Source organism: Dama dama, chromosome 15, assembly GCF_033118175.1.
Source record: "Dama dama isolate Ldn47 chromosome 15, ASM3311817v1, whole genome shotgun sequence".
Lineage (NCBI taxonomy): Eukaryota > Metazoa > Chordata > Mammalia > Artiodactyla > Cervidae > Dama > Dama dama.
In genome coordinates, this window is record NC_083695.1 from 60,689,905 (window position 1) to 60,761,993 (window position 72,089).

At 38.8% G+C, this 72,089-nt stretch overlaps 2 protein-coding genes across 2 annotated transcripts; both read left to right on the forward strand.

Moving 5' to 3' along the window:
* Nucleotides 1-600: 600 nt before the first annotated feature.
* On the forward strand, nucleotides 601-41,493 carry KIF11 (kinesin family member 11). The gene is made up of 22 exons (XM_061162189.1): nucleotides 601-921; nucleotides 5,464-5,596; nucleotides 5,825-5,922; nucleotides 6,009-6,087; nucleotides 7,159-7,344; nucleotides 7,463-7,587; nucleotides 9,836-9,926; nucleotides 10,515-10,757; nucleotides 12,080-12,175; nucleotides 16,164-16,252; nucleotides 17,470-17,557; nucleotides 18,303-18,491; nucleotides 19,403-19,610; nucleotides 20,441-20,613; nucleotides 22,345-22,470; nucleotides 23,604-23,762; nucleotides 26,103-26,209; nucleotides 32,748-33,027; nucleotides 35,348-35,570; nucleotides 36,928-37,076; nucleotides 37,953-38,069; nucleotides 40,066-41,493. Exons 1-22 carry the CDS (start codon nucleotides 845-847, stop codon nucleotides 40,195-40,197), a joined length of 3,168 nt encoding a protein of 1,055 aa, XP_061018172.1. The 5' UTR covers nucleotides 601-844; the 3' UTR covers nucleotides 40,198-41,493.
* A 19,167-nt stretch (nucleotides 41,494-60,660) lies between these two features.
* On the forward strand, nucleotides 60,661-66,474 carry HHEX (hematopoietically expressed homeobox). The gene is made up of 4 exons (XM_061162190.1): nucleotides 60,661-61,062; nucleotides 63,178-63,356; nucleotides 63,533-63,583; nucleotides 65,379-66,474. The coding sequence occupies exons 1-4, from the start codon at nucleotides 60,696-60,698 to the stop codon at nucleotides 65,595-65,597; spliced, it is 816 nt and encodes a 271-aa protein (XP_061018173.1). The 5' UTR covers nucleotides 60,661-60,695; the 3' UTR covers nucleotides 65,598-66,474.
* The last annotated feature ends 5,615 nt before the right edge of the window (nucleotides 66,475-72,089 follow it).

The window sequence follows — 72,089 nt, forward strand, 5'->3', positions numbered from 1 at the left end:
TGAGCCGGCAACAGCTGCTGCAGGACCGTGGTCGGAAAACGCAAATCTGACCTTGCTTTCTTGCTTGGAATCATTTGGCGAAGACGAGTTCTCATCAATCAAAGGAAAAATTCATAGTCCTAAAGTAACATTCAGTGTCTTTTTTAGCCTTAACATTTCCTAATTGTTCTTCAAGACGATTCTGGACGCTTCCTCCGAGAAAGGGGCTTGCTTTGGACCTCTTTTCTGTGCTTCCACAGCACTATCTTACAATTCTCTAATATCATTTACAAGAACGGTCTACGTTTCCCGAGCGCATACATGGTCGTTCTAGTCTAAACTATTTACCCTCACCAGTGAGACAGTTGCTATCAGTCCCATTCTGCAGATGAGGAAACTCTGGCCTAGAGACGGTCTGTAATTTGAGCAAGACCACTTCGAAGTGTGACACTACTCACAGGGAGTCTCACACTAGACTACACGTTCCGGGTGCACCGCCGGACCAGCTATTTACTTTCCCGCGGACCACGCCCTGGGGGCGAGGTCTGGTGACGACACCGCATCCCATGGTGCTTTGCGCGCCAGCGCTCCCATTGGCCCGGCCAGTCGGCTCCTTTTTCAAATTGAGGCGCCGAGTCGTTGCTCAGTTTCCTGGGTTTCGGGCGGAGACTGGGTTTGTCATTCGAAGGCTCGGGCTAGTGCGGGACAGACGCCGCGGCCAGTCACGGTTCCTGGTGGATAGCGGTTTCCGCGGGCACGCCAGCACCCGGCAGGGGTGGAGGGCACCCAGGTCCGCGCCAGCCGCCGAGCTGCTCCAGGCCCCACGGCGCCCGAGTCCGTGACCCGGCCTTCTTAGGGGACAGTCATGGCGTCTCAGCCGAATTCGTCTACCAAGAAGAAAGATGAAAAGGGGAAGAACATCCAGGTGGTGGTGAGATGCAGGTAGGGCGAGCTTGCAGGGTTCCGAGCCCTGGGCTTTGCTGCGGGGCTCCTTCTTGCGCGGTCCTAGGAGAGGGATTTTGTTTGCAATTTTCTGAAGGAACCAGACCTCCCTGTTTCTTAGTTTCCTGCGTTCTGTTCGAGAAAATGACACCAGGTTACTGTGAGTAGTAAATTAGTGTTTTGTTTTGTTTTTTTCAGAAGAAAGGATATTTGTGTCTGAGTTTATTGTTTAAACTGCTATTGAGGAGAAATTCGTCGCTGTTCTTTAGTGAAATGTGTTTTTAAAACAAATACTGTCGACAAAGATTTAGGTGTCATTATGTATGCCACTCCTTGCAGTTGATCAGTTTGGAAACGACTGCATACCTACTAAACAGATGTTTTAGCACTTCAGTTGTTATTACCATCCTCTCCATCATCTCTAAAAAAGTAATCATTTACCTCTTTGTTCTAGAAGCAATATTTTCTTAATCCTTAGTAAACAAATCCTTAGTAAACAAACAAAATCATCTTTGTTTTTAAATTTTAAGTTGTAGAATGAGTTTATGTTTTAAAAAGTCAAGGAGACAACTAAAGTTGTGTTATATTTTCCAGTGGGTGGGTGAAGGTGTTCACTGTCTCCTGATTAGTTTCTGCATCATTTCCCAGCTTTAAAATGTGCTAGAAGAGGAAGAACATACTTGTACTATCTATTGCTTAACCAAATATTTGATTGATTTGGCCTTTTAGACGCCCTACACAGTTTGCTGGTATATGTGTGGGTTTTGTGTCTATTTTTGTTGCTGTGATATTAAAAACTCTACCAACTCTTAGAAACTTTTCTGTAAATCCAAACGTATTCTAAAATTAAAAGGTTATTTTAAAAGTGTATTAACAAACTTTCTTAGGTTATTGCCTACACAGCTCTGGTGGCTTGAGTTGTATATATCAAAGGTAATAGCTAACTCTAAAGTAGGTGCCTGAGAAGACACTTGGTGGTAACCCGAAGTCTAGCCAATTACCAGTTGCACTGTGGGGCCTTTGTTAATAGTTACTTGTCTTGAAGATTAAAAAAACCAGCCCATATTCAAAGACACATTTCTATATTATTTTGATCATTTAATTAAATCAGGCAGTATTACCTTTTCTATGTGGCTTTATTTTCTTTAATTTCATTTTTATTGTCAGTTAAAAAATAGGTCAGACCTATAAAAAATTACAAAGAATATAACAAGCATCTCTGTTTCGAAACAGAAGAATCATTACAGCTAGAATCCCACTGTATCCCTCCGCATCCCTTTCCTCTACCTCAGGAGTTGAACATTATCCTGAATTTCATGTTTATTACCTCCATACATTTAAAGCCTTAACTTAAAAGAGATTTCTTTTACTTTATCGCTATAGAAAAGTGCTTAGGTAGTGTCCAATGTTTACAATAATTTCAGTATAAAGAGATGTTTTTCTTTTCAGGTTAGCCTTTTCTTTTTCAAATGGCCCTCCTACTGCAAAGATTTCTGTTCTTGGTGTGGTGGTGGGATGTGTGTGTGTGCTTAATTGTGTCCGAATCTTTGCGAGCCCATTGTCTGTAGCCCACCAGGCTCCTCTGTTCATGGGATTTCCCAGGCTAGAATACTGGAGTGGGTTGCCATTTCCTTCTTCAGGGGATCTTCCTGATACAGAGATTGAACCTGTGTCTGCCATCTCCTGCCTTGGCAGGTGGATTCTTCACCACTGCGCCACCTGGGAAGCCCAGTGTGTCCTTAAACTTTACTAAATAAACAACTTATGCCTTTGAGGGTTATCAAATCAAATCTTTTCTCAAAAGGCCCAGATAGTAAATATTTTAGGCTTTTCAGATTACATGTGGTTTCTGTCACATAATCTCTGATTTTTTTTCCCCCCAGTTTTATTTTTTCTTCCCCCCAGTTTTAAACTTTTAATGGCAACAGTTTGTGATAACCTAACAGATCAGCCTGAGGGCTTCCCTCGTAGCTCAGTTGGTAAAGAATCTGCCTGCAATGCAGGAGACCTGGGTTTGATCCCTGGGTCCAGAAGAGCCTCTGGAGAAGGAAATGGCAACCCAGTCCAGTATTCTTGCCTGGAGAATCTCATGGACAGAGGAGCCTGGCAGACTATAGTCCGTGGGGTCACAAGAGTTGGACACGACTTAGCAACTAAACCACCAAGAGATCAGCAAAATTTTGAGAGAGATGACTTCAGTTTTTGATTACAATGAATGCAATCTTTACGATAACCTAAGAAATCAGCAAAGTTTTAAGAGATGACTTCATTTTTTTATTACAATGAGTAGAATCTTTATGATGTTCTTTACTTGTACAGTAGCTATATGAATATTTATGGAGTGAATGAATGAATTTAGTGGACAGGACTTTTTTTTAATCCTCAGTCTTTCTTTACCATTTTGGTTGTTTGAATTTTAATGTGACTGTAGTGAAAGCATTAGTGTTAGTTGCTTAGTTGTGTATGACTCTTTGCACTGCATAGACTGTAGCCCGCCAGGCTCCTGTGTTCATGGAAATCTCCAGACAAGAATACTCAAGTGAGTAGCCATTCCCTTCTTCAGCGTATCTTTCCCACCCAGAAATTGAACCTGGGTCTTCTGCATTGCAGGCAGATTCTTTACTGTCTGGACCACCAGGGAAGGCCAACTACAATTGATGGTTTTGCTAGTGTCATCAGCAGCAGCCTTGCAATTTCTAATTAAAGAAGTCTGGATAGGAAGATAGTTGGTTGGCAGTACTCTTTATTGTGATATAAACAGTCCCTAAAGCTCCTTTGTGGGAGCTTTGATAACTTTTGGGAATGTGTGATTTGTGGGAATTTCTACTACTTTGCCCAAACAACTTGAATGGTATTCATTTGGTAACTTAATCACACATCCAGACAAGAGATTAGACCAATTGGAAAAGCTTTAACCACAGGAGAGCAATTCTGTCTACTGTGACTTTTGTGCATTGTTAGGTTTCAGTACATTTAACAAATGACAGCATGACAAGATATCACTTGAAAGTTACTGAGTTAAATTTCTCAGGATCACAAATGTGGTCTTCAAACGTCGGGGTGGGGCATGCCAGAGGACATTGAGGTATCCTTCTTAACATAAATAGCAGTTTGGTTAGTCTAGTGATGAGGGGAAAGGTTAATTCCTATTTGGCATTAACTGTCACAGTATGTGATAATGAATGGGCAAAGTGAACTCAGGGCAAGAATACCTTTCCCTTTGGCTCAGATTTGTGTTAAGTATGTTAGTATCTTATGGATGCTACTCTGTGGACTGTGGTTCTTTTTAACTTTCCTTTTTGTTCCCCTAAGGATGACATTTATTAAGCAGTGTAGTATAACAGATATTAATATTTGAGTGTCTGCTAAGCAGAGTAGTAGACACTGGGGAAGCAGTAAGTTACATAGGACTTGTTTCCCTACATTTTGAGGTTGGTACTGTTACCAACCTTTTAATTTTCAAATGAGGAGACAGGCACAAAGGGCTCCATTGCCCGGGCAGACTGGCTGAGGAGTCCTCATTCTACTGAAATGCCTAAGGAGACTTTTATCTTATTTTACTTCACATGGAGTCTTTCCCATCACGCAACCTCTATCCTGCTCTGTCCTAATCAAGGCCCCATTAAGTTTCTGCTGTATGTTCCTACAGCACCTTTTACTTCCCCTTACTAAACATTATCTCTCTTATAATCACTTGTTTTATGTTCCCCACTAGACCTCAGTGTCTTGAGGACAAACTGAATTAACACATGTGAAACACTTGGAACAGTGAGTACCTGGCACATAGTAAGCACTCTGTGTGTTAGTCATTATTTTAATGTATTTTTTATTTTGTGCCAGTTACCCTTTGGCAGGTTAATATTTTGGATGCAAATTTGGCATGTTCTTTCTAATACATCATAACCTAACTTGGCCGGATTCTAGGAAAAGTGGAAATAGGATTCTGAAAAATAAGTTTCACCTTTTTTGCAAATTAATTCTTTTAGCATCTGCTCCAAGAAACTGTCAGAATTGTACATATCTTTCAAAACTTTTTAAACTAATTTTATTTCTAGCAATTGAAACCCTTAAAATTCTGCTGTTTGCTTTAGCAGTGTCATTTAATCTCTGTCACCAACAGTGTGGTTAACACTTCCCATTGTTCTTGTCTGAGATATTAACAAAAATGTCATCAGTAACCTGATAACTAAGAGTTCTTAATTCTTAAGTGGACTGACTTACGAAACAGACTCACAGACTTAGAGAACGAACTTACGGTTGCTGGGGAGAAGGGATAGTTAGGGAGTTGGGGATTGACATGGATACTCTGCTATGTTTAAAATGGATAACCACAAGAACATGGAACTCTGCTTAATGTTAAGTGGCAGCCTGGATAGGAGAGGAGTTTGGTGGAGAATGGATACATTTATATGTATGGCTGAGTCCCTTAGCTGTTCACCTGAAACTATAACAACAGTTTTAATTGGTTATATATATCCCAATACAAAATAAAAAGTTAAAAAAAAAGAGTTCTTGAATAACCTTGTGTGTTTCATCTTACAGACCATTTAATTTGGCAGAGCGGAAGGCTAACGCCCATTCGGTAGTAGAATGTGATCATGTGCGGAAGGAAGTTAGTGTTCGAACTGGAGGACTGGCGGACAAAAGCTCAAGGAAAACATACACTTTTGACATGGTACTTACTTCCTAAAGTGCTGCTACTTCTTCTTATCCACCAATGTAAAATTATCCTAGTATGTATATTTTCTGTAGGTTCTGGTGTAGTTAGAAATTTCAGTCTATCCTTTGAGTTGTCAAATGGTTTCTAGTGGGCTGGACAAGTTAATATGTTAGAAACAATTATTAAGGTAATTTTGAAGTGTGTTTTTGTTTTTAAGAGATGCCTTTTTTGTTTTTTGGCTAGGTTTTTGGAGCAAATACTAAACAAATTGACGTTTACCGAAGTGTTGTTTGTCCAATTCTGGATGAAGTTATTATGGGCTATAATTGTACTATTTTTGCGTGAGTGAAACACTTTTCAAATTGATGAAAAGTTTTAGATGCATGTAATCAGTTTTTTCGTTTAACACTTCTGTTAATTTTGACAGGTATGGCCAAACCGGCACTGGAAAAACCTTTACAATGGAAGGTGAAAGGTCCCCTAATGAAGAGTATACTTGGGAGGAGGTATTTATTGTTTATATCAGACTTCTGTCTCTAAAGTGGCTCAAGTGCAGCTGAATAAAACTTGGTTGGACGCCTCTGTCTGAAATAGATCAGAGTACCACGTCAAACATGAATTTAGGAAAAACTACTAGTGTAATGATATTAAAGTATATGTAATGGCTTCTGTTTAAGAAACATAAAGTCTTACTAGGAGAGAGAGGAGCAATACATATGGTATAGTTATGTGATGAGAGAAGGGTCCCTTTGGGACAGAAAGTTGGAGCAGACCATTGTGGGAAAGTGGAATGTGAGTAGGACTTGAAGAGGAAGGCTCTGCAGTGAGGGAGTGAGTCTTATAAAGTTAGCACAACCATGGGAGCAATATGGTACTTTATTAATGATGACTTTGAGTGTGAAATTAAGATCACTGTATTGCTGAAGATTATAGGAAGCATATAGTACATTTCACAAAGAAATGTGTCCAAAACTAAATGAGTTTAATGACTAATATTTTCCAAATTACCAACATTTAGGTAGATCCTTTCTTCTAGTGGTTGGGGCATTAACTTACTTTATGCATGGGTAATAGTGTTATGGAATTGTAATCATAGAAAATATGGAATAGGCTTAAAGCACAAAATTTAGAGTCATAATTTTTATTAAGGATATTTAGACATTTGAGAAACAACTTTGTTTTATGTCAGAATTAGGGAATATACTGTTAGATGAGCCACTTTTCTGATTAAAAGAATGGTACTATGTTCTCATGAGAAACGTTCGAGAGGATTATTGAACTTGGCTTTATAAGGAACTTGATTCAGTTGGTTTCTGTATAATGCTCAGGCATGAAGTAGCTGACTGGAGTGACAGATTTGTGGAAGGTGTAAGGAAGAATAATTGCTGTTGAACAGATTGTTGTAAATGGCTTGTAAATGATTTGGCTTCTCTAACATTAGGTTTTTTAATTTTTTTTTAACCTGTTTTGACATATTTAGGTTTAAATATACTATAAAAGAGGCCCTTGTTATATATGTGTTTTAACTATTGCAGTAAATGGTATTCTTTAAGTCTTTATTAATATTATCATTTCAGGATCCTTTGGCTGGTATAATTCCACGTACTCTTCATCAAATTTTTGAGAAACTTAGTGATAATGGTACTGAATTTTCAGTGAAAGTGTCGCTATTGGAAATCTATAATGAAGAGCTCTTTGATCTCCTTAATCCGTCTTCTGATGTTTCTGAAAGACTGCAGATGTTTGATGATCCCCGTAACAAGGTAACTTGAGTCTTTGACAATGAAATGTCTCCAAATGTTAATGTGTGATATTTTGAGAAATATATATATATTTTTCTTTTTAACCAATTTAATGGATGCTTTTCTGATATTTGGTCAGAGGGGAGTGATAATCAAAGGTTTAGAAGAAATTACAGTACACAACAAGGATGAAGTCTATCAGATTTTGGAGAAGGGGGCAGCAAAAAGGACAACCGCAGCAACTTTGATGAACGCCTACTCTAGGTAAGAAAGCCCTTGTTTCCCCCACCGCTCCATTTTGTTTTCAAGAAGAATATCCAAACTTGGGAGATCAAATTGGGGCGTGTCAAAGTATGTGAGTCACACATCTAGATTGTGTGCTGGATTGCTTGCCCTAGTAGTTGGCTTGAGGTTTATAAGGAGAGCACCAATATTGGGAGAATGTTGAAAGGAGGACAAAGACAAGTTGAACTTGAGCAGGATTATTAAGGTTTTTAAGTAGAAGATTTCTTTTCCCAAATGAAATTATACATGGGAGCCCTGATTAAAATGTGGCTGGGGTAGTTGATTTGGCAGTGGGATACTCAGGGTCTTACCTCCTCAGCCTTCAGGAGATTTCCCCTGAGTACTTTTCTGGAGCCCCTAAAGATACTTAGAATACAGTTTGAAAATCCCTTATTTGAGTAAAGATTAGAAGAAAACCAAATGGCCTGTTTTTTTTCCCCCCAGCTTAATTGAGGTATAAATGACAAAATTTTTATATATTTAAGTTGTACAACATGACTTTTCTTCACAAATGGCTTCATTTTAATGTAGGAAGACACATGATCACTAATAGAATACACATGATCACTAATACAGGCTTTCAAGGGGAGAAAGACGCATATTTGATAGTATCCTTTATAACATGAATCCCAGATTCTGTAAATGTACTTTACTAAATCAGAGGTGACTTTCTTTTTTGCTTATCTTTGAAGGAAATACCAGAATGTAATTGAAAGAGCTGTAGATTAGGAGTTAGATATTTGTGCTTAGTTTCAGTTCTACAGTTAACTAAATATGTTACTTCACGTAGTTAAACTTACCTGAATATCATTTTCCCTGAACTGCAAAATGACTTTGAGGTCTTGCTCTCTTATAGTTGGACATTTCTACAATATGCTATAGCAATTATAATTGTAGCTCTATATAAATATGTGTGTGTTTAAAGAAAGAAGAAAAATAGCATAACATGAAAGTAATCAGTATCATGGAATTAGGGGTGATTTTATAATTTAAATTAAATTTCCTATAATAGCTTTCCATTAAAAATGGAGTTATAAGCAAATCATAGAATGAAGTTTCCATTTGAATTAAATGTTTGCTTTGTAACTTAACTTGATTTAGACTTCAGAGGAATGAATTTAAGAAAATTTCTTTCTCTAAATACTCTTCTCGGAAATATAAAATTCCCATTGTTCTGTAAATTTAAATAATTTAAAATTTCCTAATTTTCACTGAAGACTGGACTGAAGATATCTTCTTATCAATGTGTGTGATAAAAGAAATGTGATTCAGTTTTCCAAAATCAGAGTTTACTTTTACGCTTAATAGCATTAATTCTGTTATCTTAAATTAGGAATGGGCAAATAATGGTAGGAAAACATGAGATACATTTTATAATTCAAATCTATAGTTTATATTTTTCCCTGTGTTCCTCCCCTTTTCTGTTATTTAAAATAACTTAAATTATTTTGTAAAAATGATACTTATAAAATTTTCCAAGTCACATGAAAAGTACAAATGAGAAAATTAGAAATTACCATATTCCAACCATCAATGACATTAACAAACAGAATATTCTTTATCAGATACTGATACAGAATGGAATGCTGTCTTTGGTTGTCTGTATTGTTTTTTTTGTATCACGAAGATAAAAGTTGAGTGTCAGTATAAAGCATAAGAAGGACTTTGGAAAACCTTTCAGTCTAGCAGTTATTACTTGTGGTGTTTCAGTGAACTCTGCAATTTACTATTTGTGCTGTTTAGAGGAAGGACCTACCTGTCTCTGGTGACCTTCTCAAGGCAGAGCAATGTACTTTTAGGACAGTTGACACTGAGGGAGAGTGATCTGGTGGCTTGCCTGATGCTGTTTGAGTTTAAGGTAATGATGTATTTCAGGTGGTTCTTATAAATAGATGGATTGCAGGCCATCTCTTCTGACACACTAGGCAGCTGTTCAAACACTGTTCCACATCCAGCTTTCGGAGGTGCCTGAGGATTCTAAGTCATCTAAGCTGTTTTCAGCTAGCTTATCATTGGGTTCTTCTGTGCAGGCAGCAGGAGCAAGAAAGCCAAAACCTAGCATCATTCTATCTATCCACTGTCTTCCAAAATCTTACTGATATCCTGTCTCATACTATCTTTCTCTACCTTGGTAGATTTAGATCTTTCTTTGCAGTTTTCATTATGTTACAGAAAGAAAACAATGTTTTGCATTATTATGATTGGGCAACTTGGTCTTGTTTTCTAGTCGATCCCACTCAGTTTTCTCTGTTACAATACATATGAAAGAAACTACAATTGATGGAGAGGAGCTTGTTAAAATTGGAAAGTTGAACTTGGTAAGCATCAACTGTAATGCCACTGTTCATTCTTTCAGGTTTTTTTTTTGTAGTTTTATTGAGGTATAATTGACAAATAAAATTATGTATTTAAAATGTATAGTGTAGCAGGATATTCTTTCTCATGGCTGAATAATATTCGAGTGTGTGTGTATGCATGTGCATGCACATCATGTCACATCTTTATTCATTCATCAGTGGGTACTTAAGCTGTTTCCATACCTTGTTTATCATTAACAGTGCAGTCAACGTGGGAGTGCAGATATTTCTTTGAGAGAGTGATTTCATTTTCTTTTTTTTTTTTTTGCGATTTCATTTTCTTTGCATACATACCCAGAAGTGGGATTGCTGGGTCAAATGATAGTTCTATTCCACTGTTTCTTATTTATCATCTCATAGAGAAGTTTGAAAATTGTGTATTTAGAGACAGTACTTTTGTAGTCACTGGGTTATTGGTTTTGTAGTGGGTTGTTATTTATAGAAAATTATTTTACTGGCTATTTAATATCTTTTTGTACAATATGAGAATGAAAGTCTTCTATTCCAAATCCATAGACTGAGGACTTATTTTTATTTTTAAAATTCAAGGTTGATCTTGCAGGCAGTGAGAACATTGGCCGTTCTGGAGCAGTTGACAAGAGAGCTCGGGAAGCTGGAAATATCAATCAGTCCCTGTTGACTCTGGGAAGGGTTATTACTGCTCTTGTAGAAAGAACACCTCATGTCCCTTATCGAGAATCTAAACTGACTAGAATCCTCCAGGACTCTCTTGGGGGACGTACAAGAACATCTATCATTGCAACAGTTTCTCCTGCATCTCTCAATCTGGAGGTAAGGTCTTAACTATCACTTTTTTTGGGTGTGCTGCGTGGCTTGTGGGATCTTAGTTTTCAACAAGGGATTGAACCTGGGCCCTCAGCAGTGAAAATTTGGAGTCCTAAACACTAGACTGCCAGAGAATTCCATAACTATCATGTATAATATTTTTAGAGTTCACTAATTGACTTCATTCATTCTATACTACAGTAAAAATAATCTGGACATTGTATGTGGTGGACACACAGAGGAGAACACCACTGAAAAATTGTCTTTCTCCTTCCTGGTAGTTTTCAATCTTAAAAAACTAGTTACTTAAAAAAAAAATAAAACTAGTTACTTAGTTGTATTTTTCCAGTCTTCAAAGGTAGTTGCTGTGATCATTAGCAGTGGATGGTTTAATTGAGGCCTTAGAAGTGGGTTAAGTGAATATTAGTGCTTTAGAGGCTGCTTAGAGATCACTAAAGATGAGGCTGGATGTGGGGGTACAGGTGGGAAAACCAAGAGAAACAACAAAGATTTTAAAGTCTACTTTAATTTTATTGGATTATCTTTAAATGGAATTAGAAAAGCTTTTATAAAGTCTCTTAACTCCTCTTTCATTTTAAAAACTATTTTTGTCGAGAAATGATTTATATACCATAAAATTCATCCACTGAAAGTATAAAATTAGGTGGTTTTACTATATTCATCGAGCTATGCAACTGTCACCAAAATCTAAACATTTTTATGATTTTAGAAAGAAACTCTGTAACCTATTAGCAGTCACTCCCCATCAGTTTCCATTTCCAGCCCTGGGTCACTATTAATCTACTTTCTTTAATTTATACCTTTGCCTATTCTGAATATTTTATATAAATGGAATCACACAATAAGTGTTCTTTTGTGACTGGCTTCTTTCACTTACCATAATGTTTTCAATGTTCATCCACGTTGCAGCAGGTATCAGAACTCGTTTCTTTTTGTGGGTGAATGATACGGATATAGGACATTTTGTTTATTCATCAGTTGATGAAATTCATTGAGTTTTTTTTTTTAATAGAGCTTAAGACTAAAGCAAAAAATTATTAGATTAAATTAAAGTTAAAGACTCTGAAACTTGAAGAGTAAAAAATAAGGATGTTTTAAACAGTCCTCTGTCTTATTTATTTACTTAATTGGACTATAATGCTTTAAGGGCATTCCTCGTTTTTAAAGGTTGGTTATAGTAGTATTAGTGGGTAAATGTTTATATTAGATATAACCAAAAATTATTATGTTATTGTATAGTACATTTTAGGTAACAGAACTACATTATTCTCATATCTTCAGTAATTGGCCTTTTCTTTTCATCACAGGAAACTCTGAGTACATTGGAATATGCTCATAGAGCAAAGAACATACTCAATAAGCCCGAGGTTAACCAGAAACTCACCAAGAAAGCTCTGATTAAGGTAATTGTGAATTTTTGTGGAATAATATAAATTTGTTTGGCAAATGTGAAAATGAGGAACTGAAATAGATCATTGTTTTTAAAAATTTATTAAATTGCCTTTGATAAGGCTTTTCATTTAATGGTTTGAACTAAATACCCTGTATGTTAAAATACTTTTTCTAATACTAATAGATGATCTTACAAGCTTTATCCAGTCAGTAAAATTTAAGCATATAATGGTACTTCAGTGCAGTTTTAATTAGCATTTCCTTAATAAATAGTGATATTCAGCATCTTTTCACATGCTTATTATCCACATGTATATCTTCATTTGTGAAATGTCTATTTAAATCCTTTGCCAGTTTTTAATTGGGGTGTCTTTTTATAAAGTTGTAAAGGGTTGTTCTTATTTTCTAGATAGGATCCTTTATGAAATAATTTGTAAATATTGCCTCCCAGTCTGACTTGTCTTTTCCTTTTATTGGTAGAGTTTTTTTTGTTGTTTCTATTGAGACAACTATAGATTCACATGCAATTGAAAGAAGTAATACAGAGAGATCTTTTGTACATTAAACTATATAGTAAAATCACTGTAGGGACACTGTTAATAGCAATTCATTGGTCTTATTCCTCAATTTTCCTGATACTCATGTGTGTGTGTTTAGTTAGTTCTGTGCAGTTTTGTCATGTGTAGGTTCATGGAGCCACTACCACAGTCAAGATACTGAACAGTCCCATCACAGCAAGGATTCCTCCTTGCCCTTTTATAATCACTTCCTTCCCACTCTGACCTCCCATCCCTAATCTTTGCTATCCAATGATCTGTCCTCTATTTCTAAACCTTTGTCATTTTAAGAGTGTTATTGAATGGAATCATACGGTATATAAACTTTGGGGATTGCTTTTATCACTCAGCATAATTCCCTGGAGGTTAACCTGAGTGGTGCATATCAATAGATTTTTACTGTTTAATGCTGAGGAATATTCCATGGTATGTATATACCACCTGCCTGTAATGCAAGAGACCCCAGGGCAATTCCAGGGTCAGGAACACTCCCTGGAGAAGGGATAGGCTACCTACTCCAGTATTCTTGGGCTTCCCTGGTGTCTCAGACTAAAGAATTCACCTGAAATGCGGGAGACCTGGGTTTGATACCTACGTTGGGAAGATGCCCTGTAGGAGGGAATGGCAACCTACTCCAGTGTTCTTGCCTGGAGAATCCCCAAGGACAGAGGAGCCTGGTGAGCTGCAGTCCATGGGGTAGCAAAGAGTCAGATGCAGCTGAGCGACTAAGCACAGCACAGCACGGCACGTGTACGTACCACACAGTTTGTTGTCAGCTTCACCTGTGAAAGACATATGGGCTGATTTCAGTTTTTCACAATTGAAAATAAAACTGCTTTGATCATATTTGTTTATAGTAATTTGTGTACATGTAAATATTCATTTTTCTAAGATAATTGCCAAAGAGTATAATTGTTGTGTTGTATGGTAATTGAATGTTACTTTTATTTTTTTTTAAGGAACTGCCAAGTTGTTTTCCAAAATGGCTGGGCTTTCTATTCTGTTGCATTGATTTATATCTGTCCCTCACTAATACCACAGTTTTAATTACTGTAGCTTTATAATAACTCTTGGAATCAGACTGTTTAAAAGGAAGCTTATATGAGCAAACCTCTCTTGATAAAAGGTGTCAAAATTGTCAGGATTTGAGAAAAACTACAGTGATTTTTATATTCATTAATTTTTAAAGGCCATGCTCTTTTATAAGCATTCATTTTATTTTAGACACTTGAATTTTTGAACTCTATTGCTATTATTAGATCTAAAAATATTTAGCAATAATTTATTATGATAAAATATTCAGTCCTTGTTTAAAATTCCAGTTGTTTCAATATTTACTTTTAGGATCCAAATAAGGTTTGCCGTAAATTAGTAGTTGGATTCTGAGGCTTGATAGAGTCAGGTTTTATCTTATTTATATATTTTTGGCCAAAATACTTCATAAGTGGTGGTATATTCTCCCACTTAGAAGCACATACTATCTGATTCTTTCCCTTTTTTTGGTAAGGGATTCAGTTCAGTTCAGTCGCTCAGTCGTGTCCGACTCTATGCAACCCCATGAACTGCAGCACTCCAGGCCTCCTGTCCATCACCAACTCCAGAGTCTACCCAAACCCATGTCCATTGTGTAGGTGATGCCATCCAACCATCTTATCCTCTGTTGTCCCTTCTCCTCCTGCCCTCAATCTTTCCCATCATCAGGGTCTTTTCAAATGAATCAGCTCTCCGCATCAGTGGCCCAAGAATTGGAGTTTCAGCTTCAACCATCAGTCCCTCCAATGAACATCCAGGCCTGATCTCCTTTAGGATGGACTGGTTGGATCTCCTTACAGTCCAAGGGACTCTCAAGAGTCTTCTCCAACACCACAGTTCAAAAGCATCAATTCTTTGGCACTCAGCTTTCTTTATAGTCCAACTCTCATATCCATACATGACTAATGGAAAAACCATAGCCTTGACTAGATGGACCTTTGTTGGCAAAGTAATGTCTCTGCTTTTTAATATGCTGTCTAGGTTGGTCATAACTTTCCTTCCAAGGAGTAAGCGTCTTTTAATTTCATGGCTGCAATCACCATCCGCAGTGATTTTGGAGCCCAGAAAAATAAAGTCTGTCACTGTTTCCACTGTTTCCCCATCTATTTGCCATGAAGTGATGGGACTGGATGCCATGATCTTAGTTTTCTGAATGTTGAGCTTTAAGCCAACTTTTTCACTCTCTCTTTCACTTTCATCAAGAGGCTTTTTAGTTCTTCTTCACTTTCTGCCATGAGGGTGGTGTCATCTGCATATCTGAGGTTATTGATTTTTCTCCCAGCAATCTTGATTCCAGCTTGTGCTTCCTCCAGCCCAGCGTTTCTCATGATGTACTCTGCATATAAGTTAAATAAGCAGAGAGACAATGTACAGCCTTGACGTACTCCTTTTCCTATTTGGAACCAGTCTGTTGTTCCATGTCCAGTTCTAACTGTTGCTTCCTGACCTGCATACAGGTTTCTCAAGAGGCAGGTCAGGTGGTCTGGTATTCCCATCTCTTTCAGAATTTTCCAGTTTATTGTTATCCACACAGTCAAAGGCTTTTGGCATAGTCAGTAAAGCAGAAATAGATGTTTTTCTGGAACTCTCTTGCTTTTTCGATGATCCAGTGGATGTTGGCAATTTGATCTCTGGTTGCTCTGCCTTTTCTAAAACCAGCTTGAACATCTGGAAGTTCACGGTTGATTATATTCAAATGACCTGATCCACTAGTTCTTTAAGGGTTGCAAAATAATAATTTTCGAATTTTTCTTCTTTAGTTGACTGCTGGACTAACTCTGTAAAGAGGAACATTCCCTCAGCTCCCCAAGGCTGTAGTTCTTATAGGAAAGACAGGACAAATGCTTGATTCATTTCCTTTGACAGTTTTGAGAACAATGGGTTGGTTTCCCAGCTTTCTTGACTCATGGATTTAAAATATTTGTGCTAACAATTGTAGTTAGTAACCTCACTGATGTTCAAATTGTTCCTTCTCTGGCCATTGGGTACATTTTCAGTGGGTTCTTGAGTCTTTTTCGTTGGCCTAAGCTTCCTTTGCTTCCTTCCTACTTTGTTTTACAAGATGTTCCATGTTCATCTTGAATGTTTCTTGCCCCAATCCTGGAGTCAGACACTTCCCTAAGAAACCCTGGTTCTTTTTCGTGTGCGCTGAGATTTGGAGACCAACCTGGCTTCCGGGGGGTTGTTTTTTTCTTCAGAAACCTGTATTTTTATAATGAATGAAAGCTATTGATTTTATTCTAACCATATTAATATTGAATGAAAAGTAAGGTTGTGACTTTTTAATCACAGATTTTTATGCTTTAAAAAAGATAAGAGGGCTAACTTTGTTTTATTTATTATAAATCTTCCCCAAACTGAATGAAAAAAAAGTGAAGTGCTAAACTGACACAACATTCTTCTTGCATAGGAATATACAGAAGAGATAGAGCGTCTGAAACGGGATCTTGCTGCAGCTCGTGAAAAAAATGGAGTGTACATTTCTGAAGAAAATTTTAGGTAAGCCCTTGGTTATGGAAATTAATTTCTAAGAATGTACAGCATAGGAAGTATAGTCAGTAGTATTGTACTATCTTTGTGTGGTGACAGTTGATAACTAGACTTACTGTGGTGATCATTTTGTAATGTATAAGAGTATCAAATCACTATGTTGTACACGCAAAACTAATGTAATATTGTAAGTCACTTATACTTCAATTAAAAATTATTTACCTAAACTGTATCATTCATTTAATAACAATGTTACATCCCTCTTATACATTTAATATAGGAACGCATTTCAAATATCTCATCTACTTTGAAGAGCTATTTACAATTAAAAACTGATACAGTTATCAAAAGACTGTTAGGATGAACTCTCTTCTTATACCACCTCAACTTTATCTTTTCCTTTAATCAATATCTCTAGCAAATAGTTTGAGGAAATCTACATTCTTAAAATTCTTTGTCATTTAAGCACAATGTGGAATAGAAAATGGTTGGTAGTTATGAAGGAACTAGAAGAATGTAAATGACAGCACTCACTTCTGACACTTGCTAATCTCAAGAAATCAGAGAGACTCATTAAAGCAGACCGGAATTATCTGGTGCAAAATGTTAGTAGTGCTAAAGCTGAGAAGCTGTGCTCTAGAGAAGAATCTTTTATCTCATGAGGACTTTTGTGGTGGTGTGATAGTAGTATGTGTGTTGGGGTGTGTATTAGGGTCTGTGTGCTAGGGGCAGGAGGTTTAATTGCTCTGTATACATACTTCAGTTTTCCAGGTTTTAGCCCCTTATCTTACCCTTCCTCCTGTGACACCTGATGCTTTCATACCACAAGCCTCTTCAGGATTCTTCCTGTTTATTATTCTTCATATTCCTGATTATAGACACCTAGTTGTATCCCCTACCTCTGCTTTATGTGGGTTATAGTCCTCTGCCACCTTTGTAGCTTCTCAAATTTTATATGCATACATGTTTTTTTCCCCTGTAATCTGTAGGGATTCTCAGTTTCAAAATGGAGAAAACAAGAAAAACACTCTGTTTATAAACCTAAGACAAAGAATACACTTGTTTTTTGCACTTTGTATCTATTGCTTATTGATACTTAGGCATCACTATCATGATAGTGATAAATAGTAGAGATGATATATAACTGCCTCAGTTGTGTTAGAGTAAATTTTATAGGCATTAGGAAACATTATTCACTGTTAAAATCCTTTTAAATTTTATTTTAGAGCTATGAGTGGAAAACTAACTGTTCAAGAGGAACAAATTGTAGAACTGGCTGAAAAAATTGCTGCTATTGAGGAAGAGCTAAATAGGGTAAGCATTCAAAACTGTGTTGACTGTCATGTAAAAAGCAAATGTTAAAAGGCAGTTTCAGAATGTGAGGGACCTGATGTTTTTTAAGTTTTTTTTTCTTGCTGACCTCTAAACTAAAATTAAGTTGTCACAGTTTTTTTTAAAATTATCATTAATGATAATGAAGAAGTGAATCTTTTTTGAAGAAGTTATTCTATTTGACACATACTAATGCAGCATTTTAAGAAATTAGCTGAATTGTATAATTTAATATTAAAGCTGTATAGTAAATTCTGAGACATTTTCATCAACATGTTTATCAGATGACAAAAGGCAGATGTTGGGAGAAACCAGATGTTAAATAGCTAAGGTTGAAAGACCTGACCCTTCAGTGCCACCCTCACACTGGCAGTGTTGAAAGGAATCTGAAGACTTAACACCATTTCATTAGACCTGTTACTTGTTTTTATTTGGTTGGCTGTGCCCCATGATTTGTGGAATCTTAATTCCCTGACCAGGGATCAAACCTGTGCCCACAGCACTGGACATGCAGAGTCCTAACTACTGGGCCACCAGTAGTAGTAGTAGTTATAGGAAGAAACCAGTTACCATATGAAATGTTCTAACCTACCTGGTACCTTGTTACAACTTTTATGTGGAAATTGTTTGTTTGGTTCTTTTAGTATTATGAGCTAGCCAGGTGTGTCAATGACCAGTTCGGCATTTTTAAATTCTAAAACAAAAATGTTTCATGTGTTATATGTAGGTTACAGAATTGTTTATGGATAGTAAAAATGAACTTAACCAGTGCAAATCTGACTTGCAAAGTAAGACACAGGAACTTGAAACCACTCAAAGACATTTGCAGGAAACTAAATTACAGCTTGTTGAAGAAGAATATATCACCTCGGCTTTGGAAAGTACTGAGGAGAGACTTCATGATGCTGCCAGCAGGGTTTGTCTTTTGTTTTTATTTTTAGTCGCGTTAAAGAAGTTAAAGAATGGGTAGAAGTAACTTTCTTAGCATAAGCTAAGAAATTGTGAAATTCTATTTATTCACTCCAAATGATACTTCTGTCCATTTAAGAAACATTATTTTACTATTTCATCTAGATTTTCTTCACTGGATATGCTTATTTAAGAAAAGTCTATTCTTAGTTTTGAAAATAAAACCTGATTTTAATATACTTTGTGGATGTTTAGAATAATAGTGTTGTACTGCTTTACCTGTGGTCATGGTTGAGACTAATTAGTCATCAAGAATTTAGTATCTTCTAATGATGGACGATGTTGAAAGTACTTACTTTTTATTAGGTGTATCCTTTGGAAATTAGTAACACATGAAAGTCAAAGTCACTAGATCGTGTCCGACTCTTTGCTACCCCATGGACTGTATAGTCCATGGAATTCTCCAGGCCGAAATACTGGAGTGGGTAGCCTTTTCCTTCTCCAGGGGATCTTCCCAACCCAGGGATCGAACTCAGGTCTCCTGCATGGGAGGCAGATTCTTTACCAACTGAGCCACAAGGGAAGCCCACTAATACTGGAGTGGGTAACTTATCCCTTCTCCAGCAGATCTTCCTGACCCAGGAATTGAACCAGGGTCTCCTGCCTTAGTAACACATATTGGGGAAAAATTTGTGAGGGAGCATAATTATTAAAATTGATTGGCAAACTCAGTTTTCCTTGTCTAGATGGCTAGCAGAGGAGAAATAAACATTGGCATGAACTTAAGAATTTCTTCTAAAACTATATATAAAATTTACTGGTTCTTTTTAGAAGTCTTTAATGAAGCACAGATATTTTCATTAGATTTCTTTTGTCATATCCATCTTATCAACACTTATTTTTAAAAATCATATATAGTTGCTTAACACAGTTGAAGAAACTACAAAAGATGTATTTGGTCTCCATTCTAAACTGGATCGTAAGAAGGCAGTTGATCAGCATAACGCAGAAGCTCAAGATGTTTTTGGCAAAAATTTGAATAGTCTGTTTAATAATATGGAAGAATTAATTAAGGATGGCAGCACAAAACAAAAGGCCATGCTAGAAGTTCACAAGACCTTGTTTGGTAAGTACAAACATTTCTCTCTTTTTTTAATGAAGGATAGTTGCTTTACAGAATTTTGTTGGTTTCTGCCAAACATCAACATGAATGAGCCATGGGTATAACATATGTCCCCTTCCTCTTGAAACTCCCTCCCATCTCCCTCCCCATTCCACCCCTCTAGGTTGTTGCAGAGCCCCTGTTTGAGTTCCCTGAGTCATATAGCAAATTCCCATTGGCATCTGTTTTTACATGTGATAATATGTTTCCATGTTACTCTCCATTCATCTCACCCTCTACTTCCTCCCCCCGCCCATGCCATAAGTCTGTTCTCTACATCTGTGACTCCTTGGCTGCCCTGCAAATAATTTCATCAGTACCATCTTTATTCAAGCATTTCTTATTCCAGTCTTACCGTGTTTAGTGAGACTAATTTCAAAACTGATAGTAAAGTATTATTTTCACTATAGAAAATTTGGAAGATGCAGACATGAAAAATATAAAAAGTCACTTAGAGTCTAGTCACTCTAAGCTAACCACTAAAAAATTTATTTATTGATTTCTAGTTTCTCTTCTTTAACCTTTTTTATCTACAGTAATGCTGTGTATTACTTTTAGTTAGAGATTAATTTTTAGGTTATTCTGACTCTTACTTACAGTTTTGGGTCTGATGCACTTACAGATGTGCCAAGTGCTTCCTGAATACTGTAGAACATAATTTATATTTAAAATAATTCCATGCTTATGTAGTGAGTCAATTTTTTTAAGGTTATTTGTTACAAATTTCCACAACAGGGATATAAATTTTGCCAAGATTATATGTCCAAGTTGACATTTTTTTCCTTTTGGTGTAGGTAACCTGCTGACTTCCAGTGTCTCTGCATTAGACACTATTACTACAACAGCACTTGGATCTCTCACATTGATTCCAGAAAATGTGTCTACACTTGTTTCTCAGATGTCTAATATGATATTGAAAGAAGAATCGTTAGCAGCAGAAAGTAAAACTGTACTGCAGGAATTGATTGTTAGTAAATCTTTTATTACATTTGATAAGTCTCCAAAAAAATGTTAACTGCTCTTCTTTCACCTTAAACTTTACTAGACACAGTGGTAAACAGATTACTTTAATTGAGTAGGTTTATATTTTTAAAGGCAGGTCCCTTCACTGTTTTTTTCTCCCAGAAAGATTAATTTCCAATAGCATATATTTAACCTTTGAAACTTTTTTCACTTCTATTCTGTAACATAGAGTGTAGGAGTTCGTATGCCTTTTAATAACTAGAAAGAATTGTAGGTTTAGCTCCACATGAATTCAAGGGACCTATGACTTGTTAGCTGGCTCAGAAACTGGTTGGTTATCCTTTTCTTAAGGGTCCTAGAATAGTCATGCTAATGTTACACCGACCCAACCTGAAGGGTATATTAAGTAGTTAATTTAAAAACTACAGAAATACAGAAAAACGTGTAAGAAAAATGACTTATAGAATTTGGGGCACATATATAACAATTTGTGGGGTCCAATATATGTAATCAAGTCCTTCTGGCCTGTAACTGTGAGGCTTTTTTCCATAATTCTGTAGAAGCTAGTCATCTAATTACACAATATTGTTTACCTTCTCCACACTTGATTTCCTTATAGCCTTTATTTTGTAATTGTATCATTTGTCTAGGAAGTTCTTGGCCATATAACTTACTTTGGTTTTTCCCTCTGTATAGGCTCTCTGCCTCCCTTTTTGAGTTTAACAATATTTGTTGAACATTTTCCAAGTAAATACTGCTCATGTTAGCCAACGTTCTGCCTAAATTCAGTGCTTGCATGACATTATTAGGTAGATTTCTTTAGTCACCCAAATTTGACAGTTAAAAGATGCTCACTGGTACTTACTTTTGGGAATTTTTTAAAAATTGGAGCATAATTGTTTTACAATGTTCTGTTAGCTTCTGCTGTATGAAAATTGATTCACTCACTAAATAAATGGTAGTCTGTTTACTGATGTCTTCCTACCAAGTCATAAGCAAGCTTGAGTCTGAAGAGGTGATTGCTGTTCCCACAGAATGAGTTGAAATTAGTATGATAGCTCTTCTTTCAAAAGAAAACCAGTACACTTTTAAGCATTAATAATTATTTTGTTATAGTTCTTCATCCTTGCCCTAGTAATAGGAGCTAAGTTCAGGATTTTTTTCTTCTTTTTATAAAAATTTCCAATCTATGATACTTTCTAACTTTTCTATATACCTTAACAAGAACCAGAACCATGATGAGTTCTTATCCAATAGAATGTAAGTCACCAATTCTTCAAACTTAAATGCCTCCAACCCAAAGCCTACTTTTCAAGGCTATTTGGTTTCAGCCCTTTTGACTTAGTAACCTAAAGTTGTTTGAAATTTATTTCTTTGAAATATAATTCTAGGTGTTTTTTTTCCTTTCTTTGTTTGCATTGCTAAAATTTTATCAGATGACTGTCATTTTCCCCTCTTCTGAATTCTTCTTACTTATGTTACAGTAGACTATTAAGAATTTATTGTACATAAAGTGACCATTTCTTAATTCCTATATGCAGGATTAAGTGATTTATGATGAATATAAACTCTAGTAATAGACTCTGTAGGCTATAAAAAAGAGAACAGACACTTAGGATTTTAATATACACGTGTTTAGTTAACAGGGTATTTAAGATATTATCATTTAACTAGCCAGATTTATGGAAGTGAAAATATCCTTTTTAAAGAGTTGTGTATTTATTTTTAAAACCAGACTGTACTTAAGACTGACCTCCTCAGTTCACTGGGAACAGTTTTATCCCCCACCGTGGCATCTATACTGGAAATCAATAGTCAACTGAACAGTATTTTCAAGACTTTGTCGATTGTGGCTAATAAGGTAACGAATATTCTTATTATCTCAAATTGTTAAGAAAGAAATCCACATGAATTCAAGGGACCCAGGACTTGTTAGTTGAGAAGTATTTACATGCAGAACCCATGGGTTATGAGAAGGAATCTGGAGGAGGGAGGAAGAGAGGATGCTGTGGTTAGGATGCTGACCATTGATGTGATAAGCAGAATCATGGCTAAGAAAAACAAGAGGAAATGATCTTCAAGCATCATAGCATACATAGTGGTCTGTCATATGGTGTGTATTTATATGTGGTTATACATATATATGTATGCATACCTGCCTAAATATGGATAATAAAATACCTCTGCGTGCGTGCGTGCTAAGTCACTTTAGTCATGTCTGACTCTTGGCAACCCTATGGACTGTAGCCTGCCAGGCTCCTCTGTCAGTGGGATTCTCCAGGCAAGAATACTGGAGTGGGTTGCCATGCCCTCCTCCAGGGGATCTTCCTGACCCAGGGATTGAACCCACATCTTCTGTATTATCAGATGGGTTCTTTATGACTAGGGCCACCTGGGAAGCCCCAAAATACCTCTAGATGTGTTTAAAAATGGTAACAATCACCTCTCAGAGGTGGGAGTGGGACTGGGGTTCTAGAGGCTGGAGGGGAAAGGAAGGGACTTTTCTCTGCAATACTGTTTTCTACCTTTTCTATTTTATATGTAGTCAACAAAGTAAAAATAAAAAATAAACTTAGAACATTAAAAAAAAATAATTTTATTTTTATGGCCGTGCTGTGTCTTTGTTACTGCAAGGGCTTTTCTCTCTAGTTGCGGTGAGCAGCGGCTACTGTTTAGTTGTGGCGTGTGGACTTCTCATTGTGCTGCCTTCTCTTTGGAGCACAGGCTCTAGGGCGTGTGGGCTTCAGCTGTTGCAGCATGCTGGTCAGTAGTTGCGCTTTGGGCTCTAGAGCACAGGCTCAATAGTTGTGGCTTGTAGGCTCAGTTGCTCCCCAGCTTGTGGAATCTTCCCGGATCAGGGATTGAATCTGTGTCTTCCTGCATTGGCAGGTGGATTCTTTACCACTGAGCCACCAGGGAAGCCCCTAGGACATTTTTTTTAATTTAAGAAAAAAACGGAAGAAAAAAAAAAAAAATTTGTTTTTCTCTTCAAAGATAGAAGATCAGAAGAAGGAAATGGATGGCTTTCTTAGTACATTGTGTAACAATCTACATGAACTAAAAGAAAATACAGTTTCTTCCTTGGCTGAATCACAGAAGCTGTGTGAAAACTTAACTGAAGACATGAGGAAAACAAAGAAAATCCAATCACAGGTATATAGGTAATTTGAGTGTAAAAAGAAAGCTTTATGATCTTTAGATCCCTGTTACAGACTGAATGCTATATAACTAAATTAGAAACCTGAAAATACTGTCAGCACTTTTGCTTATAACAGTAATTAATGTGAAATAAGAGTACTTCTCTTGATCAGTTAATATTTGATGATTTGCTACATTCAGAGCACAGTGAGACAAGACAGTCCTTTCTTCATATCAAGAAGAAAGAGGAAGCTGCAGAAATACTCCATTGGGATTAAATTAGAAGAAAATGATTATAACATTTAAAGTGAACTTGTATCTGCATTATAACCCAGGTGACTGTAGTGGTTCCAGCAGCAGCAGTAGCTGTAGTCGTGGCAGAAGGAAACAAAGCTTAGCAGGAGAGGAGAGCCGGAGAAGTGACAGGGAAAGCTATAGGTTGCGATAGATTATGAGCTCAGCCAAAACAGTGGTGGCAGAGCCTCGCTGCTTCAAAGAAGACACCTTTTAGACAATACTTATGTGTATGGGCAGAAAAACTTGAGAACTATATTTGTGACTAATTGTGTAACAATTTTAGTTTCTGTTCTGTGGAAAGTGGAAAGCGTTCCAACAGAGGGTTTTAATGTAGATTTTATTTTTTTGCACCTATTCTGTTGATTGCTAAATGTAATAGTCTGATCATGACACTGAATAAATGTGTCTTTTTAAAAACAGTCTACTCTGAAGCCATTTTGGTAAACTACCCCAACTTTGTGAAGTCAGATTTCCTTCAGGGTGATGCTGGGTTCTGGATTTATTTACAGCCTGCTTGGGTGGAGAAGCCCTTGTCTTCAGAAAGCTTGGTATAGTTGAACTAACATTACTGTGTTATGACCTGGCATTCACAGCTAAAAAGGTCACCCAAGCAAAGTCATGGAGTTTTTAGGTTACTAATATGATTGTTGGCACGTCCTGTGCAGTATATCTAACTTGAATTATGGTGCCATGTAAAGTTTGAGATGGGAATGAAGCTTGTGAATCATCCATTATCATGTGTAATCATTTAATAACCTCTTGAGAGAATTCTTTGGTGTATAGTGCTTAGGATGCCATGCTTTTACTGTTGTGGCCCAGGTTCAATCCCTGGCCAGGGAACTAAGATCCCGCGAGATGCGCACTGCGACCAAAGAAACCAAACCAACCAAAACAAAACACCCCTCTTGGATGGAGTGAAAAAAAAAATTAAAGCAACTTTGAAATAAGGTTGTTTCCCTAATTGATAAGCATAAAACTTTTCACACAAAAGGTTAATATTGAAATTAGTACAAGTAATAGTTAACATTTATTGAGCAACTCACTGTGTATTTATTCCTCCCACCAGTAGAGATACAGGTTCTATTACTAGCTCAGTTTTCTAATGAGGAAACTGAGTCCTTGGGAACATCTGACAGTATTTAGATCCCCTTATAGCTGTGGTGGTGATTATACTGCCTGAAAGGAATCCATTTTTGGAGGAGCTTTTCTATATGTTTCTAGAACATATTCTTGAAATTGCAGCAATTTCTTATACCTCTTCATAGAGTGTTTGTCTTAAACCTGTCTAGATCTTTTTAGGTATATATTCTGAGGAACATCTATGATGTGAGAAGTACTTTAGCATGAGTGACTTGACTTCCCTGGCTTAAAAGAAGTAGGTTTACTAACTGAGCTGTTTCTTAGATATTCTAGAACTTGAGGTTAGCACTGACAAACCTATTTACATGTAGATAAATCTAATACCTGCATTTCCCTCTACTTTGAGATTAGCAGAAGTACTGACATTTTATTCAAAATCAATGTGTTAAATGTGTATTGTCAGCTGTGTGTTATTCAAAGATGTGTTTCAAGATGCCACATATGAGAAAATGATAAGCTCTTTTGACATGAAAATGATCCAACTAGGTTCTATAAAATGTTTCAGCTATATTAGTTGATAATATTTTTGGATTGCTTGATCCGTTAAATTTTCAGCGTTACGTTTTCTTCTAGTAGTGTTATCAATAAGAAGCAACTATGTATATCTGTCAAAATGGTTCCTTTTTTGGTATATTTGGTTAGTTCTGAGGTACACTGAAAGTAACTTGTTACATATAGTTAAAATAGCCTGCTAATTTAAAAGTTTGCTAATTATTTACTTTTTAAAAAAGTGCCTGTAGTATGATTATTCCTTTAACATCACTTCTACTACCTTCCTCTGTCAGAGGTGGAGTTAAAGATCTCTTATCAGGAATGTGCATCATTCCCACCTATGGGAAAATACTTTATATCAGCATGGAGTCAAAAGTTTAACCGTTATAATTTCAATCTTTTCCCTCCCCCACACCTTTCTTACAGGAACTTTACCAGTTAATGAATCTTTGGGAGGAGAGATACTGTGATTTGGAGGAAAAGTGTAAAAACATCCAGAAACCACTTAGCAGTGTTCAAGAAAATACAGAGCAGTAAGCTGTTTTTAAATTTGCTTTAGCTTTTCTCTATCTGAAATTATTTCTGAATAGAAAGTTTAAATAGTACAAATACTATCAACCCATTTTCTCATATATTTTATTTTGTTCATTTTATCATCCTCATTTCCTCTCTCCCCCTTTCTCTGTAATATTATATATTATATTAAATAATTATATAATATTATATACTACATTGAAGTGACGTGAAGTGAAAGTTGCTCAGTCGTGTCTGACTCTTTGTGACCACCAGGCTTCTCTGTCCATGGAATTCTCCAGGCCAGAATACTGGAGTGAGTAGTTGTTTCCTTCTCCAGGGGAACTTCCCAACCCAGGGATCAAACCCAGGTCTCCCGCATTGCAGGTGGATTCTTTACCGTCTGAGCCACCAGGGGAGCCCATATAGTTAGTATGTTGTATTATATAATATTGCCTGTAGATGAACAATCTTTTGAATGACAGTGGATACAGATATATATATTATATAATATATAATACTATATATATATATATAAAATTTTCTGAATAAGTTAGGGTCTTTGTAATCTCCACTTTACCCCAAATACTTCAGTGTATACCCTAAAAACATAAGATACTGTCTTATAATTATTTTATTAAAAAATTTTTAAAAGTTTTATTGGGATATAGTTGATTTACAATGTTATGTTAGTTTCAAGTGTACAGCAAAGTGAATCAGTTAAACATATACATATATCCTATTTCTTTTTAGATTCTTTTCCCATGTAGGTTATTATAGAATATTAACTAGAATTCCCTGTGTATACAGTAGGTTCTTATTAGTTATCTATTATAACAATTATTTTAAATTAGAAAGTTAGTATTGAGACTACTGTTATCTAATATACATACCTAATTCAAATTTTGCCAATTCTCTCACTAATGTTTTTTATAAGGAAAAAAAAAAAGGTTTTCCTTCTGGTCCAGGATTTAATTCAGAATCACACTTTGCATTTGTCATGTCTCTTTGAGTCTCCTTTAATCTAGAGCAGTTGCTTAGTCTTTGTCTTTCATGGCCTTTTCTTTTTCCATGAGCACGGAATATTTATTTAGTAGAGTGTCCCTCATTTGGGGTGGCCTTCATGGTTAGTTGGAGTTGTCAAGAATAACACAAAAGTAGTATGTTCTTAGTGCATCTCAGATTTCAAGAGGTTTAACTTTGATAATTTGGGTATAGTGTTGTCCTCTAGATTTCTCCCCTGTAAAGTTCCTTTGCAATTAATAAAGAACTTAAGGAGAGATACTTTGAAACTATATAAGTATCCTATTCTTAGAATCCATTGATATGTATGTCTGAAATAATTATGATAGTGGTTGTCAAGTGATCTTTTTCTAACCCAATCATTCCTTCTACATGTGTTAGCTGGCATTCTACTGAGAGGAAGAGCTTTCCCTTTCCCTTGCTATTTATTCTTATTCATTTATGTTATCATGTACTCGTGGATTCTTTTATCCTCTGGGTTATAATCCACTATTTTTTTTTTTATTTTGATGCTCAAATTATCTCAGGTTTTTGTTTTGTTGTCATTATCTTTTTTTTTTTGGCTGTGCAGCATGTCATGTCAGATCTTAGTTCCCTGAAGAGGGATCAAACCTGTGTCCCCTTCAGTAGAAGCATGGGGCCCTAACCACCGGGCAGCCAGGGAGCTCCCTGCCCCAGTTTTGACTAGTGAGAGCCTCTTCAAGTTGTCTTCTATGTCCTTTTGATATGATCTGTCCTTTTTGAGGGGTCGCCAAGAAGCAGACACAACTGAGCAACTAACAGACAGATACACAGTGTGGTGTTCCAGTAATCTTGTACTTTCTCAGCTCCAGCTCTAAAATCATAGTAATAGAAACCAAAATCTGGGCACTAGATGTTCTTACTGCTACTGAGGTGTCATTTCTTCTAAGGCTTCTCAGGTGGACATAGCTGGAAATATATGTGTGAATGTGTACATATATGTGCACATAAGTATCTTTTCAGTCCATGTTTGTGCTGCTTTTTCAGACTGTGAGAAACTTGGCTTTCATCCACAATATATTTACATATTTGCTCAATTTTAGAATACACATTAAGTAATTTAACAATTTCTAACTCATATTCATGATGAAATATATATTTACTAATTAGAGCAGGGTTTGGCAAACTCTGGGCTGGATGCCTGCTACTGCAGATAATTTTATTGACATAACCATGTTTGTTTACTCTATCTGCCAGTTTGTTTATATGTTGCCTTTGGCTGTATTTAGCTGCTTTTGCACTGCAAAGAGTATATCAAAGACTACTTGTAAGCCTAAAATATTTGCTATCTGGATTTTAAAGGAAAAGTTTGCTGATCCTGCATTAGTGTTCAGTGTTACTTTATAGTTCATTGCTTGCCAGTCTCGTATCCTTATCATATAGCTCAATCAGACTTATGTTTTCTTTTAGAAGTTTTATAATTTTATGTAAGATTTAAATCCATGAGTTTTTTTAAAAAAAAAAATTGGCCATACCACATGGCTTGCAGTAACTTAGTTCCCTGACCAGGGATCAAATCTGAGTCCTTAGCAGTCAAAGTATGAAGTCCTAACCATTGGACTGTCAGGGAATTCCTCATGATCTGGTTTTAAATTTTTGTGTAAGCTGTGGGATTTGTCAAGATTTTTGCCTGTAGATATTATAAACTCACAAGGATAAGAATATTCTGATACTTACCCCTATTTTTGCCCATTAAATTGTTCCTTCCTGAAGTTTCAAGCTTTCTTCTGTTTGGAGAACTTCCTTTAGTCTTTGGGGTAGGTCTGCTGTCTACAAATGCTGTTTTGCTTTGTCTGACAATATCTTGATTTTCCTTTCATTTCTGAACAATATTTTCACTGGCTATAGAATTCAGGGTTGACAAGTTTTTTTCTTTCAGCACCTGGAATATGTTGTTTCATTTCCTTTTGGTCTCCAAGAGATGAGAAATACAGTTATTCAAATCTTGTTCATGTATAGGCAGTTTTCTCTGTAGCTGCTTTCAAGATATGTGTTCACTTATGTATTTCTTTGACTTAATTATCTTTGGGTTTGCTCAGCTTCTTGAAGGTGGCACTAGTGGTAAAGAACTGGTAAGAGATGTGGGTTTGATCCCTGGGTCAGGAACATCCCCTGGAAAGAGGGCATGGCAACCCACTTCAGTATTCTTGCCTGGAGAATCCCACTGACAGAGGAGCCTGGTGGGCTGTGGTCCGTGGGATCGCAAAAAGTCGGACATGACTGAAGCAACGTAGCAGCAGTTTCTTGAATCTGTAGACTTAGGTCTTTCACCAGACTTTGAAATTTTCATCCTTTTTTTTTTTAAACCAAGACTGATTGATTGATTTTTTTGGCCTTGGCACACAGCTTGTAGGATCTTTGTTCTCCAACCAGGGATTGAACCCCAGGCCATGGCAGCACCAAGTCCTAACCATTTGACAACCAGGGAACTCCCTCCATTGTGTCTTTGAACATTTTTCAGCACTGTATTTTTTCTCCTCTGATCTAGAACTTTGATGACACAAATGTTCAGTGTTTGTTTTTTTTTATTGTGGTCCCATAGTTCTCTGAGACTATAGATATATAGTCTACTTTCTTTTGATAAGATTGAGTAAATTCTATAATCTGTCTTTATGCTCACTGACCCTTCTTTTGTCCTGTTTAATCTACTGTTGAACCCATTCAATGAGATGTTTTATTTCAATTACTGCTTTTTTTCAGTTTTATAATTTCCTTTTATTTCTTTTTAAAAATCTCTTCTATTTCTTTGTTAAGATTCTCTTTCTCTATTTGCTAGATGTATTTTAATTGCTCATTGAAAACACTTTTATGATGGTTGATTAAAATCCTTATGAAATTGTTCCAACATTTGAATTATCATAGTGTTGGTACCTGTTGTCTTAACTCATTCAAGGTGTGATTTTCCAGAGCAGTTTTCAGTTGTTTCCTGAACATTTTGTTTATTATGTTAGGTGATTCAGAACCCTATTTAAATCTTTTTTAAGTGGGAATGTCTTGGCCCACCTTTTGGGGCTGTGATTCCAATAACACTTTAATTTTCAGAGCTCTAGTAGTTTTAGTATGGCATGCTTCATTCCTGTGCTACCCATATGAGAAAAATCTGTATTCTGCTTTTGATGAATAACGTGTTCTAAATATGTCATTTAGGACAATTGGTAGTGCTATTCAGGTCACCTATATCCTTACTGAGTTTCTGTTTACTTGTTCTACTAATAAAGGGGTATTGAAATTGACTTTAATTGTAGATTTTTCTATTTCTTTTCTCAGTTCTGTCAGGTTTTTGCCTCATGTAAGTGATGCTCTGTTGTAGATGCATACACAGTAGGGTTGATATATCTTGGAGAATTGACCTTTTATCATTATGTATTAATAGAGTCCCTTTTTATCCTTGATAATTTTCGTTATTCTGAAGTCTGCTGTCTGAAATTAATTCAAAATGTTCTGGCTCAGATGGTAAAGAGTCTGCCTACAGTGCAGGAGACCTGCGTTTGATTCCTGGGTCAGGAAGATCCCCTGGAGAAGGAAATGGCTACCTACTCCAGTATTCTTGCCTGGAAAATCCCATGGACAGAGCAGCCTGGCAGGCTACAGGCTGTGGGGTTGCAAAGAGTCAGACAGGACTGAGCAACTTCACTTTCACTTTCTTTAAATACAAAAAATGTTAGTTTTCTATTGACTGCTATTTGCATAATATAGCTTTCTTCATCTCTTTACTTTTGAAGTTAGTCTTTATACTTAAAGTGGATTTCTTATAGACAGCATATAATTGGATCTTCTTGTTTTTTTTTTAATCAAATCTAACGATGTATGGCTTTTAGCTGTGTGATTAGACCATTCTCATTTAAATATTGGTATGGTTGGATTAAAACCGACCATTTTGTCATTTTCTATTTGTTGCATCATTTGTGCTTTGTTTTCATTTTTTCCTTTCCTAATTTAAGTCAAGCATCTTTATGTTTTCATTTTATCTCCCATTGACTTGTCATTTATGCTTTTAAAATTACTTTTTAAAACTGGTTTTTCTAAGATTAATAATATATATTTTAAAATAATTTTAATCCACCTCCAAATAGTTTGCTGTTTCATGTATAATGAAAGGACCTTAACAGTATATCCCAATTCCTCCTTCCTATCTCATACGCATTGTTTTCATATATTTTACTTACACATATACATATGCTATATTTACCCAGTACATTGTTCCTCTGCTTTATCTATTTTCTTTCTTAATATGGCTTCTAGAAATTTTTAAATTGTGTATATGACTCATATTTCTATTGAATGACTCAGCTCTAGAATTCTGGATGTCACCTCTCCTACTACTAACTCCTGTCATCAGTTTTTCAATTCTGTTTTTGGTCCTACTCATTATATCATGTTCCATTCTGAACTCTTCCTTCTAGATTCTGAATCTAGGAAGCATTTCCCTACTTTTTATTTCTAGTGGGTTGTGATTCCTTGAGGGGATGGATTTGTGTCAATAACCTGCAAGCTTACCAGTTAATTTTCTTTTCCGTTTTCAATTATTTCCACTTTATCTGTAGCTGAACTTTGGTTTTGGGCACATTTGCTTCCCCACTTAATTTGCTCACATGGTGTACCATCTAGTGGTAGTAGAGGGTAACCTTCATTCCCCAAAGTTTAACTCTGCTCCTATGAGATGACTTTGAATGCTGTTGATATTATTAGGGAACTTTAAGGAGAGAAGGAAGCCACTGATGAATTTTAAATATGTATTTTGATATTAGTTTCATATCAGCATTATGTTTCATTGCACTATATGTGCTATATGTATAATTTGTCACACCTCAATATACTTGTCTTTTAATTATTAGAAAGTTTTATAACTGACTTTGTTCTATAATATTTATAGTTTTTTATTTATTTTGTGTCATAGACAAGGCAAAACTGCCTAAGAACAGAATGACTTAACTGATTGTGGACAGTTTAGGGACTATAAACTAGAGGCTACAGGCAATAGGAGATGTTCTTAAGTAACATAATTCAGTTGTTATTTAGTTGCTAAAATTGTGTCCAGCCTTTTTGCAACCCCTGGGACTGTAGCCCGCCAGGCTTCTCTGTCTATGGGATTTTCCAGGTAAGAATACTGGAGTGGGTTGCCATTTCCTTCTCTAGGGGATCTTTCCAACCCAGGGATTGAACCCTCATCTCCTGCATTGCAGGTGGATTCTTTACCACTGAGCAACCCGGGAGGAGTAAAACACTTAGGCAGAGTTCATTTTAATAACCATATAGTTAATATTCTAAGAGGTGTGAAGTAAAGTGTCACATCTGGAAAAGGGCTGAAAAAGGTTTTATAAGAAAAGAGATATTTTCAAAAGTCATTTAGTCACAGATGTGATACCAGTCTGCTGATAAGACAAGAACTTGAACTCTAGAATAAGACTACTTAGGTTTGAATATTCCATTTTTGAGCTGTGTGATCTTGGGCAAGTTATGTATCCTTTGAGTCTTAGTTTTCCATTTTAACAGTGTTATTCTCTTTTCCTGTAGGAAATCTAAAGATGTAATTAGCAAAACAACTTCTCAGAGTGAAAAATTTTGTGCTGATTTTGATGATTTGTCAGAGGAACTCAGACATTTTAACCAAGAACATACAAAATTGGTTGAAGAGTCTAAGAAACACTGTGATAAACTCAGTAGCAACCTTGAAATAATTTCTAAAGAGACCGAACAGAGATGTGAGGCTCTGAACACAAGCACACTTCATTTTTCTGAACAGTGGGCATCTTGGTTAAGTAAAAGGCAAGAGGAACTTCAGAATTTATTGAAGGTAATTACTTTGTAACTGGAATCTCCCTTGGGGAGAACAGTGATAATCAGAAAATTTTATATTCTTGGCTAAGAATTGACAAAGTATAATGAATAACTTAAAGTTGTAAGGATAACAGTTGGTATGCTTATACATGATCTTGTTTCACATATACGTTTCCTAGATCTCCAGATGATTTAACATTTGTCTGATCTGTCCTATATCTATCTTTGGTTTTTGATTTGTTAGTTACTTTGGTTTAGAGCACGCTGTCCTTTGGTATATAATACTTTTCACTTATAAATGACTTTTACTTTTGTTTGGGTACATTCAAACCTGTTATTGCTTTAAGTATTTAGGATATTGTTCTGGTTACTCAGAAGACATCTGATAGGTTTGTGGGTTTGCTTGAACTTAATATTTGCATGAACCCTTTGTGGCTTGGTTTTTCTTCTGTGCAATGAAAGGATTTTACTACTATTCTTAGAAATTAGGTAAAATAACTTAAGTGTTTTAATCTATATAACCTATTTTCACAAAAAGGAACCATGACTAGTAGAAAAATACGTAATTTCAGGTTTAGAGCAATAAGTATACCAGATGAGCCTATAGATCTTGTTATACCAGAAAGTAAAGATGCTGTTAAAGATTAATGGAATTGTCTCAAAAAGACTTAGGAGCCAACCTGAGACACTCCCTTATTAGAGGTGGTACAATTTGAGCATCATGAGGAATAAGTGCTACAACAGATTCAGTTCAGTTCAGTTCAGTCGCTCAGTCGTGTCTGACTCTTTGCGACCCCATGAATCAGCACGCCAGGCCTCTCTGTACATCACCAACTCCCGGAGTTTACTCAAACTCATGATTAAGATATATCAAATATGTTAAAATTGATAAATTCATAGAAATTTCATTAGTCTCCTTTGGTTCATGCTAGGGAAGCAGTAAATTATTCTAAGAAGTAGTCAATGAAGGGAAACAATTGAAAGGTCATCTGTCTTTACTGAAAGAACTCTGTCTTGGTTTAGCAGGGTAATGGATGACGAAAAGTGTTTGAAAGAAGAATTCCAGCTAGTAAAATGCAGAAGAAATGATAGAATTAGGATATCACCATCTTGCAAAACCCCTAGTGAAATAATCCTTGTGGACATTAGTGACTGCATATACCATTTGAGCAAAAGCTGATGAGAGATCTTTATAACTAAGAAGGTGACCATACTCAAACACACTGGTTGATTTTTTTCCGTGCAGCTTGTGAGATTTTAGTTTTCCACTGCCCTTGGCAGTGAAAGCACAGCATCCTAACCACTGGATCACCAGGGGATTCCCCACACCGATTAATCTTAATGTGAGACACACAACCAGGCATTATGTACTTTCAGTACCACCTATGAAATATTCTTGCCAAAAAGTTAAAACCTGGTCTAGATCAAGCCTTTAGATCTAACTAATTTGTAGAAAATACAGAGGACAAATGAACATGTGAAAATAACAGAGGTGCAATTGAACATATCTAATAACTGAGATATTCAGTAGAGCACAAATACCTGGTTTCTTCAATGAAATTTTCTTTCAAAGCAGAAAGTATGGATAACCTATATTAAAAGAGTTCAGACTTAGAGGGCCTTAAGCCCTGGTTTACCTAGCATAGTCCTTGTTTATATTTATTGCACTAGGGTAATTATTGTTAATGGCCCTTTTTACTCTTAGAATATCTCAGTTTTGATGAGAAATTATATAGTCATTTACTTAAGACATCAACCAAATCTAATGATGAATTCTGATTCAAACAAGTCTGAAAAACATGAGAGAACTCATGAAATTTAAACACTGACTAGACATTTGATGTAAAGAAAGGAATGCTAAATTTTTTAGATGTGAGTTCAGTTCAGTTCAGTTGCTCAGTCGTGTCTGACTCTCTGCGACCCCATAGACAGCAGCAGGCTAGACCTCCCTGTCCATCACCAACTCCCAGAGTTTACCGAAACTCATGTCCCTTGAGCCGGTGATGCCATTTAGATGTGAGAGTGATCTTAAAAAGTTCTTAACTCTTGGAGAAGTATGCGATGTAAAAGGATAAAATGATACAGAAATTGCTTCAGAACTGTCTTGGTGGAGAGCAGGAGTAACTGGCCAGTCTTAATTAATCTATATCCCATGTAGTAATAAACGGTGAGGTTGGGTAGTGAATATAAAGGGGTTATTAGTATTACTATTTATACTTTTACGTGTGTTTCTAAAACCTTTGTTATGGAAAATTTCAAGGTAAGAAGTTAAAATGTTGCATAAAGGACGGGCAACTTTGATCTTAGTAATGAAATCTCATTTGCATCATTTACAGGTTGTAAACCAAGGCTGTGAGACTTCAAGTTTAGAGATTACTGAACAATTAAGTGGGCATAAAGCAGCTAATGAGAACCAGCAAAACTTTTTTCTCAGTCAGATAACTATTGATAAAGAAGAATTAATGACACAAAGTCAAGAACTTAATAAAACCGTAAAAATAGGTTTGACTAAGCTTAACTGCTTTCTACAACAGGATCTGAAACTGGACATCCCAACAGGTACTTTTAAAGGGAAATTGATTTAAAAAATTTTTGAAGTTGAATTCAACTGTATACAGTGCTGGTTGTTCCTAGAAACTAGGTCTTGCCATTCCCTGACACAGATTTACCATCTCACTCTGATTAATGAATGGAAATATGGAAAAACTGGAATCATAAAGTAGGTTTAATCAAGCATTAGATGATATACATAGCATATACTCCCAGAAACTTGGGCAATCATAATTCAGTAAAAGTTTACAAACATTCAGGTAACTGGCTTTATTAAGAGAGCACATTTTAGAAATGTGCTAAAGAGAGCACAAAAAGAAAGCCTACCAAAAAAAAAAAAGCCTACCATCTATCTAGCACTGTTTATAAAAGGACATTTTAATACCAAAAATGGAGGAATGTAATTAAATAAATCTAGTTTAATGCAAGGTTTACCACACTGTACATTTTTTATGTGTACCTCTCCTTTTGTCAGGACCGTTTAGATTGGCATTCAGGAATTACCATTTTGGGAGGTCAGAGCAGTATAAGCTATAATGTATTCAGGGAGGCCTTCATGAGAGAAGGTGTAACAAACTATTTAACACAGGAAGAGTAATTGAGTTATTCATTAGGTTGCGGTAGTGGTGACACTCTGTAAATTTACTAAAAATCATTGAGTGTATTTTGTGGTATGTAAATTATACTTTAAAGTTTTTTTTTTTAAGCAGTTATAAAAGGAGATGGCACTAAAGGATGCTAGTTAATTTTTTTTCCCCAAGACTCTTGATATTTATTATCCATTTTTCAATGAAATTAGGAATATAAATGTTAAGTGAAAAGGCCAGTGCCTGTGTAAATTATGAGAACAGGAATTATAAAGAAATGTAGCTGGTTAATATTTACTTTCCACCAAATTTACAGTAAAATGATTATTCCTATCTAACTGATCATGCTGAGAAAATTGTGTCTTATTCCAATAATGTTGCCATTTTTTTCAGAACACTCTGAATCCTTTTAGAGCCTATAATACATCTTCTGTAGGTGGAAAAATTCATATTTTGGCATAGGTTGGATCTTGCAGTTGGTTGAGTTGTCAGTTTAGGAAATATTTTAAGCAACATATGCCTGACAGATAACAGAATTGATTCATATATGTGGCAGTAGTTATATTTTTGGAAGACAAAGACTTACTGGGAAGTATAAGTTTTAGCATTAAAAAAATTGCTGGGAGAGAAGTTCAAGGGGGGGGACATATGTATAACTGTGACTGATTCATGTTAATGTTGGCAGAAACCAGTACAATATTATAAAACAATTATTGTTCAATTAAAAAAACCGTACTCATAAGCCACGTTTCAATTTTTACCACTTATATCCACTAAAGGTACGACCCCACAGAGGAAAAATTATGTATACCCATCAACACTGGTGAGAACCCAGCCACGTGAACAACTCCTTGATCAGTTGAAAATGAAACAGCCTGAGCTGTTAACAAAGCTAAACTGTTCAGAAAACAATGAAGAGACTAGTCAGGTAAAATTTATTTTAGGCATCATAATTTTAGAATTCTCCCATAAACTTTTTTTTTTTTATTTACCTTTATTTATTTATTGTATTCTTATTTTGGCTGTGCTAAGTCTTCGTTGCCGCATGAGGGCTCTCTCTAGTTGTGACAATCGGGGGCTGCTCTCTAGTTGCGACGGCTTCTCTTGTCGCGGAGCCAGGCCCTAGGTGTATGGTCTTCAAGAGTTGGAGCACATGGGCTTAGTTGCTCCTTGGCATGTAGGTTCTTCCTGAACCAGGGATCCACCCGATGTCCCTGCATTGCAAGACGGACTCCTAGCCACTGGACCACCAGGGAAGCCCTAGACAGTGTTTATGTTGTGTTTATTATGTGCTCGACATTGTTCTGAGCATTTTACATATATATATATTTACTTAGTTAATTCTCTCAGTAACTCCGTAAGGTGAATGCTAGTACTATCCCCATTTTAACAGGTGAGGGAACTAAGAATTACCTTGTCCCAAATCACAAGGATGGAGCTGGAAGTAGAACATAGAGAATCTCCACAATCTGTGCATTTAACTACAGTAATTATAGAAAAGTTGGGAAATTGGAAAGTAAAGAAGAAAGTAAAAAGTAAATTATAATCTCTTTATTCTGAGATTATCACATTTAACACTTTATTATAGGTACTTCTCTATGTGAAAACATAACAGGAATTATTTTTATTATTTTGTAGACTTTCTGCTAATTTTGTTGAGGTTTAACTTTTAAGTAATGGACATTGTGTTATTTTTCAAAGAAGAAAACTGCCTTGTGTGAAGACTTTTTTTTAACCCTGTCCCCACCATGTGAAGATTTTTAAGCCCTGGGAATTTATCAATTCATCTAGCTTCTTCTTTTAGGACTTGGATGAAGAAAATGCTGTTCCGGTGCTCACTATTGAAGAACCTCTAACTCAGGAACCATCTGTAGATACTAGTTTGGATTGTTCATCGAGTGGTGGGGTTCCATTTTTCCAGGTACCTGATTGTATCTTGTTAGATAACCCTTCCACATCTAACATAAATCTGTCATTTGCTATCCAGTATAAAGGCATTGCTCTTGATGGATGGAACAGGAAAAGTATCTTAGTCATTTCTTTGGGATGGCTTGTTAACTTTTCTGGTTTAAAGAATTTACACAAGTATAATTGATTAGGGATTTTTTGGTAGGATAAATAAACTCAAAGTTTGACGTATTCCCATCCTTGGCAGGTAATCTTCTGTTGTTATCCTTACCCCTTTTCTACTTCCTCCATACTCGGAATGATACTAAAAGCAGTCATTTCTCTCTTCCCTCCACCTTTGACGTGGATGTCCTGGAGCCTATCTCTGCCCACAGTCAGACTTTGAAGGCTAACACATTTAAATTGAGATTGAATGCCTCTCCGGTTTAAAGACTGAGTCTCCTGCCTGAGGCTTTTCTCCTATTAACTATTCCCCCAGGTAGCCTGCACTTCTCACCTGCCTCGATATTGAGCATTTACATCTTGTGCCCTTTCCTTCCCCCTTTTTACCACTTTTGGGAGTATAACACTAAACTGTCTAATCTTTCCCTCTCATTTAAAGGCATAAGCCTAGACAGAGTCTGTGAAGTAAGAATTTGCTTACATAGGATGTTAATGTCTACATTTTATATCATAGTTGAAGTGCTGCTTCTGATGTGTCGAGTCTCCATTCCTATTAAACTATTAAATTAAGCTATTAGGTTCCTATTAACCTATTAATCTGAGCTGCTCTAGCTCAGATTTTATTAAATTCCTCTCTCCCTGCATCAAGGCAGTTTTATCCCCCAAATCTTCCTACCTTTTGCTTTATTCTTTACTATTAAAAAATGCTAGATATATTTCTATTTTTCAACCCTCTCTTCCATCTTATAAAATTAAGGAAAGGGAAAGATAAGAGAACTTTAGTGACTACTTAATCCCTATTTGAAAATTCTCTCATTATTACAGCATATGATGTTCTGAAGGCCAGGCTTATTGGTTCAGTTATGGTAAGGAAGTTCCTACAGTACCAGAAAAGACTTGGGATTGGATTTGAGACCTTTAGCTAAAGTCCAGAAATTATTTTTTTCTCTGATATCTATCTGATTTGGGGAAGTGTTCTAGGTTAGAAACTCTAAAGTTGCTTTACAATTTGTCTAAAAATTGATGAGTGGGTCTATAAGGAAAGTCATCAGTTACCTAAAGCTCTCTAAGGGCAAGTACAAGGATTCCAATGAAGTATTCCCAAATGAGAAACATGAAATAAGTTTTTTAAAAGATAAAATATAGGTTAAATAAAAAGTATCTTGAGATAGCCTATAAAATAGAATTACCTCTTTTTTTTGAGGGGGGGCGGCTGCATCTTACAGCCCATGGGATCTTAGTTCCCTGACCAGGGATTGAACCCTGGGCCTGGCAGTGAAACCACAGAGTCCTAACCCCTGGACTGCCAGGGAAGTCCCAGAATTGCCATTTTTGTACAGTAGCCCATCTTTGTTTCCTGGAGCATGACTTCTAGCAGCAGCACTATTGACATTTTGAGCTGGCGAATTCTTTGTTGTGGTGACCTGTCCTGTGTATTATATGGTATTCATGAGCAGCTTCCCCGGCTTCTGTCCACTGGAAGCCAGCAGTACCCCTCTAGCTTTAACAACCAAAAACATCTTCAGAGAGAAGCAAACGTCCCGAGAGGCAAAAGTCTCCCTGTTGATAACCATGGCCCTACAGTAAAATCTGTAATTATTTTTTTGGAAAACCATACAGAAAATTAAATTCCTTTCTCAAACACACCCCCCACTTGGTGATAAAATAAGAAGGCATTCATTTCTACTTTCCAGGCAAAGTGTTGGCTCAAATTTGCGCTGAGTATTTCTAAAGTTTTCCACACCTAATTTCTTCCCTGTAAACCAGAGAATTTTGAAAATAGAATATGATTAATATGTGTCACATGTTACTTTATATTGACTTAATTTTCTCCCTTAAATTCACAGCATAAAAAATCACATGGAAAAGACAAAGAAAACAGAGGCACTAATCCATTGGAGAAGTCTAAAGTAGAAGAAACCATAGAGCCATCTGTTACGAAGAGCAGATTACCTCTACGAGCCCAGAACAATTTTTAGTTAACTTGAGGATTGGTAATTTTATTTTTTAAGGAAATGAAAAATAAAACCTGTAACCCCAGAACTTGAGCCTTGTGTGTAGATTAAAAACGAGTAGAAAATATCAAGGCAGTACTGTAAATGTAGTTGAATTTACTATCTATTTTTCTGTCATTGCTGTAGTTCCCTCTCTGTTAAGTTGGATTTCATTTGGGGTTTGCATGGAGTAAATATGTATTTCTAACTTTTGATATAAAATAGTGCTTTCAGAACAAATGAAAAATGTTTTCTTGTGTATTACTAAATAGCAGATAGATGCTGCAGTGTTCTTTTAGGCTTGAACTTATATAGGTAAATATCACCAGGACTTGGTCTTAGGAAGGCCATATCCTTTCTTTTCTTGCTATGACTGAATTATGTTTATCTTTCCTTGCCTCCTTCCCTAGACTTTTTCATTCTGCCTGCTCAGCTCACTTTCTCCCTTTTTGTCACCAAGCCATTTGTAGAGCTAGAAAATGGTATCTATCCATTATTATGAGATAGCCAGAGTTTTATCTAGAAATCTTTGACACTTTTCTGTGGTTATCTCTAAAATCACTGTCAACAGTAAACATAACCCTGGAAATATCCTGTTTGTTTCCCCCAGAAGTGAAAAAGCATTTCATTCCTTTATGAGGCCTAACATATTAGCTCCTACAGAGTTCACAAAAAGCCATCCTCTCCAGAATATACATTGCTATTATGGGAGAAAAACCCTGAGTTCTGATTAATGGCTGTGTGACCCCATTTTGAGGCCTTTATCTTGTGTAAAAGGTCACACTGATTTAAGGGCTTTTTGAAGCTATTGATTATGAGTGTAATTTATATTTTTTTGTTTACTTGGTAAAACTTTTTATTGTTCTTTGTATATAATATATGTATGTATATATTTTTCTTTACTGAAATCTTAACCCTTAATTGAAGGTCCCTGATATTCTTTTGATCTAGCAGCCAAATTTCTGGAAGTTGGGATGTTTCAGCATGAAGAACCAGAGCACTTAGAAAATATATGCAAAGAATAAATTTTGTGCCACATCAAGTTAAGTGTAGAAATTCAGAGTTTGATTTTGATAAACTAAAACCAAGCTCTGTTGGAGAATTAGAAAACGTGCTACTTCAAGCAACTCAATTTGCCTTGCAGAGTATTAATTATCTTAATAAAAATGATCATATAATTTCTCTGTGAAATCAGATGTTAATACAAGATATGAATAATATCTAATAAAAATAAGCTACCCTGGGTAAATCCATAATTAATAAATTTGATCTCTACATTAACTTGCTTGTCTCATTATTTCTTATTTTGCAGTGGGTATGTTTACAGAGTTAAGCAAGTTGTATTAAAATTCCTAAAATAAACTTCTGCACAGGTATCAGCAAGGAAAAAAGGCCTTGGTAAACATCCCAGCTTTCAGTTGCACTCCACAGGGCTACACCTTAGTGTGAGATGAATGAGAAACAGATTGGCCCTCACAGGGCCTGAAGTCCAGCTTTAAGCCATCTCATTCCCAAACTGTTTGAAGGTTATCTAGGAATGCTAATACAGCTGGTTGAACAGCCTACAGAAGCCAAAATAAATCAGGAGAATTTTAACATCTAGAGCCTTAAGTTAACTCGGTACTTTTTAATATAGTGTGAAGCACTCAAAAAGTAACCTTCAGCAAAAATAGAGTAGCTTCAAGGACCCATCATTCCTCCTCAGAGATGAAAACATTCAGAAATAATTTTGTCATAACTTGGAAAAACAGAAGTTTATAGAACCAAGCAAATGTTGCATCAGGAACAAAGTAATCTAAAAATTAGAAAAGCCTTTTGGTGTTTTACTTGCCCTTGCTCCATCCCCCTTCCCAGCTCTGTGCTAGTCCTGAAGACAGGCAGAAGCCTGTGGGTCTGAGTGGGACCTTGTTCCCTGGTCCTGAAGAAGCTGAGGCAGTTTTAATCTCAAAAATTTGTTGAAACCTGTTTAGGCCAACATGAAGGACTGAAGCAAGGCACTTTCCTTTGTTTCAGCTAACTCTGAACTCAGGTTGAAAAATGGTAGGCATTTCTCAAAAATATTGTAAGCAAAAACGGGCTGCCACGTTTGGCAAAAGATTACAGTTGAGGTAAATAAAGGTGTGCCCAAAGCCTCAGAGGAAATAATGGGAGAGAATTTCCTAGGGAAATCAGGCTATTCAAAAACAACAGTGTATACTAGGGAACTGAGAAAGCCATCTATGTTTAGGTCAAGTTGCATGTTTAGAGAAGACCTGAGAAGACCTAAGTGTTCACTGGTGGCTGAACTCTGGGCTCAGCACAAGTAGGAAGTGAAGGCTAAGGAGATTTAAAAATGATCTAGCTAAGCACTAAAGGAGTGTGCCAATATAGTCACTCTACAAAGACTGGGAAGAGGTTTTTCCCCTTATGTTTTAATTCTTGTCTAACATATATTTTTGCCACCGGCATTCAAGGAAATCTGTCAATACTAGCTGAATACAAGCAAAAAAGTCTTCAAAGAAAAGTCAAGTGAGACGTTACAAAAAAAGTTGAGAAAAGTCACTAAACTGCTACAGCCCACAGCAAGGAACAAAAACAAACCATGAGGCATGAAGAATCTGATGGCCAAAGTTACCATAATATTCAAATGTTTTCAACAAAAAACTGGGTATTTTGCAAAGTTTGGCTCATTCGCAGAAGAAATTAACAAACTTGCTGAGGGGGCATAAACTTTGGAATTTCAATCAACTGTCTCAATTATGCTCACGGAGCTAAAGGAATCCAGTAAGTTGTCTCAACAAATAGAGAATATCAGTGAAGAAATTGTAAAAAGGAACCACACAAATCTGGAGCTGAAAAGTAACTGAAGTGAAAAAAAATCACTAGAGGCTTCCAATAGTATATATGAACAGGCAATTGAAAGCCAGTGAACTTGAAGCTAAGTCAATTGAAATTGTCCAGTTGGAGAATCAGGAGGGAAAAAGAATGAAGGACAAATAGAATTTAAGAGACCTGTAGAGCATAATGAAATAACATTTGCAAAAAGAAAGTACCAGAAGGATAGAGAGAGAAAGGAGCAGAAAGAATACTTGAAGAAATAATGGCTGAAAACTTAGATTTGCTAAAACATTCAAAGCTGCATATCCAAGATGCTCAACAAGTCCAAACAGTATAAACTCAAGAGATCCACAAGACATATTATAACTGAACTGTTAAAACTGCAGACAGAATCTTGAAAGCAGCAAGAGTGTAGTCTTCAGGAAAATGCAAATTAAAACCACAGTTAAATATCACTTCACATCCACAAGAATAGCCATAGTAAAAACAAAATAACAAAAACAAAAACAACAAAATAACTTCCCTGTTGGTCCAGTGGCTAAGACTCTGCACTTTCACCACAGGGGGCCCCAGGTTTGACCCCTGGATGGGGAACCCAAGATCCTGCCTGATGCACAGTGCGGCCCAAAATAAAAAATAACAAGTGCTGGTGAAGATAGTCAGTGGAAACCCTCATATACTGCTTGTGGGAATGAAAAATGTCAGTCACTGTTTACAAAGAGCTTGGTGGTTCCTAAACAAGATAAATGTAGAATTACCATTTGACCCAGCAAATCTACTCTTAGATAGCTATCCAAGAGAAAAGAAAAAATTTATCCACACACATCTGTACACAGATGTTCATGTTAGCACTATAAATGCTATAAATGATACAAGTGTCCATCAACATAAAATGGATAAAATACATATAATGGATTATTACTTAGCCATAAAAAAATGAAGTGCTGATACCTGCTACTGTGTGGATAAACCTTGAAAAAAACTGCTAAGTGAAAGAAGTCAGATGCAAAAATTCATATATTGTGTGTTTACATTTGTATGAAATATCCAGGATAGGTAAATTCATAGAAACATTGGTAGTTGCCAAGGTTGTTTTGAGTTGGGAGAAAGGCAGTGATTGCTTAATGAACGTGGACTTTTGCGATATTGGAAATGTGTTGGAACCAGGTAGATGTGGTGGTTGTTCAACACTGTGAATATACTAAATGCCATGGAATTATTTTTTTAATTAAAAATTATGAGGTATAATTGGCACATATTAGTTTAATTATACAACAATTTGATATTTGTATACATTGTAAAATCACCACAATAATTCTCACAATTATTCATTTTATGTGATTTTGACCTAAAAAGCCATTCGAAATATAAAGTGAGTCTTATCATCTATTAAAGAAGTACTTGAATCATAAAGGAATTAATATTGTAGGTAGAACTGATGAGCAGATAGTAAAATGTTCTTAAAGAAACATGACAATTTAAACATATGCTGTATACATTGTGTGTCCATAAAACACAGCTCTTTACGCTCCTTTAAAAATAATCTGGGCTTCCCTGGTGGCTCAAACGGTAAAAAATCTGCCTGCAATGCAGGAGACCCAGGTTTGATCCCTGAGTTGGGAAGATCCCCTGGAGAAGGGAATGGCATCCCACTCCAGTGTTCTCACTTGGAGAATTCCATGGACAGAGGAGCCTGGCGGGCTACAGTCCATGGGGTTACAAGGAGTTGGACACAACTGAAAGAGTTGGCCGTGACTGAGCGACTAACACTTTCATTTTCAAACAATAATCCAGTATACAAAGAGTGAAAGTGAAAGTCATTCAGTCGTGTCCGACTCTTTGCAAGTCTATACAGTTCATAGAATTCTCCAGGCCAGAATACCCAGGTATCAAACTCAGGTCTCCCGCATTGCAGACGGATTCTTTACCAGCTGAGCGGTAAGGAAAGCCCAAGAATACTGGAGTGGGTAGCCATCCCTTCTCCAGGGGATCCTTCTGACCCAGGAATTGAACCGAGGTCTCTTGCATTGCAGGCAGATTCTTTATCAACTGAGCTATCAGGGAACCCCAATATACAAAGAGACTGAACATCAACAGGAAAGACAACAGAAACAAATTACAGAAATTAAAGCTAATGGAGTTGCCAAACAAGATAATTAAAAAATTAAACATTTAAAGAATTTATAGACACAATGAAATATTTTGGATGAAAATTGGAAATTATTTTACAAAGAATCAATAGAAATTCTGGAACTGAAAAAAATATAATAAATTATGAACACAGGGAATGGGTTTAGTTGCTGAACAGACCTCATTAAGAGAGTTTTTAAAAGTAGATGATAGGGACTTCCCTGGTGGTCCAGTGGCTGGGACTCGATGCTCCCAGTTGCAGGTGGTCTGGGTTTGACCCCTGGTCAGGGAATTAGATCCAGTATGCTGCAGCTAAGACCCAGTGCAGCCAAATAAATACATACTTTAAAAAAAGTGGATGATAGGTTGGAAGAAAATGATTACACTGAAGCATAGCAAGATGTAAGGATAAGAAACATGAAAGAAACAGGACATGGTGAAGAGATTAAACATGTATATAATTAGTGCCTCACAAGGAAGAAGAGAGAACGGGACTGAAGCTTTATAATCCTGAGCAGGACAAATGCAAAATCATACCTAGGTATACCACAGGCAAACTGCTAAAAGGACAAATGAAATAAGGAAGTAAAAACAATAGAGATAATTAAACTGCTGAAACAAAATAACTGATTGCCACCACAATGAAAATATTTTTTAGGAATGATGGTGCATTAAAGGCATTTTATGTGTCTAAGAAATGAAAATTGATTTTTGTCATCACCAATCTGGCACTAAAGGAAACACTAAAGGGTGTTCTTTAGGCAAAAGGAAAATGATATCAAATGGCCTCTCAGAGATGTAGGAAAGAATAAAGAACAATAAAAAATATAAATGCATCAGAAAGGTAAATTATCACTGTAAAACAATAACAGTATTTTATGAGTCTAAAATATATATGGAATTAAAACCCTCAAGAATAACACATAAGATGGAAGAAAGTTAGGAGGAGTTAAAACAGTCAAAGATTCTTTGATTATCGGGGAGGTAGTAAAGATTCTAATTTTAGACTTTATAAGTAAAGTCTAAGTAAAATATTAAATATTAAATTTGAACATATTATATCATTGGATAAATTTTTTTTGTAAATATCAGTAGGGCCAAGTTGATTGATAGGGTTGTAGGTCTTCCATAACATTACTAATCTTCTGTGTAGTTGTTCTGTTAATTAAAACGTTAAAGTCTCAGAAATTCTCTGGTGGTCCAGTGGTTAAGATTCTGTTTTCACTGCCAAGGGCCCAGATTTGATACCTGGTCACGGAACTAAGATTCCACAAGCACTTAATGCAGCGCCCCCGCACCCCGACCCCCGCAAAAAAAAAAAAAAAAGGTTGAAATTTTAAAATTTCTCCTTTCAGTTCTTTCTTTCTACTTCTGGCACTTGTGCTACGAAAGTGAAAGTCACTCAGTTGTGTCCGACTCTTTGCGACCCCATGGACTATACAGTCCATGAAATTCTCCAGGCCAGAATACTGGAGTGAGTAGCCTTTCCCTTCTCCAGGGGATATTCCCAACCCAGGGATCAAATCCAGGTCTCCCACATTGCAGGTGGATTCTTTACCAGCTGAGCCACTTGTGTTGTGAAGTACACATATATTTAGAATTGTTATACTTCTTGATGAATCAACACCTTTATCAGAATGTTCCTTTTTATTCTTGGTGACATTCCTTAAAGTGAAAGAGTTAGTCCCTTCAGTCATGTCTGACTCTTTGCCACCCTACGGGCTGTAGCCCATGGCTCCTCTGCCCATGGGATTCTCCAGGCAAGAATATTGGAGTGGGTTACCATGCCTTCCTCCAGGGTCTCTTCCCAACCCAGGGACTAAACCCACGTCTGTTATGCCTCCTGCTTCGCCACCTGGAAAGCCCAGTGGGTGGGGTGGGTAGTCATTCCCTTCTCCAGGGGATCTTCCTGATGCAGGGATCGAACCCAGGTCTCCAGAATTGTAGGCAGATTCTTTAATATCTGAGCCACCAAGGAAGCCCATTCCTTATTCTATATTAATGTAGATACTCTAGCTTTCTTTATTTCCTTTTTAAAAGATTAATTAATTTAAAAATTGAGGTATAGTTGATTTATAACTCCAGCTCTCTCTTTCTTAATGTTTGTAGAGTTTTTGATGATGGCCATTCTGATCAGTGTGAGGTGATACTTTACTGTAGTTTTGATTTGCTTTTAATAATTATGCTGTTTTTCTTTTTTTTTCTACCTCCTTTAGAAATGATGTTTTTATGAGTCCATTTTATCTCCATTAAAACTTCTGTTTAGTTTTTTCCAAAGACTTACTAAATATATATAGAACTAATCATAGTCTGCCCTCAAAAAAATTATACTGAATCATATATAGCTTCAGAACCTAACAACAGCATACTTCTAATTATTCTCTCTCATCTTTTCTGTGTTTTTAATTTTACACTTATATTTGCAATAAAACCACAATCCATTGTTACTATATTTCATCTTGAAAGATAATTATCTTTGGAGAGATTAAAAATAAGAGAAAGAATGTCTTTCTATTTTCATTTTCACCATTTCCAGAGATCTTTATTTTTGTAGATCTGTCTTTATGTATGATACCATATTCTCTAATACACTCTTGTTGAAGAGCTTCCTTTAATATTTCTTATAGGATAGGGCTGCTGGTAATGAATTCAGTCACTTTTGTTTTCTAAAGTATTCTTTGTCTTCATTTTTGAAAGATATTTCATCATGTGTATAATTCTGGGTTGGCAGTTATTTTCTTTCAGCACATTAAAAATGTCACTGCATTGTCCTCTGGTTTGCACAGTTTCTATTGAGAAGTCTAATGTGCAATTCTTATCTTTGTTCTTCTGCATTTAATGTCTTCTTTCTCTGACTGCCTTCAAAGTTTTCTCTTTAATTTTGGTTTTCAGTGGTTGGATTAGGGTGGAAGCTAGGTTGCTAGAGAGCTTTTCTCAATGTTCTTTCTCCACCCTCAGCTTTCAGCCTTCCCTGTGTGCCTGAACCAGTGAAGGGTTTGTGAGCACTTCTGCCATGGGAAGGTGCTACTCTCTTTTCTCATTCTTGGGTCTCGCTGGCCTGAAGCTGGGGGTTGGGAAGGGTTTTCTGCTGTCCAGATCCAGCCTTCGTCCTAGCAGGCCCTGTGTCCTGGGTCATGGGGGAGTTGGGCTTTCTCAGTGATCCTGTCCCTCTCTGGGGTAGCCAAACTCTGCTGGGAACTTTGGCAGGTCTTTGCAGGAGAGTTTCCTGCCCTTCCTCTACGAGTAAATTTTTTTTTTTTTAAACCTTGATCACAGTGGGCTTTCCATGTGGCCCTAGTGATAAAGAACCCGCCTGCCAATGCAGGAGCTAGCAGTAAATTTCTGGATTGGGAAGATCCCCTGGATGGCAACCCACTCCAGTATCATTGCCTGGAGAATCCCATGGAGAGCAGAGCCTGGAAGACTACAGTCCATAGGGTCGCAAAGAGTGGGACATGACTGAAGTGACTTAGCACCCATGCTCAGCAGTCTTCACATGTATCCCGAGGAGCCACAAGTTTTGCTGCCCTTCTTCCTATGGCTTTGGTCTGTAAGGAAGAAGTCTCTAGGCAGAGCTTCATGCCTGTTTTTGTAGTAGTGGCTGCTTCCTTTTCCAAGACTGCATCACAAATAGAGGTTTCCTCTGATTTCCTCCCTGGGTTTCTGTTTTTCTTGAGCACCTGTAAAGTCTGTGAAGAGCCTGGTAGTGGGTGCAAATTCCCATTGTGTCTGCAGCTCCCAGGGGTTCTATACTTTCATGCTAGCTTACATTAAACCTTTGTCAATGTGTTAAATGTTTTAGTTGAATTCTTCTTACTTGCTTGCATGATATCTGGTGTCTCCTTCTCCCAGGTCGGCTATCACTCTTCCCGGTCTCTCAATAGGAAGTCCTTTTTTCTCAAAGTACTTGGCTGGCCTGAGACCTCAGCTCTCTGACTGCTGCAGAAAAGTTATGATTGTGTTTGTCTAGATTTTTTCTTGTTAGAGTGACAACAATGGTCTTTACGACTTTCTGCATCCTAGGTGGGAGCAAAATCAATATGGTCTCCATTTAACATCTTCTAACTTATTAGATAAACAGTGGGACTGATTTCAAGAGAGATTCCTTCTTCAAATGTGTGCCTGTTTTGTTCCTATTTCAGTCTTTTTATTTATTATTTCTTTTGGCTCCTTACCAGCCAAATCTTTCTCAGTCTTTATGGTAACCTCCCATGCCTTCAAAGATACTTCCCCCTGTGTATTTGAAAAACACTTAAGCATATAAGAATTAGATCCTCTTAAGTTTAATCTAAGCTCCATATTGAAAAGCTTTTATTTTGAAGAAAACTGAAAACCTTGCTGCTGTACCTTGGGTGGTAAATTATCTGCAGGAGCAAGTGGTTTTCATTCAATAGAAGCTTCAGTAGTACATTCACTTGGTACTTTTTCCCCTAAAGAGGAAGACAAAGAAAGAGAAACTGATAAAAACTATTTCATAGATATTCTATTAAAAATATTATTTTAAATGGCTGTTACTTTGTCACTGAATTATAGATCACATGGTTGAATAACTCAGAAGAATTAACCAGTTAGCACCATGCTCAAAATAAATTTGATTTTTACACTACCAGTTAGAAGAGCACCAATTAGAAGAATAAGAACAGGGACTTTCCTGGTGGTCCAGCAGTTAAGAATCTGCTTTGCAATTCAGGAGATGTGGGTTTGATCCTTGGCAAGGGAGCTAAGATTTCACATGTTGTGTGGTGCCATCAAAAAATGAAAAAAAGAATAGCAAAAACAAAATCAAGCTAAACTTTTAAAATCACTCTGATTTTTCTTTTTATCAAAGGGAATAGACCATGAATTGATGAAACTAATAAGCTTTTCTTAAAGTTTCTGTAAAGATAAATAATGTGCCTATTTTCTATCCTTTGTATGAAAAAGTATCTTTGACTTATCTAAAATATTGGATAATAAAAAAAATAAAATAAAATATTGGATAATAAATATTGGATAATTAAAATGTAATCAAAATACTTTTAATATATGGAGTTTGAAGTTAAGTGAAAGTCACTTAGTCATGTCCAGCTCTTTGTGACCCCATGGACTGTAGCTTGCCAGTCTCCTCCGTCCACAGAATTCCCCAGGCAAGAATACTGGAGTGGGTTGCATTCCTTTCTTCAGGGGATCCTTCCGACCCAGGAATCAAACCCGAGTCTCCCACACTGCAGGCAGATTCTTTACCATCAGAGCCACGAGGAAAGCCCATTATTCCAAAGCCCAGGGTTTGAAATAATCTAGTGCAATTATTACAATTTTTATTTTTTATTTTATTTTTTGTTGGTTGAATTGGAATAGGGGAGATTCTTTTTATTTTTTTCATTTATTTTTATTAGTTGGAGGCTAATTACTTCACAATTTATTACAATCTTTAAAATAAGGTAGTAGAAATCAAATTTGAGCTAACTGGTTAATAATTTTGTGTATACTGTATCTATGTATGTACTTATATATTGAACATAATAGACAATATATACTTGCTTATACATTTAGATTTAATGAAATAACTTGCCCTCCTTTTTTCTTTTGAGGAAACTTCCTGTTTTTCACTTTACTGTTCCAGATCACTCAGGAATGGTTGCATACCCAGGAAATAAAGTAATAGTTATGTACTTGTTTAAAAACAGTACTTGCACCTGCTACAACTGTTTAACCAATAGAGCCACAGAAAGATCTTGTTTAAGAATCATGTCTGAGATTAAATCCTTGCTTTGCTATTCATTAGCTTGGTGCCTTTAGACAAGTTGTTTGATTTCTCTGGGCCTAATACCAACTCCATAACATGGAGTTGTAACCTATCTGCTGGACTATCAAAAGGTAGCAAAGTTTCTTGGGTTTCCAGCCTTAGAGGGATAATAAGGTGGAAAATAATGAGCCTAGATCATTTTTTAAATGTTTACTTTTCTTTGTCTGTGCTGGGTCTTCATTGCTGTGTGGGCTTTTCTCTAGTTGCAGTGCATGAGCTTCTCATCGCGGTGGCTTCTCTTGTTGTGGAGCACAGGTTCTGGGGCACTCGGCCCTCAGTAGTCATGGCACACAGGCTCCAGAGCACAGGCTCAGGGGTTGTGGTGCCAGGGCTTAGTTCTTTCGCAGCTTGGGGTATCTTCCCAGATCAGGGACTGAATTCGTGCTTCCTACGTTGGCAGGCGGATTCTCACCCACTGAGCCACCAGGGAAGCCTGAGTCTATAGTCACTCGGTGGCTGGTTTTCCATCAGCTTCAAGGCTGGACCTCCACGTGTGACAGCCTCCTGCTTTACTCCCACAGCGAGTGCTCCTGGAGACGACACATGAGAAGGATTTCACACCTCTGCTCAGTGCCATGAGCCACCACGTTTAGGAGATGCTACTTTTCATCTTCACCTACAGCTGCTGCCACCATGGCCACTGCCCTTGTGACTGCTGCTCTTGTCCATATTCCTTGTCTTCATCCCCTCTAAATATTCTGGACTATCCAGATGGTCACCTCCTTATCGAGAGAGAAAGAATAGGCTTGTTCTCCCTCAGTTCAGTTCAGTCGCTCAGCCATGTCCAACTCTTTGCGACACCATGAACTGCATCACACCAGGCCTCCCTGGCCATCATCAACTCCCGAAGCCTACCCAAACCCATGTCCATTGAGTTGGTGATGCCATCCAACCATCTCATCCTCTGTTGTCCCTTCTCCTCCTGCCCTCAATCTTTCCCATCATCAGGGTCTTTTCCAATGAGTCAGCTCTCCACATCAGTGGCCAAAGAATTGGAGTTTCAGCTTCAACCATCAGTCCTTCCAATGAACACCCAGGCCTGATCTCCTTTAGGATGGACTGGTTGGATCTCCTTGCAGTCCAAGGGACTCTCAAGAGTCTTCTCCAACACCACAGTTCAAAAGCATCAATTCTTCGGTGCTCAGCTTTCTTTATAGTCCAACTCTCATATCCATACATGACTATTGGAAAAACCATAGCCTTGACTAGATGGACCTTTGTTGGCAAAGTAATGTCTCTGCTTTTTAATATGTTGTCTAGGTTGGTCATGACTTTCCTTCCAAGGAGTAAGCGTCTTTTAATTTCATGGATGCAATCAACATCTGCAGTGATTTTGGAGCCCAAAAAAATAAAGTCTGACACTGTTTCCCCATCTATTTGCCGTGAAGTGATGGGACTGGATGCCATGATCTTAGTTCTCTCAATGCTAAGCTTTAAGCCAAATTTTTCACTCTTTTTCACTTTCATCAAGAGGCTCTTTAGTTCTTCTTCACTTTCTTCCATAAGGATGGTGTCATCTGCATATCTGAGGTTATTGATATTTCTCCCAGCAATCTTGATTCCAGCTTGTGCTTCATCCAGCCCAGTGTTTCTCATGATGTACTCTGCATATAAGTTAAATAAACAGGGTGACAATATCAGCCTTGATGTACTCCTTGAGACAGGGAAGAGGGAAGAAGAGAGAAAAGGGATTAAATGATTGAAGTGGAAGTAATGTAAGGGAATTCCCTGGCAGTCCAGTGGGTTAGGATTCCACACTTCCACTAAAGAGGGCACAGGTTTGGAAGTAAGATCCTGTATGCTGTGCAACAGGGCCAAAAATAAATAATAAAAATCTGTTGTTCCATGTCCAGTTCTAACTGTTGCTTCCTGACCTGCATACAGGTTTCTTAAGAGGCAGATCAGGTGGTCTGGTATTCCCATCTCTTTCAGAATTTTCCAGTTTATTGTGATCCACACAGTCAAAGGCTTTGGCATAGTTAATAAAGCAGAAATAGATGTTTTTCTGGAACTCTCTTGCTTTTTCTATGATCCAGCAGATGTTGGCAATTTGATCTCTGGTTGCTCTGCTTGTTCTCCCTAGAAGCCCAGAAAACCCGTTTTGTACTCAGGGTTGGGCTATCAGCCTGTCAAGCTCTGTTCTCTCTCCCAGGAGTGCTGGGGTGATGGTCATGGACCCATATTTGATGACGCCATGTTGGGGCAGGGACAGTGATGGGTGCTGATGGGAGACAGGGATGACCAAGATAGAGCTTCTGCTCTTTAGGAACCATTAGTCTTCTCCAGTCGTGGGGACTATATCCTATTTCATTAAGTTCAGCACCCCAAATCAACCTGGCATTCATGTTCTTGTTTCCTGTTTTATACTACTTCCACTTCTTATTTTTATTACTTATTTTTGGCCCTGTTGCACAGCATACAGGATCTTACCTCCAAACCTGTGCCCTCTTTAGTGGAAGTGTGGAATCCTAACCCACTGGACTGCCAGGGAATTCCCTTACATTACTTCCACTTCAATCATTCAATCCCTCTTCTCTCTTCTTCCCTCTTCCCTGTCTCAAACACGACTGTTCTCTTTTTAGCTTAAGTGGCTGAGTGATATAAGGTTCTAATAACCAAGATCCTGAACTCAGAAGAGGAACAAATCAAAATGATCTTTCCTCAACTAGCAACAATTTAGGAAATATATAGCCCTGCCTCTGTTATCAATTCCCTTTTTCTTCAACATAAGCCAGGCAAATAGTATTTTGCATAATTTATGAGGTTAAAAATCAATCAACCAAAAACTGCTTGTGTTCACTGAGGGAGAAGGAAAGATGCGCTGAACTAAGTTCTTCAGTGCTTATTGTTTGCACTGCTGCTGCTGCTAAGTCGCATCAGTCATGTCCGACTCTGTGCGACCCCATAGATGGCAGCCCACCAGGCTTCCCCGTCCCTGGGATTCTCCAGGCAAGAACACTGGAGTGGGGAGGCAGTATTTATTCTACTCCTCTCAGACAGAAGGAAGTTGAGAACATACCAGGTCAGTGTGTGCTAAGTTGCTTCAGTTGTGTCCAACTCTTTGCAACCCTATGGACTGTGGCCCATCAGGCTCCTCTGTTCATGGGGCTTCTCCAGCCAAGAATACTGGAGTGGGTTGCCATGCCCTCCTTCAAGGGATCTTCCCAACCCAGGGATCGAACCCATGTCTCCTGAGACATGGCAGCTGAGTTCTTCACTACTAGTGCCACCTGGGAAGCCCCAAAATGGTTAAGAAACTTATCAAAGTTCACAGTAAAAATGGCAGAGCTTGAATTAAAAAATTATGTTTGTTTGACTCCATTCACCCTTTCAAAAATATCTATTGAGCACCTAGTACACGCCAGACACAGTTTCAGGAACTGTGTTCACAATTCAAAAAGTACAAAAGTACAGCCTAAAGCCATTTCCAATCTCATTCTTACTCCCACTCCTACGTCTGCACCACCATGCAGCTGCCTTCGAAGCTACTGATGTTACCAGTTTCTTGGGACCTATAACTTCAGGCAGGAATTTCCCTTTTAGGTCAAAACTTCACATAATTGATATTCCCCACCTCTCCTAATAGTCTCAGACTTCTTTGATGAGTTGTGTGAAACAACTCAGTATTTCAGGCCCATTTCACAGCTGGGGGAAAAATGTGTCCTTGGGAAGCCAGATTATGTTTTATCTGAGACGCGGTCAATGCCAAGCAAGAGAATGAGTGCCTGTAGGCACCTCACAGTTTCTTAACCATAAGGCACTTAATTTTCCAGGAGGTCATTCACCTCAGCTCTCAGTGATCCCCACACTTAGGATTTCCAAAATGTTTCCACTTTACCTCTCTGAACTGAAGATTTCTCTATGACCCCCACAGTCCTGCTGAATAAGACCTGCAACTCCTTTGTGGTCTGGGAATCATGAAATTTGTTGCCTTTTCCTTGTCTCAGAAAATAATCTTTAGAGTATTCCTTAGAGTTAAGGACAGTGGAATTTTGTGCCCATAAGATCTCAAATGATTTCACGAAAATTAAAAAAAAATCAGAACCAGAGTGCGAACTGGCTTTAATTTTTTCTTTGGATTATTTGGTTCTTTGGTAATAAACTTCCTCTTTCTCTCCTTTCTAGGGTGTGATTAGAAAGAAGGGCACCTGCCTGGTAAAAGATTGCAAATGAAGGAACACAGGGCCAGGGGAAAAGGTTGGCGCACTGAATAGACAGGGCCCATGGTCCACACAGCATGAATCCTGGTTCATCATTTCTGGTTCTCTCTCAAGGACTATTGCCTGGGAGTTTAGCTGAATAGCTACAAGTTTGGATTACATGTCAAACTGTCACTTCTGATATTACTGCTCTTGTTAAAATTATTATAGGGTACGTTACTGACTTTCATGTGATACTCTTTCATCATTAAAAAAAATAATGTAACAACTCTACTTAGATACAATTCACACCATATAATGCACCCATTAAGTATTTTCTTTTCTGGATATTCTCAAAATTTTATAACTATCACTACAATAACTTCTAGAACATTTTCACTACCTCAAAAAGAAACTACACATTAGCAGTCACCCTTCAGTTACCTCCAACTTCCTTAGCCCTAGGCAACCACTAATCTACTTTCTGTCTGTACAGATTTGCCTATTCTGGACATTTCATATAAACATAAATGTGGTGTTTTGTGTCTGGCTTCTTTCACTTAGCAAAATGTTTAAGTTTATCCATGTTGTAGCTGCATCAGTATGTTTTTCCCTTTTATTACCAAATAATATTCCATTGCCTGACATACATTTATTCATCCATCAGTACATGGACATCTGGACTGTTTCCACTTTTTGGCTGTCATGAATATTTCTACTGTGAACATTTGTGTACAAGTTTTTGTATGGACAAACATTTTCATTTCTTGGGTGTATACCTAGGAGTGGAATTACTGGGTCATACAGTAACCATGTTTAACCTTTTCAGGAACTCCCAGATTGTTTTCCACAGCTGCGGCTTCATTTCAGCCACCAGCAATGTATAGGATTCTAAATCTATACATTCTTACCAACGTTCTTTTTTTTTTTTAAAGAAACTACTATAGCTATCTTACCGTGTATAAAGTGGTATCTAATTGTGGTTTTCATTTGCATTTCCCTGATGATCAATGATATCGAACATTTTTTCACGTGCTTATTGACCATTTGTGTATCTTCTTTGGAGAAACGTTTATTCAGATCTTTTGCCCATTTAAAAAAGTGTTCTTTTTGTTATTGAATTCTTCATCATTTTTAAATTAAGCAAATAAATATCATAAACTTCACCCAAAGCTCAATGGTTGGTAAAATTTATCCACATTATGGTGTTATGTAAAGAACATGATAGTATGTGAAATGTGACCATCACTGAAGCAACGTCATGATGACTGTTGCCTGTGTATTCCAGAGCGCTGATCCTATTCATGACAGGGACAAAATATTTCTTTTGATCATAGTTGCTTCTTGTAAGTCAGTAAAACCCTAAAACACTAATTAGATATTGTCAAATTTTAAATAAAATATAATACAACGATTCAATATGTGATTTACTAAATGATTTAGTCATTCCAATGGCTGAAGATAATAAAACTTTCAGTATAAGCAAAAACAGGATTACATTGTTCTACAAAATCCATTCATGCTCTCAAGGTATAGTTACTTTGAAGTTTTACTTCTATGTACATTTAATTATCGAAAATAAGTTGCAAAAATTTTACTAAAGCTGTTCCTAGATAAACTAGAGGTAAGAACCACCTTCTCTTCTTACAAAGTTTGGTATCTCACACAATAGTAGTGACTAAAATAAATGGTGCCAAATTTTTAAAGAGTCTTTTTAAATTCAGAATATAATTAAAATCTCATGTAGCTTTATTGGTTTTAGTATCCAGCAGAGAAAAAATATTGAAACTCCAAGAGATTTTGAATTAAATAGCTACAACAGTTTTGTTTTATTGGTTCTGACTGGGAGAAAAAAAATTATAAGGACAACTTTGGAAAAATCTAGTTCTTTTAGAGCCCCAAATGACTTTTAAAACAATAAAACAAACTATAAAACTTACACAAGTGATATTAAAAATTATGTAGTTCAATGAATGTGACATTCACAAATGTGGTTGTAATTTTTTTTTTAACTATAGTGAAATGAACATGGATCTGATGACTGGATTTAGAAGAGGTGGTGTTATATAGCTTAACAGAATTAAGTGCTTCAATTTGCTGGTTAGGATTATGTAGCTGAGTTGGAATGTTATACCAATGCCTTATAAGATCTCCCATCACCTCACAGGATCTGTGGTTAAATCAAAGAAAGGAATGATGCTTCCTTTTTCTATATTAGTGATTATTTCTCTAGTATTTTAATATTTATTTTTGGAAGGCTTGTAGACTTATATCTTTTTGGCTTGTACAGAATAAACTATAAACTCATACTCATAAACTCATTTATGAAGATGAAGAATGAAGGCTCACTAGTGATTTACTGTAAGGGCATTAAATGAATTGGAGTAATAATTTCAATTATGTGCTAGGTAGAAGGGGCAGGAAAAAGGCACAAAACAAAGATGAGGGAGAAAATTTTTGTGACAAAATAATAATCATGGTCACCTGGTTAGTTTCCTGAGGTCCCAATCTTTGAAGGCTCAAATATAACTTCTGAAGTCCTTTAACATAACCATTGTTCTTTTTTTGTCCCCAAATCCCATCTCTGTCCTTGGTACAGAAGAACATACTCCTCATGTCACAGTCTCCCAGCACCTGCCTGAATTCTCCATCACCTTGTGAGGAGAATTATGACTTGGGGGTGGGGTGGGGTCTGGTGGGGTGGGGTCTGGTGGGGCACACAACATCAAACCAGACCCCAGAGAGACCAAAGATTTGCAAATGGCCGGCCACAGGTGGTTTCCAGGAGGATGCACTACCTAAACTTGTATGCAGATTTAACAAATAATTCAAATGATTTTACCTTTTAAAAAGACTTGAGAGTGTTTTCATTTTTAAACATAAATTCATACTTTTAAAAAGTTTTTATATTCAAAAAGGTCAAACTTACAGGGAAGCTGAAACTAGTACAATGAACATCTGTGTGCTCTTCACTTAAATTCACAAATGAATAATTTTTTAATTTGGTTCATCTCTATCTTTACATATATATATATATATATATATATATATATATATATATATATGTATATATGTTTGTGTATCAATTTGAAAGTAACTTGCAGGTTTCATGACTCTTCACACCCCAGTACCTTAGCTTGTACCTCCCAGAATAAGGATATTTCACCTGCAATACCATTACCCCATCTAAAACAGTGAACACTAATGATGTCATCTAACATACAATTCCTATTCAGTTTTTGCCCATTATCCTCCTAAATGTCTTTTATAGCTTAAAAAAATCCAGAACCCAATCAATCTGGGGTGACACTATGAGACCTTGTGAAAATCCTCATCCTTAACAATGTTTCCCTTGATGATTTTGGTGTCCAGTGATTGTTGAACAAATTATTACATTTTCTGATTTTTATCACTTGTTAGCTAGCATTCTTCCAGTTTTACCATCTACCCTCCCTTTCTGTCTCTCTTTGAGTATCACTATAGGCAGTGATACTATAAACTCTCTTAATCCATAGTTTTGATGCTTAAATGACCCCAAGTTTGGCCAATGGAAGACCCTTCAAGCTGGTTCCTGTTTTCTTTCTGTGGTTTTTGGTACAAGATGCCTGGAGCTCACCTTGTATTTTCCTGCCCCAACCTAGAATCAGCCACTCCTTCAAGGACCTACTTATATACATCTACACGGTTCAATTCTCCAATTCCAAACTGTCACAAAGCGTACAATACATTCTCCCTCCAACCCTACCTTTCTCTTCATAGACAGCCAATGTTACTAGGTTTTTGTGTATCCTTCTACAGACAGTTTCCATAATAGAGCAAAGGTGTAGATAAATATTCTTACCTTCTGTCAACGTTTTAACTGAAATGATAGCATATTATCACTTTGTATTATCACTTTATCATCTTGTAGCTCCTGTCTGTCATCAGATTTTGAAAGATGCCTAGGATCCCAATCCCAAAAGATTAGAAACCTTTAGGCTATATGCTAAATGTTTCAGATAAGAAAAACTCAGGGACGGTGACTTGAAAAGCTGTCCTGAGGACACTCAAATGCTATATTCTCTGGACTTGAAATGTTAGTTCCTCTCCAGGTTCCTTGACACCTACTCATTTTTCAAACATCACTTCCTTGAGGAACCCTTTCCCTTCCGTAATTCATCTCCCTCCCCCAAGGAGGAGATGTCCTCTCTTACAGCTTTCGGGTCATCGCGCACTTCTCCACTTCTCCCTCCTAGCGCAGACGTAAGTCACTGTGTTAAAATTTGTTTCCTGCCACTGCGAGGACTGGAACCACATCTGTGCTGTTCATTGCTGGCACACAGTAGTTGCTCACAAAGTTTGGACTCAAACTCGAACTCAAGCCATCCGGCTTCCAGCCCACTCTGCCTAGTGCTGTCCCGCTGCAGTTGGAGAAATAATCCCAAGATGTAAATAAAAACTCTTAATAGAAAAAGCCGGGAAGTTGTTTTTTTTCTTTTCCAATTCCACGACTGACGGAGGACCTTAGCAGAAACCGCTCACCGCGAGGTGTGACAACCGCGGGAGGGCGTCAATCAAGAAAATGCCCCCTTGCCCCGCAGGCGAGTGGAGCTGCGCAGAGCCGAGGCCACACCGGGTAGCGTCGCCGCTTCAATAGAAAACACGTGCAAAACGGGAAAGCGGGACTGCGCGCAGCTGCGACCCCCAGGACCCGGGGACGGGGGACATGGAGCAGCCCGCACGGGGTCAGAGAAGACTGCACAGCTCCTGCCAGGCGCCGTAGGACCCCGGCCTTCCCTTGATTCCTATCCGAAGAGACTTCTACCAGCGTCCCCGGGGAAGCTGTTGAGTCCCCGGGGCCCCCGAATGACACGGGCTAGAGAGGCCTGAGTCCGGAGCACCTGAGGTCTACTCGTCCTTACCCACAGGGACGCAGGCAAGAGCCGTGGCTCTCTTTCTCTCTGGAGCTCCCCCAGGAACCCAGGGCACTCTCTCGCTACGAGCACTCCAAAGACGCCCGGGGCCACAGCCAGTGCTACCGTTACTCCAGGGAGTGCTCCGACAAGGGAGGGTGCTCTCAGGCCGGCGAAGCCGCGGCCCGGACCAGTGGCCTCCACGCCTGCTGGGCCCGAGTCCAGCAGCCCCTTGCTCGGGCCGGCTGCCGCCACCGCGGGCCCGTGCCTAGGCCAGTGCCCTCGAGTTTCGGCGGAGATGCCTCCCTGACGAAGCTAGGGCCGCTTGAGTCCGCCTTGCAGGCAGCTGCTGGCCTCGCGCCTCGCTCGACGGACGCGGACCTTGGCTTCCGACGAGGGCGTCCCGGGCCAGGGTGCGTGGAGCCCCGAGCGTCGGCGGCAGCTGGACACCGGGGCGCCGGGTGCGCAGAGGCGGCGAGCAAGCGAGCGCGTCCCGGGGGCGGAGAGCTCGGCCGGCGGGGGCGGGCCAAGGGTGGGGGCGGGAGGCGGCTCCCGGGGCTCCGCGCCATTGGCCGCAGGGCCCGGCGGCAGGAAGGGGCCAGAGAGCGCGGCCCCACCCCGCGGCCGGCGGAGCCTATCGCCGGGAGCGCGGAGCGCGGATAAATGTAGCGCCGCGGCGCGGGCCGGCAGCTCTCCGAAGGGCCGGAGCGCGGCGCAGCCATGCAGTACCCGCACCCCGGGCCGGCGACGGCGGCGGGCGCCGTGGGGGTGCCTCTGTACGCGCCCACGCCGCTGCTGCAGCCAGCGCACCCGACGCCGTTCTACATCGAGGACATCCTGGGTCGCGGGCCCGCCGCGCCCACCCCTACGCCCACGCTGCCGTCCCCCAACTCCTCCTTCACCAGCCTCGTGTCCTCCTACCGGGCCCCGGTGTACGAGCCCACGCCGATCCACCCCGCCTTCTCGCACCACTCCGCCGCCGCGCTGGCCGCCGCCTACGGACCCGGCGGCTTCGGGGGCCCTCTGTACCCCTTCCCGCGGTCGGTGAACGACTACACGCACGCCCTGCTCCGCCACGACCCCCTGGGTAAGGCGGCCGGGGTCATGGCGGGGCCGAGCCGGGACGGCGGTGAGGAAGGCGCCACCCGGCAGGTGGCAGCGCCCTGGAGGCGGCGGGGGCGGAGGGGGAGGCAATAGAAAGTTGAGGCAAAAGCGATTGAAAAGCGGCTGCCGGGCGCGCGCGGGGGACCGGAGGCGCGGGCCCCGGCGGCGCGCAGCCCAGACTGACCGCACCATGACTCAGATTAGTTTTCCTGCACCTTGCAGGCGTCGGGGCGCGCGGGCCAGGGCCAGACCGCCGGTGCTGCCGCGGGGGACGGCGGCCGAAGGAGCCCTGGGGGCGCTTGTCTCCCGGGGGTTGGGAGGCTCCCTTAGCTGGAGGGACCGGGAAGGCAGTACCAAAGTGCCCCGGGCCGCCCCTGAGGGGCAGGGATAGCTGTCGGGCTCCGGGTGGTTACGGGACTGGACCTGGTTCAACAAGCTTGTGCAGTGAAAGAGCCTGACCCTTTCCGTTCATACAGGAAATCTTGAGTTCTCGATAGGAGTAAATCTGGTTTCAGAAGCTGTTAAGTGTTTTCCTGGCTGCATGAAGCAGACCCTTCCCCCGGAGTAGTGCACGCTGCTGATTATTTTATCGACATCCTCAATACAGACAAATTCAGGAAACACTCGACTTCTGATAGCCGGGATCCGTTTTTCTGATATTGTTCATTTCCTCTGTGTGGGATGTGACTTTATGGCAGCTAAAATAACCAGTTGCTTCCTTTTTTTTTTTTTTTGAGGCTGTTTTGCACCAGTCTGAATCCTGACGTAAGCAAAATCTCGCAAAAAAAAAAAAAAAAAACCCCACTGCCCGCTTTCAAAGCGTTTAGCGCAGACCTGAAGACCGACGGACAGACGGACTGACTGACCGACCCGTCTTTGGAGTAGGGAGGGCAGCGCGGACACGTTGGCCGAACGAAGTTTGCGGGACTTGTCCCCTCAGTGCGCGGCCTAAGAAATGAGCCACCTGTGATCCGCTCCCCGTGGCCCTTGGGGCCTCCGGGCTTCTGAAGCCTCTGGTACAGAAAACGCGACTCCTTGCCTTGGCCCACCAGGCTTTTAAGTCTTTTCTATGTTATTGGCAGCTTATGTAGGCACCCTGGAGATAACTGACATTTTAATTAATTGACTTTTTAGTGTCACCAGTATTATGGTGTGGCCCCTCGTTCAGTTCTCCACCTTCCTTTCTCATCGCTCTAGAGACTTTTGGGGGAATTATATTTTAGTGTGTGTGTGTTTATTTTAAGTTACTGTGTTTTTTATTCCACCCTCGAAGGTCTGAGGCTGCAGGCCCGTTGTGGCTCTGTTCGCCTGCTGGGGCCGGAGGGAGACCCTCGGCCGGGCGAGCCTGGGGGCAAACGTTTTCACAGAGCGCGCCCTGGGTTTCCTCGGGACTACGCAGGAGGAAGCAAAGGGTTTTTCGAGATAGACCAACAGGAAACACATTGGCGGAAATGTTGCCATAGCCCACGGGGTGGCTTTAACTGGCCGCCCCCGCCGGCCGGGTGTGAAATCAGAGGGGGCCCTGCGCCCTCCGGCCAGGATTGGAAGCTCCACTGACACCCACCGCCTGAGCCAGAGGGCTTCCCTGGTGGCGAGGCCGCCGGCCCCTGGCAGCGACGCTTCGGCTAGTGTGACAGACCCTCTACCCCCAACGTAACGCACACACGGGTCTTTGAAAAGTGTGGTTCACCAAGGGAGAGGACCCCTCTGCAGGTCCTCTAGGCTAAAAAAATTAGTTGAGTATACATTCTGAGAGGGACTGGTTAAAGAGGTCATGGTATTTTAAGCTCAGCCTGTAGTCGATCTTCTTTGGGGGATCAAAATGATTGTATCTAGCTCTGGGTGTGTGGGTGTGTGGGCATATGAACGTGATCTTCGTGCATATGCAGTGTAGGTGTGTGACTTTGGATGTTACTGGGGTGTGATGTGTATTGGTGGGAGCCTGTTGGGTCCGAGTCTCAACGGGTGTATGTGAACGTGTCTGATTGAATGCTCTGAAGCCTCCGTTCCCCTTCTTTGTCACCCCCAGTGCGGGCCGGTCTGCGGGTGGGCCGGGCTGCTTCAGGGCCGCCTCTAACCCAGACGCTCTGGCCCGCAGGCAAACCCCTGCTCTGGAGCCCTTTCCTGCAGAGGCCTCTGCATAAAAGGAAAGGCGGCCAGGTGAGGTTCTCCAACGACCAGACCATCGAGCTGGAGAAGAAGTTTGAGACCCAGAAATACCTCTCCCCGCCCGAGAGGAAGCGGCTGGCCAAGATGCTGCAGCTTAGCGAGAGGCAGGTGAGTCGCCTCGCGGGCCTCGGGCCGGCGAGTCTCCTGGGGCCGGGGTCTCGGGGCAGAAGGGAGACCGTGAGGCCACCGGCAGCTGTTTGGCTCGGGAGCTCCTGAACTTCTCCCTCCCCAGGTCCCTCGGGATTCTGGACTTGTGGCAAGTTTTCTTTCTGTTTTTTCTGTAGGTCAAAACCTGGTTTCAGAATCGACGGGCTAAATGGAGAAGACTAAAACAGGTATTGACATGGTTCTGTTTCTATGGAAATAAATATTTTTACCATGTTATCTCAATGCGGGGCCTGTTGTAGGTTGTATGCAAAAGTCATTTGAGGGACTATTTAACCTCTTCACCTTGATTAAAAAGGCAAATAGTCCTGCTGAAATTCAGGATGAGTTGTTCAGGCGGCAGTAATGCTAAAAGCACCTAATGCAGTTCCTATATCAATTATGCTTGGGTTTTCACACACTGGCTAGTAAAACTCCCAGCTAATTGTTTTATAAACCCCATATGTTGTTTATCTAATTAACGCAGGAAAGATAAAGTAATTGACAGTAAATGACTTAGGCAGTTATCTTTGGGAGAAAATTGTTTCTTTTATTTACACAGCCATAATAAAACCAGGCAGAGCTCAAGGGTAAATATAAGGAAATAAACACCTTTAAGTCTTGTTTGCACTGTTTTTTAGAAGAATTAAATATCAAAGAGTTTAAAAATTATTTTCCCTCTAATTCTAGCTCTTAAAATGAATATAAAAACAGCAAGAGACTATCCAAGCCTGTTTGGAAAGTAGCTTAAACTTTCTAACAGTCTTTCTTCCAGTAACCTTGTTACGTAATATGTGATAAAAAGTAAAGGCTAATTCAGTTTTTAAAGAAGCTCTGTTGACTTAGAGCTAAAGATTTGTTTTTGATGTCCTAACCTGATATTTTCTCCAAAGTTATCTGACAAATGCTGAATTTTTCACTTACCAGTTTATATAGTTTATAACAAGATTTTTTGAAATGGATAGGGAAATTGAAAGCAGTATGCATTTTTAAATTTAGCAATCATAACTTTTCCATTAAAAACAATAATGTTATAAAAAAACACTTTGAAACAAAATAAAATTCCTATAATTTCATTATTCTAACACAATTTAAAAAATTTCGAGTTTCCTCTCAATATCTGAGCCTTGTAACTTATCACATAGTTGAAAGCTTGGTAAATCTATTATTCTATAGTCTTGCTTTAGAAAAAAAAAAAACTAGCAGTATATCATAGTTTTCCTTAGTATTTATGTGCATTTTAGACAAAAACAGGATTAAAAATTTACTAACTTACTTAGTTCTTGGTCAGAGGTAGTTTATCAGGGACTTTAAAAATAGTGATTCCTGTGTAATAAGGGAATATTTTCGAGAAATTTCCTCCAGATTTTAAGTACATTTTACTTGTCTCCCTTTTCAATTGGCAACATTCTTCCAATTCTGCATTTTTCTTAGCCATGATTATGTAACTTGCTATACATATTTATGTGTGTATGTTTGTAAACTTAGTCCAGAAAAATGCATAAAAAACAATTCAGTCTAATAATTTTGAGACTTTATCCTTAATGCATTATTTAGCATTCATATTTTTTAAATGTCTAAAAGACTTTTGTTAATTGGTAAGGTTTAAATATTTGAAGAATAAAGATGGTGTGTATCTGTAGTTATCTGATTTCTTTTTCTTCCTAAACTTTTAAGAACCTTGATACCATAGGTGTGGGCTGGAGTTAAGTATTCATTTGACATAATACATTTACAGTTATATTTGTGGTTAGTTGTTCTTATCTGGCAAGAAGAGTATAATTGTTCTCTGATATGACAGGAACTTTACCTTCCAAGTGAGAAAGAAGCATAACTATATATTTTCTGAATAAAAATATTATACCTGAAAGCACTTGATAAACTAAAAATTAAAAAAGATGATGGAAGATGAAAATACATTTGATTTATATCTCTCATTTCTCCATATTTCATCATCCCACCAATCTCCATTTCATCCTCTTTTAGGAGAACCCTCAAAACAATAAAAAAGAAGAACTGGAAAGTTTGGACAATTCTTGCGACCAGAGGCAAGACTTGCCTAGTGAACAGAATAAAGGTGCTTTGGATAGCTCTCAGTGTTCACCCTCCCCTGTCTCCCAGGAAGACCTTGAATCGGAGATTTCAGAGGATTCTGATCAGGAAGTGGACATTGAGGGCGATAAAGGCTATTTTAATGCTGGATGATGACCACTGACAATGGTGTGTTCGGAAAACTGGGATTTGCTACGGGAAATCTCCTTGGATGAACCTGAAAACTATGAGAGAGAGAATCAATTTTCTGGTATTCTGGAAATCTCTAAAATATTTGGTGCACTGACTAAATAACAAACTCACATTGAAACCTTAATTTTGACTTAAATAGTTTGTATACTGATTTTAGATTGAATGATAAAGGGACTCTTCCCTGATTAAATTCATCCCCTTTTTTAAAAAAAAATTGTTTTTTCTATTTATAAAAATTAATTTTGAACTTTTTGGTTAAATTTTTAAGTTATAACTTTAAAGATTTTAATAGGAGCTTCTTGAATGACTTTTCTATAATCGGTTTCTACATCCTACTGAATGGAAAAGCAAAGGAGCATCCCAGATCCAGAGGTATGCCTTGGAAAGGGGGCCCACCATTCAGGCAGCCTTGGAATATTTTAAATAAAATGTTACTTACTTACACATTACATTCTTATAGTATTGCCTTAAATCCAAAGCTATCTCTGAGTTCTTGTCTCGGGGATGTATGTATCTTTTTGTCAGAAAGATATACATAGTTGCTAATCCTTAAATGCTTGTTTTGCCCTATCACTTAGTACCTGTTTGACTGAGGTGTTAAGGGGATAGTACAGTCCAGTTCAAGCAGAGAAACTGACTCATCAGTGACTAAATTTAATCACAGATGAACTAGAAGTAGCAGGTTAATTAAATGTAAGTAGATTGTAGATATGTTTTATATTAAACAATGTTTATAATGTGTGTATATATAATTGTTAACTGTAAAAAAAAATGGCCAAAATGTGTTGTTGTTTTTTTTAAATGAGTAACTTCTCTATAAAATAAATACGTTGGCGGGACGACTGACCTCGTTGAACCTCTCATTCTTGGATTTGAACAAACCCACCCCTTATCTTACAGCGCCTGGGGTGCTTGGCTGGGCGCTGGGGCTGGGGCGGGGTCGGGTGCAGGGGCGTCTGGAGCGCCTGGCGGTGTGTGTCTCTCGGCTTCTGGCGGCTGCTGGCGTCTCAGGAAGGCGGTTCTGGGCGGTGACCGGTGGCGAGCACCTGGAAGGTAGATGTGGGCCTTTCCCACATCTAGGGTTCGCTGGGGGCTGAGTGTGAGTGTGTGTGAGTGTGTCTGGAGCAGCGGGGAAGGCCCGCTGCAGACGCGAGCCCTGGACGCGCCAGGCGGCGGGGAGAGAAGCTGCGCCGCCGCCGCCGCCGCCGCCGCCGCGGAGCACCATCGATTCACCTTGGCTCGCGGGGCCGGCGGGGCCCCCGTCCTTGACCCGCCTGAGTCAACGTGCGTCATCCCTTGGCGGCCGAGTCCAGGTTGGGGGTCCGCTTAGAGGGCTGGGGGGCCCTGGCCGGGAGGCGCGATAGGGGAAAAGTAGTGTATGCCAAGACAACGGTTCTCACTCCAGTGAGCTTCAGAGTCTCCCGCGGACCTTGTTGGGACTCGTTGCCCGCGCCATCCCCAGACTTTCTGATTTGAGTAGGTCTGGGATGGGTCAGGGAATTTGCCCTCTAACAAGTACCCAGGTGCTGTCCAAGCTGCTGGTCAGGGGTTCTAAGGCACTTCTTGTGTGGAAGAAGCAGGTGAAACCCGTGATCCCCCCTCGCCCTTTCTCCTGCTCCCCTCCTCCCGACAGTTCCTGCCCTTGAGGGAGCAGGAGACTGGCAGCTTTGAGGAGCAGGGAAACGGAAGATGGGTCGATGGTTGAGAAGGGAGCAGGGCTGAGGAAGAGGTATTGTGAGCTGGGGAGGAATGAAGTGCTGAGCTGAGGGTGGGTATGGGGCTGAGAAGAAGGGTGGGCAGAGGTTTCTGACTGGCCCAGGTATTGCCAGTTCAGCTGCTTGCCTAACTGAGCCACCAGGTTCCTGACATTCCAGGAAAATGATGAGCAGAGATCTGTGAGGGGAGAGGCCAGAAATCTCTTCCTCTAGCCTGATCCTCCTTGGAGGTCTCTAGTTTTTGTGGACTTGGATGCCTCTGGGCTGAGGTCCTGTGAAGGAGTGACTCTGCCCCTGACCTGGCTTGACCAGGGCTGTAGCTCCCCAGACATAAGCACTCAGGTGAAGAGAGTGGAAAAGTCAGTGCACTTAAGAGATGTCACACTTCTTGCCTCCTGAGATTGCAGGAAGGCCCCTGGAATTACCTGTGAATTTTTAATTTCTGAGAACATTTGTTCTGGGTTCTGAAGCAGACGGGTGTGCATTGGCCTGGAAACTTAAGGATTTTGGTGGGAGATTTAGTTCTTGGCCTAGGTTTCTTCATCTGTTGAATGAAGATGGTCTAGTTGACCTACATGACTGCTACCAGACCTTCCCCACCCTCCCAATTCCCAACTCAGTTCTCAGTGTTGGAGCCCAGAGTAGATATCCAACCAGAGGGTCTCCTTTCTCCTCTGCAGTCAGGTTCCAGGCTCCCTGACCCTGCCTGACAGGTTTCATCAAAGTTTCAAAGGTCATAGTCAGTCTCACTTGAAAAGAGGACTGACTGTATCTGAGTTTGGGGAGACCAGGAGGCTTGTGGGCCTAATATTGAATTAAAGCAGTCCTGAAATCAGTATGTGTATGTGTTTTGCTCCTGGAGATAACCTCTGGTTAATATTTATTCTTGAGAATAACTGTATCGTGACTATCAAGCTGAGAAATAAAGGCTTATGTATTGATTGACACTAGGAAAATTGAGGAGTGAAATTCTCACTTTAAAGTAGACAATCCCTGAAACCAGGCCGTTTTCCAATTTAAAGCTATTCCCAGTTCTCTTCAGGTTGCTCCTATTCTGAATCTAAACATGTCTTTAACAATCCAGAGTGTGTTACGTGAAGGAAGTACAGTATTCTCAGGACACAGGTTGGCATTAACTATTTTCTAAAGTGTCCCATTGCAGATTGCCAATGAATATTTACAAATTCTTCCTACAATCCAGGCATTTTTCATTTGTTTGTCTTTTGGCTATTTCATGTTGAAGCAGCATGTATGACCTTTACAGCACAACTCCTGTCTTGTTTTTAACTCTTTTTATCAGGAGATTCAACTTGAAAACGGTTATCATTTAGCAGAAAGACAAACAGAAAAGCACATTTTGTAAGCAAAACGTTAATGATTGGAAGAATTGCCCTAATTTCATCATGACAGTGTGTGATTAATCCCCTGGGTCATGTACTTATACTTTAAGTTATTCAGTTCATCAGTCTTTGATATTCAGAACCCTTCCTAACTTAATAGGATATTGATTTTGTTGGATGATGTACTTTGACTCTTTAAACAACATCACTTTTAGGGATGACTAGCTGGCTGTGTAGTATTTTATTTAGAGAACTATTGCATAAGGTTTCTTTTTCTTACTTTTTATGGTTTTCTCAGGGTGAAAGCTGATAAGACATCTTGTGGGAAAAGAGGAAACCATCTCTGATAGTGAAAGTACCTATTCTCTTTCAACACTTCTGGCAACCTTTTTTTGTGTGTGGTTTCATTGCTGTGAATATTCATTTTAGTTAATGGGGGCAGGGCAGAGATTTAAGAAAATGTATCTAGACTTGGGGGAAATGCATTTAGCTGGGGACAGAACACACTTCAAAATTCCCATTCCAGTTATACTACCCTGTAGAAGACGGCAGGAACTCAAAAACTCACCCTTTTTGATTTTTTTTTCTTAATCTAATGATCAATGATCCTCTAAATCTGCAACTGGAGGTGATATTTATGTGAATTCTGACAACATGGGACAAAATTTGGAAAACCACACAATCACTTAGGATGCTTCTAATTAGTTAGGAGCTCAGTATCTTGTAGTAAAAACAACCAGATATTGTACTAACATTTACTTTTCATCTCTTTGGGTTTCATGAAATTCCAGCTGGAATCTCTCTAACCTGATTTTTATCCCTTGACACATTTTTGTTGATATTGTTGTTGAATCCAAATGAGAAACACTTTGGAGATTCCTTCCACCTACCAAAATATCTGACATCTAAACTCTACAGAACCGATGTAGTCTGCCCCTTCAGACGTAGCTGTGGGCAACCCTTCTCAGGAATCTTACCCAAGCGGATAAGAGCAGGAATGGAAGTAAGGCAGTCGAATCCCCTCCACCTCCCTTGCTGGCTGGGGGCCTTGGGCTGAATTGGCAGCCTCAGTTCCTCGGGGAGGTAAGCGGCTCACCTGAGCGGAGGCATCACTACCTGGCACACAGTGGGCGCCAGGTGTCAGCCAGGAGAGCTAGAAAGCCCCCACTGAGTCCCTTCTTTTGAGGCAGCTCTTTGATTCGCAGTTGCAGGCGGGAAACCTCCTCAGTCGGATGTACACAAATCTCTCCAGACAATAGAGAGGGCCGCAGGGAGGAGACCTTGGGGCTGGCAAAGGCATTTCCTGTCTGCGGAGGATCTTGACTTTGGCGCATCCGGCGATAGCTAAGAGGTTTTCGAAGCGTCCGAACGCTTTCTCGCGTGTGGCTACTTCTAAAAAAAAGTCACTACCAATTTCAAGCGATTTTCAGATGACAGCTAGTAAGATCATTGCTCACTTAAAAAACATTTTTTTAAAATTAATGCTTTTTCTAATTTGGAAGAGTTTGGTATCATTAAAAATCTTAAAAGTTAAAAAATCTCAGCACTCCATAACACTAGGACAAGAAAGGATTAACGGTAACCCCATCCTCGCCCCCTTCCCCCACCATTCGTAGATACTTGCAGAACTGAGAAATGCCTGTTCAGTTTGTCTCCATTAAACCTGTTTACAGTTTACTTTTAACAGTTTGTGTCCTCAATCCCTTTTCACCTCCCACCTCCACTTCTTTTTATTTATTCCCTCTTCCTCCATCTCAAGGTTACCCTTCCTCATTCATTTATTTCCCCATTAACAGAAAATTATCCGTCTCAATTCTTCAGATCTCACAATCAGGGCTAAGATTTTCTTCCAATACAGAAAATTTGAGCTTTCAGGTGGAAATCCTGAGTTTTAGGGCAATGCTACCAGAGTCCTAATACATTGCCCTCATCCCTCCAAGGACAAATGTTTTAATTCAGCTTTTTTTTTTTTTTTTTTTAAGCCAGGAAAAGCCATAATAGTGATAATAATAATAAAAAAAAAGATACTACTTGTGTCCTCAGGGATCAGGCACTTGTGCACTGGGGGAGGGTGGGTGGGGAGTGGAGCTGCCCAGGAGGTGGTGCAAGAAGGTGTAGGCACAGGATGCCTTGACAGAGGCTTCTAGAGGTTCTAACGCAGAGAAAAGTAAATGGAGGTAGTGAATATGCTTTCACGCTACTCTCTCCATTTGTCCCACTCTCTCCTTCCCCCGCCTGGGTCCACAAGTCTGTGCTCTCTCTTCATCTCCAGTGCTGCCAGGCAAATAGATTCATCAGTACCATCTTCTAGATTCCCTGTATATGCTTAATATACGATATCTGACTTATTTCACTCTGTATACTAGGCTCTAGGTTCATCCATCTCAATAGATACAGTAGGAATTTGCCGTATGATTCAGGGACCTCAAACCAGAGCTCTGTGACAACCTAGAGGGGTGAGATGGGGTGGGAGGTGGGAGGGAGGGTCAACAGGGAGGGGACATCTGTATATCTAATGGCTGATTCATGTTGATGTATGGCAGAAGCCAATACAATGTTGTAAAGCAATTGTCCTTCAATTAAACATCACTAAATTAAAAAAAGAAAAGTAAGTGGAGGGCTGGTCTAGGGAGAGAGAGAATTATGTTCATAGATTTGGAAGGGAAGGAGGTCAGGGAATAAGTAAGACCAGAATCTTTGGAGGTGTTTGGGTTCCAGCATTTTGGAAAAGGGACTGTGGACTGCATTCTCCCCTTCCAGACACACAGATCTCTTTGCTTTTGCACTTTGTTCCATCTGGAACTCTCCTTCCTCAGATTGTCTCCTGGCTGGTTCCCTCACCTCCCTCAGGCTTGGCCTTCCCTGGCCTCCTATTTAAAATCACAACTCCCTTCCCCTCTCACACTTTACTGTTCTGTTTCCCTTATTACAAATGGATATAACATTTCAACTTACTTATTTATTACTTATTTGTCTCTCATTGAGATGGCATTGCCACAAGCATAGGAATTTTTGTGTTTTGTCTACCGCTATTGGTCTCCAGCCTGACACGTGCTCCACAGTATGTGTTCAATGAATTAATGAATGAATGAACATACACTGAGCACTTACTATGCATTAAATATTACAGGAGTCCTTCACATATCGTTTATCATTTAATTCTCACAAAGATCCTCTGAGGTGGATGCTATTGTTGCCGTTTTCCTGATGAGGAAACTATCACTGAGAAGTTAAGCCCAAGACCTCAATTACTATACCGATCAGCGTTGTGTAATGTGAACTTCCTCATTTAATCTGTTGTGCCTCGGACAAGAAAATGGCAACCCACTCCAGTATTCTTGTCTGGGAAATCCCATGGACAGAGGAGCCTGGTGATATACAGTCCATGGGGTCGCAAA

Bases quoted from the DNA above. Each gene is read 5' to 3' on its own strand.
- KIF11 (XM_061162189.1), top strand. From the start codon at position 845: ATGGCGTCTCAGCCGAATTCGTCTACCAAGAAGAAAGATGAAAAGGGG. The intron at 7,345-7,462 runs GTAACTTGAGTC...ATATTTGGTCAG, and splicing joins TTGATGATCCCCGTAACAAG to AGGGGAGTGATAATCAAAGG. The intron at 20,614-22,344 runs GTTAGTAAATCT...TTTTAAAACCAG, and splicing joins CTGTACTGCAGGAATTGATT to ACTGTACTTAAGACTGACCT.
- HHEX (XM_061162190.1), top strand. From the start codon at position 60,696: ATGCAGTACCCGCACCCCGGGCCGGCGACGGCGGCGGGCGCCGTGGGG. The intron at 61,063-63,177 runs GTAAGGCGGCCG...TCTGGCCCGCAG, and splicing joins GCTCCGCCACGACCCCCTGG to GCAAACCCCTGCTCTGGAGC. The intron at 63,357-63,532 runs GTGAGTCGCCTC...TTTTTTCTGTAG, and splicing joins TGCAGCTTAGCGAGAGGCAG to GTCAAAACCTGGTTTCAGAA.